This window comes from Saccostrea echinata, unplaced genomic scaffold (assembly GCF_033153115.1).
Source record: "Saccostrea echinata isolate AGI-Se365-2 ecotype Australia unplaced genomic scaffold, CSIRO_AGI_Sech_v1 ptg000027l, whole genome shotgun sequence".
Classification (NCBI taxonomy): domain Eukaryota; kingdom Metazoa; phylum Mollusca; class Bivalvia; order Ostreida; family Ostreidae; genus Saccostrea; species Saccostrea echinata.
Genome location: NW_026889776.1, coordinates 3914014 through 3986102, shown reverse-complemented (window position 1 = coordinate 3986102; position 72089 = coordinate 3914014). Strand labels below are relative to the sequence as shown.

At 31.6% G+C, this 72089-nt stretch overlaps 1 protein-coding gene across 1 annotated transcript; it reads left to right on the top strand.

The window, feature by feature from the left end:
* The first annotated feature begins 12497 nt into the window (after positions 1-12497).
* On the top strand, positions 12498-51720 carry LOC133193122 (receptor-type tyrosine-protein phosphatase kappa-like). Its single transcript, XM_061329095.1, has 23 exons — positions 12498-12561; positions 14032-14238; positions 17581-17790; positions 17960-17998; positions 35045-35179; positions 36131-36268; positions 37623-37763; positions 39862-40064; positions 41403-41490; positions 41843-41916; positions 42092-42128; positions 42547-42644; positions 44608-44736; positions 45898-46043; positions 46751-46886; positions 46979-47119; positions 47253-47346; positions 49213-49286; positions 49370-49504; positions 49621-49746; positions 50372-50526; positions 51223-51358; positions 51643-51720. The coding sequence occupies exons 1-23, from the start codon at positions 12498-12500 to the stop codon at positions 51718-51720; spliced, it is 2784 nt and encodes a 927-aa protein (XP_061185079.1).
* Positions 51721-72089: the final 20369 nt, after the last annotated feature.

Below are 72089 nucleotides of genomic sequence, written 5' to 3'. Positions count from 1 at the left end.
CTTAACAGATTTCATTTATCATTAGTATAATATCAAGGAAAGATTTTGGAGATATTAAATTGTACTATCTCTCTTTCTCTCTCTCTTATTTCTTTTCATCTCTGGTATATGAATTTTTCCCCTTACTCAAAGATTCGGGAGGGGGGATATAGTTTTTGGTCTACCAGTCTGTCTGTCTGTTAATCGGTTTTTCTGTTTGTCCACAAAAACTTTAACCTTGCCCATGTCTTTGGAATGGTTGGTGCTAGGGCTTTCATATTTCATATATGTATTATTTGTGACAAAACCTTTCTTTGATTATCAACATGTTTGATAAACACAGAAAGTTTGCCACAGGTAGTTACATTACTGTTCATACACAGACGCACCAATAATATTTTTTTAAATGCATAATATTTCATCTTATTTGTCATGGTTTTCAGCTGTATAAATGATGTTTTTTTTTTTTTTTTTTTTTTTTTTTTTTTTTTTTTTTTTTTTTTTTTTTTCAAATTGTATGTGATGATTTGAAAAGAACAACACCTGTCATTTTATAAAACTTCAAGTGTTGTAGGTACTTTATGATTTTATTTTTTAGCTTCGGATAATGGCTCTTAATGGTTTCAGTTTGTTTGTCTTTGATTTCTAATATCAAACTTGTAACACTTAACATATCTCATATATCATAAGTATAATAACAAGGAAACGATTTTGGAGATAGTAAGTTGTACAATCCCCCTCCCCTCTCTCTCTTATTTGTTTTCATCTCTGATATATGGATTTCCCCCCTTAATCAAAGATTCGGGGGGCATGTAGTTTTTGGTCCACCAGTTTGTCTGTCTGTTTGTCTGTTAATCAGTTTTTCTGGATGTCTACAATAACTTTAACCCTGCCTATAACTTTTGAATGATCGGTGCTAGGGCTTTCATATATCACATGTGCATTTCCTGTTACAGGAACTTTCTATGGATACCAACATTTTGACCTCTTGACCTTGGAGTTGGACCTACTTTTGAAAAAAACCCATTAACCTTGGCCATAACTTTTGAACAATGGGTGCTAGGACTTTCATATATCACATGTCCATTATTTGTGACAAGACCTTTCTTTGATTATCAACATTTTTGACCTCATGACCTTGACCTTTGAGTACATTTGAAAAAAATTGAAAAAAAATTAATCATGCCTATAACTTTTGAACAGTTGGTGCTTCTGCTATCATATTTTCACTTATGTACTTTCTTGCTTCACTTCCTTGTGATGAGACCTTTCCTCTGGTACCACTATTTTATGACCTCATGACATTGACTATTATATTTCACATGATTGTGTATTCCTTGTGACATTACCTTTCTTTGGGTATGAACATTTATATAGTCTTGACCTTCGAGTCTGGCCTACACTAGAAAAATTTTACCCTTGGCCTTGCTTTACGGGGCACCAGTGTTTCACAAACACATCTTGTTAAGTTGGCTTCTGCATTTATGTTTATAAGTAACGGGTATATTGCAACCTCGAAAAGGTTTACTTTTCCATCATCTTCATGTTCTCAGAATTTACTACAAAACACTCTTTAAGTTTGTTATTATCTGTAATCTAGAAGATATACTGTCTTGTAAAGCTGTCTTATCACGTTTTTGTAAAGTAGGACATGAGAAATAATCAATAAGGTTGCTATGGTATGAAAAATCTAACGAATTCAACATAATAATTAGGTCACTTATTGGTCTCCCTGTTTTCCTTGTCATACCTCGCCATGCGTCGTGTGTTACTCTTACTCCTTACATATTTTATAATAAGAATTGAGTCATCTACCAAACTTGTGCAACTTTTTGGCAGCAGGGCCAGGGGTTCCGGAGTTAGGTCTGAGCTCTATCTATCATTTAGTGAAAATGCATAAATTCTTCAGCGTTTGCTTCGTGATCCGGAGGCCTGGGTTCGCCCTGTCGAACCTAAGACGTACACATAGGTAATGATTGTTCTTTCGCCAAGCACCTGACGTTAGAAAAGTCACAAGTCTTTCGGATAAGACCTTCAAAGCCGAGGTTCCGTGTCACGGTAGGCATTGGCAAGATAAAAACCTCACTTCTCAATTGCCCTGAGTGCCGAGCAAAGGTCTAAATTTGAAGCACATCAAAAATTAGGGCATAAGTCGACTTCTCTATATGTGTGAAATTTCTTGTATGGGGCGCTAAACAAAATACAATCAAACAATTATAAGTATTCGCCCCCGTGCCTTTTTGTAAATAGAAAACAACAACACCACCAAAAAAAAAAAAAAAAAAAAAAAAAACCTAAAAAGGATCGTCCAGGATTTGAATCCGGGCCTCTTGCAAAGCAAGCATCACAATCCTAGTCCACGGGGACACTTGATTATACAGCAAATTAAATGCAAACATTAGGTCCCATATAATGTTTATATTCACGTTTGATATTGTCAAAATTTTACACAATACATGTTGTCTAATTTAGCCTTTACTAAACATTTTTAATAGATGTAATTAGAATATAAAGTTCGCCGACAACCTGTATTATGCGTAATAACTCTCCGCATGCACCTGTGCTAAAAATAGTGCCAAGCGACTTTTAATACAAAAAAAAAAAAAAAAAAAAAAAAAAACGGGACGGGACACTTTGAGAGGGGTGAGAGAGGCCATAGGGCGTTATGGTATAAAATTTCATTGCAAAAGCTCAAAAGCTTTTTGAGATATGGCCCGGACACAGAAGTGTAAGACACAGACGGAATTTATGAATTAACGACCTTGAACTTTGACCTTTTGACCTCAAGATCAATAGTCTTCCTCAGGCCATAGGGAGATGCTATGCAAAATTTCATTGCGAAAACTCAAACGGTTCTCGAGATATCGAGCGGAAACGAAAGTGTTACAGTCAGAAAGTCAGACGACAGACGGACGATCGGACAGACCCAATTTGATATCCCCCACTTTCAGTGAAAGCGGGAAACAAAAAGTGGTTATAGAGGTTATTGAACCTTCATCTTGGTCGAGTACTTAACACAACATTACTGCAGCCCTTATCCAATGGGTATTAAAAAGCTTCAAAAACATTTGTTTCGATATACTTTTTAAGATTATTAATACTTTTTGTTATTTTATTCCTATATAAACCAATACTAATAAAAGTCTAACATTTCCAATGTTTTACTGAACGAGCATAAAAAAATCGATGTTTGACCGCGGAGTGAGATATTGGACCTGTCGATGAGATGTTGGACCGCTTACGTCACATAATGGGCGGGGTCAGCTAAATCTCAGTTTGCATTAGTTGATGTTCGACATACATGAATGTCAAATAAATAAATAAAAGGTATAACAAAACATTTATTGACTGTGTTCTCGGGCAAAACGCGTTTTGTCGACCCCTCGAACCAAACTGTTTGCCGTTTGGTTCTTGGGTCCGACAAAACGCATGATGCCCTCGAACCCAGCCAATAAATGTATATTATGTATTATTATATATTGACAAACAATAAAAATTAGCATTTAAACCAGTTGAATTTAAGAAGTTCAATATCCTCGTACCTTCCCATTTCTTAAAAGCTAGGGGCCTTTGCTACAAATATACATTGGATAAAAAAGGTATTACAATGAACAAAATAGAATAATAAACCTAAATAACCGAGAGTTCTTTAAATGTATATAAGTGCTTAGTTAAGAAATATTTGATAAAGAAAAGCCATTCAACACCCACGCTATGTTTACATCTGAATGCTCTACCACGGTGACTTTAAGGACAGATGATACGAAAAATGGATGCCTGTATTAGTACATATAAAATGCACATGTATATATTTTTGTATATATTTTGATTGTAAAAGATGGAATTAACACATTTCTAAAATATTAAGAAATTGTAAATGCTCGAAGAAGTTCAAAATTCTACCTCTCTGCAACCACCCTTATAAATCTATATATCCTTTTTGTCACTTTATAGGACAATATTGTGAAATTTTGAATGAAAATTAAAATCTGCAAGTTAAATTTGTTCATTTTACTTACATAAACATTACTTTAGTGGCTATTTTCATGGTTTGGAAAAAACACGTGTTTGTATCATCTGTCTCAGACGATAAGGAACGATAAATGTACACCAGAACTGCAAAAAATCTTACCACGGACTTTTTACAGTGCATGTAGTACAAATAATGTAAACAAACATTCTGAGAGTATTGCATTTGCAATACTAGTCCCCTATCGGCAAGTGAAATCTGGTTCCCGTTAAAATTTGAAAATGTTATAATTCCGTCAAAAATTAATGAAACGGAACGAAATGCGAATTTGATCTATAACTCATCAAGGTAAAATCGCATGCCAAAAATTATCTCAATATCTGTAATCGTTTAGACAAAAATTGCGGAAAACCTTAAAAAACTGAAGAGGTCGTAATTCCGCCAAAAATCATTGAAGCGGAATGCATACTTGATCTGTAACTCATCAAGATACCCTCACATACCAAAAATCAGCTCAATATCTGCAAGCATTTAGAAAAAAAGTGCGGAAAACCAAGTGTGACAGACTGACAGACAAACAGAGGGACAACTAGACAGACAGCTTGACGGACGGACAGACTCAGAGGAAACCTATAATCCCCTTCGGTTTCACCGGTAATACTGCCCTAAAAGAAAACAACATTGACAAATACCTGCTGTTCTCTCTCTTCTTGAGATGACAACAATGATATTGATGATAATATCAATTACAATGATGACGATTTATGATAATATTGATGAAGATAACGTCCATGAAATCGACAGTGGAATCATTAATATTCCGAGCAACGATCATAGTCTGTGCTAGGTGTACAACTCCAGAAGTTTAATATATATTGTATAAAAAGACTGCCAGTTTTTTTCGCAATCCTTTCTGTTCTACAATGTACATGTACAATCAAACACTGCTAAGTAACTAGGTTTCAAACTAAAAATTTTACATGATTATATTTGAAATAATAAAATAAATATTAACATTTTTTCCTTATCAATTTTAAATTACAAAAGGATATTTAGGTGTATAGAGTGAACTGTTTTACTGTACTACCAATAAAGAACATAGTTTGATTTATTTGTTATCGATGTTATTTAAAACTGAATATATAAGTAACAATGAGGCAAAACGTTTGTGCAAATCATTAGCGTTGTAATAATTTATATTAACTCCAAATGATTGTTGATTAATACTTTTTTCCAGTTTTCTTTTTTAGAAACCGATTGGAAACAAGCTTTGACAGGTTATCCTGATCTCAATTATAAACGTGTACAGTCATGCATGTAATTTATTGTATTTATTTATAACTGCGTAATATTATGGCTTTAAATACCAGTACCATCGTCTTTCATTGATCTTAAAAATGTTTGACATTTTATGTATGATATTTAAAACGACACTAAAGTCTATTTTCCCTCCCGTTTTTCATAAAAACCAAATACATGCAATCATCTGTAAAGCGGCACAACTTTGGCGAACGACACATGTATAAAACGTGGCTGTGTTTTACGGTGAGCACTTTTGAGAAATCTTTACCGGATAGAACTCAGGTGGCTATTTAAATTAATTTATTAAGCAGGTGGGTTCAACAAAAGTCATACAGGTAAATATCTCTCGCTTGTTAAATGGAAAACCATCGAACTTTTCATACATCTTTAAGGTTTTGCCAAAGGTCAACATGTCCGAAAATTCATATTTACAATAGCTCCATAACTATGTGGTTTATAAAATGAAAACCTTTACAGTTTATAAATATATCATTGATTAACAGATAGAAAGTATCACTCGATAACAAATACTTAAAAAAAATATTCATCGAGAAAAGTCTTTAAGAATGCATATATTTTTAAAAAATACACTTAATTAATTCCGTACTTTTAGTGAAAGCCATCATTGCAGAAACAATATATGTTTGTCAATGACGGGCAAGTTGGACTTCGATAGCCTCTGGAAAGTTGTAAACAAAGGCTTTGAAATGAATGCCCGTCCCCGATTTAATAGAAAATCACAAATGCCGGCTGACCATACCACATTGTATGGCTTTGCTCTTTGTATTAACATGAATTTCAATACTAAAATTTGTTGAATCTTTTAGTTTAGATATCAGTTGATGATGTGAGATGAACAATTATGCTTAATTTGAATCTTAATTTTTTTCACCTTTTACCGGGGCCCATAAGTGCACTTGTTCTTTTTGGTTTTGTATCAGGAAAATCTTGTTTGTCATTTTGAAAGGAAACCTAACTTATCCACATGTATTCGGATTTTCGTTAACTAAAACACTGTTTCTTAAATAACAACAGGGAAATACATGCATTGTGGATTATTTCTAGCAAATAGGAAGTATAGTTAAAATTGATTCATTGAAGGACATTATATTAATCTGTAATATTTCAGAGCAGCTTTTTTCGATTCATTTTGCCGAAGACCAGCGCATTTATTTTTGATGGAATGAAATTCAAGAAGTTTTTGGACGCTATTTTCACAGAGAGAATGCTATAAAGGCAGACGTGATTTATAAGATTTGTAGAATAATGAGAGTAGAAGTGAATTATGATAAATGGACTAGCGCCATAAAATTAAAACCGCTTTAGGTACATCAATGAATTTTAACACATTTAGTTTAAATCATCTTTTCTATCTAGAAAATAAACCATAAATCATCGGTTTAATTTTCTAATAATTTGCTAATGATTTTGTGAACAATGGTATGTCCAGGCGGAGCAACCTCGAACATGACGTTTTTTCTAACTGAGAAAAACTCTTGTCATATATTTGTCATCCAAAAATCCCCTAAATCAGGCAAGTGGTATGACACATTTGTTCCCGTAAACTGTGCAGTATTTACCTCATTTTGTGAATTCTATGAAATTTAATCGTAAATTTTATATAGGATGTCCAAACAATTAAGGGCTTAAAATTGACTTCAAAAAGGGGGAGGTGTTTCTTTTTCTAACATTCTATAAAGTTTCTCCCCTGGAAAAACTAGTATAGACCTAGGAAATGTAAAACGGGCAACAGAGAAATAAAATGCATCCAGAGTACTTGTTTTTTAAATGCCCAAAACGATTCAGAGAGATGAGAGAAACAGTTAATGTCGAATTGTAGTCTGGTTGTCACCGTTCACGGTAGCTCAGTCGGTAGAGCGCTCGCTCCGTGATCGGAAGGTCGTGAGTTCGAATCTCAGCCGCGACAGACCTAAGTCGATAAAAAATAGGTAGCAACTGTTCCTTCGCCATGCGCTCGGCACTTTGAAGTGAAAGTTGCGGGTCCTTCGGATGAGACCTTAAAAACCGAGGCCCCGTGTCAGGGCAGGCGTTGGCACGATAAAGATCCCTCACTGCTCAATGGCCCTGAGTGCCGAGTAAAGGTCAAAATTTGAAGCCCTTCACCGGTATATGGTGACGTCTCTATATGAGTGAAAAATTCTCGAATGGGACGTAAAACAATATACAATCAATCAATCAATAGTCTGGTTGTCAAAAGTCAGTTATTTCGAAAAGTGACGTTAATCATGTGTAGTAGATATTGAACTCTGACAAGCAGAATGTGCTGGCATAGTCAAGTAAGGATCTCTTCCTTTGTATAGTTACGTTTACAACATTATATACATTGAGAGCATGCAATGTTCATGACATTGTAAAGTCATATAACCAAGACGGGTTTACATACATACATTACGCTAGAGAATCTGCTCTAGATAAGTGTATTGAGGTAGAGGGAGCGGACTTTAAGAAACAGCGTCATGAAACTAAACGCCGACAGCTCCGGGTGATCATATAATGTCTTTTTTATTTCATAATCATTTGGCAAATTATCAACGTATCAAGCTAAATTTTTCAACATTTCTTAAACTTTTGTTGTTTTATGTTCCTTATAAATTTTGAAAGCATAGACCGCATAGTATTGATTTTATCGCATCAGTCAAAAAACTTTTTGATAACCCCTCGTAAACTACAATTTTTGAGGCTTGTACTCCATGCAATGTGGAGTATTGTAGATACCTTGTGTTATTAAAGTACTTTGGGAGTAATATATATGTATGTATATGTATATATATATATATATATATATATATATATATATATATATATATATATATATATATATATATATATATATATATATATATATATATAGATAGATAGATAGATAGATAGATAGATAGATAGATAGATAGATAGATATAGATATATATATCAAAAAAAAAATTACTGCAAGCGCTTTCGCCATGTTAGGCCCTTCAGGCAGTTAATGCCTATCACATCTAACTATCATAACTGCCTGAAGAACCTAACATGGTTAAAGCGCTTGCAGTAAATATATTGTGATTTTTTGGATTTTTATTTTTAATACACCCAACAAAACTTTACCGGTTCTTCATTTTGTTTTTTAATTTTTTTAATATATATATATATATATATATATATATATATATATATATATATATATATATATATATATATATATATATATATATATATATATATATATATATATATATATATATATATATATATATATATATATAACAAAAACAAGTGTCTTTGGAGGTAATGTAGGCTAGATGACTAACCATTTTCATGAGAGCTCAAAAGCTCAAAGAAAGCGAAGTTAAACATGGATACTAACAAATGCATGAGAACGTTGCAAATTGACATTTGTATAAGCATGAAGTATTCTTTTTTTTTATGTCGATATTTAAATTCATATGCATGTATTTACTTCCTCGTTTCACTATGGCTCTTCTGTCCTGGAAATGTTTTATTTTTTTGTTGAAAATGGATGTTTGTTACGGTATGATATTTGCTAGTATTACTTTTATTCTTGTCTAATTTTTATATCTATTTATTTGATTAATGGATAATAAAAAAGGTCATTGCATCGTTTGTAAAACATACATTTTACCTTTAAGATATCCTTGCACAGTAGACAGACGACAAACTCGCAAAATGTTACTTCATTCGCGCATCCATCGGGGTTCAGTAGGGTTCAGTTGTTCTGGAATTCTTTTCTTATGTATAAAGTTATAAAATTAACAAACTGAATAAATAAACCTGTCTTTGGACTCCTTAGTAGAGACACCGATTCCATCTTTTCTTCGAATGAATAGTAATCTATACAAAGAGGAGGTGGTTTGTGAGAGAACCCCCCCCCCCCCCAATTACCCTTTTGTGTCTGGGCATCTATATATATATATATATATATATATATAGAGAGAGAGAGAGAGAGAGAGAGAGAGAGAGAGAGAGAGAGAGAGAGAGAGAGAGAGAGAGAGAGAGGTGTTACATTAAAAATGTGTAATCAGGAATTTCATGTATTTCCTTCATTTTAGGAAATACATGAATTTCCTATTCTGCTTAGGAAATACGTGTATTTACTGTTTTCAGTTAGGATATGCATGTATTTACTGAATTTTTCAATACTTTTTACACGTATTTACTGATCGTGTCTTTGGTGAGATAATCATGCAAAAATATGAATCATAATCATAAAAAAAGATGCACAGTATGAATTTAATATTTACTTTACTAACTTAAATCCAGTAAGTAGAGTTCAATAACTTGTACATACAACAATCCTTAATTGATTCACATTGACTGATGATAATAGTAGGCTTTTCGCCGAGAAGCTCTTTACTTGGTATGAAAATGATACGTCTGTCAAACCTTGATTGCAAAAAAAAAAAAAAAAAAAAAGTCACATAGTGACATTTCTGTATTATTAATTATCATATATTATATACTCATACTATGCATTTATTAACAGCAAATTTAATACATAGTTGTTAAATAAAACAATTTTTATATTGTCTCTGGAAAAATGCCAAAAATCTTATAAAATACATAGATTATAATGGTTCAATGATGAAACCTTAGTTAAAAGAATTCCTCCTTAAATGAAAATTTAGAAAGACAGTGTACTGAATTTTGCCCAGACAACTAATATGTAAGATCATTTTAACTGAGAGAGAACAACAGCACTTTATATTTTATTTTCTACAAAGCTAACATTCGTCAAAACGTAGTTCGTAGCATTTGTAAAATTGAAAGAAGAAAAAAATGTCTTTCTATTGTTTAGAATTTTAAAATTTCGTTTGAAGCAGAAATTGGACAGTACATTTCATTCTGAGTTAGTAACCGACGTGCCTATCTCACACATTCTATTGTCATCGATATATATATATATATATATATATATATATATATATATATATATATATATATATATATATATATATATATATATATATATATATATATATATATATATATATATAATTTTGTCAAACAATTTCAGATTAGGATGTATTTCTGAGTATGTAATGCACCCCCCCCCCCCTTGGAAAACAAAAATCCTGTATCTACTACTGTTTTGAATAACCACATGGTATTCGTATATAGCGATTGTACAAAAATTATGAGAAATTTCATAATTCTTTACCTGTGTCTGCTTTTTTTTTTTTTTTTTTTTTTTTAAAAAAAGCCATGCTGAATCATTTACCAATTCAGAAATTTAAGCGATGAAGTCTGGGTGTTCTGTAGATTTGAGTACAATGCTTGCATGATCACAAGTAGGAAACTTAAGGATAAATGAATAGAGGAAGATATCATTATTGATTATGAAATGCTTCCATATTGATCACTGCAAAAGTGAAAGCGATGAAATATTAAATCTCATCTGTCTGTCGGTCTATCCTTGTGTCTATCTGTCTATCTGTCCGTCTGTCACAAAAACTTTTACATAAGTTAAGATTTTGAATGAGAAAAAAAAATAAAGCTTTCATAAAATTTGAGTTGTATATTTTTGCGAAAAGTCCTTCTAGGTTTGATTCTTTGACTCTGAAATTTGACCCATGTTTCAAAAAAATTAACATTAATTTGGTAATGTGTTTTGAATGACGGCAGATAGAGCTTTCATATTTTACTTGCACATTACCTGTGGCTTCATGTTTTAGAAATGAACGTATTTTTTTATTCCTATAGATCCAGACTTCGAAGTTAAACATATTCATTAAATATTAGACTTGAGGTCTCTGAAGAGGTTGAATATGATGAAAAGGATGACGACGACAGGGAAATATGAAGTTGTATGGCCCTGTCATGTGACAATTTAGAACCAATTTAATAATGTGTTGTATAGAATAATCATAATGAGGTATGATGATAATAACTATGTGAGTATTTGATCCCCCGTTGTAGCCTCAACTCCACCCTTAGACGATAATTTGAAAATAAAAATGAATCTGCACTACCAATATTTAGAGATGCTTGCATAATTAATTTTTGATATGATTTATATTTTGGTTGAATTTAATTTTCTATTGCCAATTTTTTGATAGTTTACCTAAAACATTTGTACTCAGATCTTTAAACTGTTAAAATTGAGATATTTCCATCTGTTAGCGTATTATTCTTTTAATTGTTACAGGAATTTATCACTTATCAGATGCAGAAATTTCTAAAATCATTTTTTTTTTCTCTTAAGATAAGATTTAAAAGAAAGATAACTCCTGTAGATGGAAAGAGAACTCTTGTTGGTGGATGCATTTTTATTTTACAAGTACTGAAAACAATGTTATATCCTGGTTTAAAAGCAATCCTTCATTGTGTTTCCTAAAATGAATTAAAAAGGTATGACAGTAAATATTATTTTCATATATACCTCATTTTTTAGATTTTATGCTGAGATAAAAAAAAAAAAAAAAAGTATTGATCTTTCTATTCACTGCCTCAAATTTTCTTCATGCCATGATCTTTCTGAAAACCTAAGGAAAGTTTCATACTTCAAACTATTTTCCATTTTAATCTAATGCTATTGTTGTGATGAAAATCAATGTTGGGAATTTTAAAAGACAATTAATGAAATTTAGATCAGAGGGATATTTCACTTTAAATATACCTGATTATTCATGCATGTTCTTAATAATAAGAAATTTATTTTCTCAACATATCTTTATAAAATATCTTGGTATTATGGCCCCTTCTACTCTGGAAGACTTCGTTGCCTAAATGCATGCATATTGATATGACTAATCACGACTGTGTTGTTCTTGAGAAAACCATATTTGAATTTGTTTTCCGCATGAATTCAAATGTTAATTCAAAACCCATATCATGGGACCACCCTTTCCCCGGGGGCCATGATTTGCACAAATTTCAATCTGCACCACCTGATGATATTTGCTTATTAAATGACTAAACATTGACTAAACATTGACCTATTCCAAGGGGCATGATTTAAAGAAATTTTAATTTACACAACCTGAGACTACTTGAATTTAAAATGATTAATAACCATGGCTTTTATGTTCTTAATAAATGGATATATAAACAAATAATTCTTCATTTTTCCAAGATAAGGAGCCATCCCCTATTGTGGCCCCAACTAACCATGAAAGAGTTCAATCTAGTTACGAAACATCTCAATTAAATGCACTCGAGCATTTTAAAGTAGATAATATACAACCCATACCTAATGGAATGTATTTGATTCTAACTTCCTCATTTGACAATGGCTGTCCTGTTTCACACATGCACCTATGTTCTACTATTGATTAGAATGGATTTTTGTTACAGTATGTTACCTTCAAGATTTTCTATATTTATCATTATTAATATTATATTTTTTTTATGAATAACATAAATCTGTAGTCTATAAACATTGTAAACAAACCTTATCTGTAGGCAAATCTGTTTAAGATTAAATTTGTATCTGGAATAAATACGAATTTCTTAAAATACAAAAGTCTATAAAGCTCTTATTGGCATTTCGTCCATTATATACGAGTGTGATTTTCCCCCTTTCCTGGATCATTAGGACGTGACATAAAAATTTATAAATGTATAATATCAAGATGTGTGCTTTTTTATCATTTGGAATCAAATGCATTTTTCTATTTCTTATTATGAGTTTATTGAGCCCCGTTTTTCGCATACATGGATTCGCATAAACAAATATTATTTAAAAAAAAATATGCATGAAAAAATGTGGTTTGCTGTGGCCTTTAATTCGACATTTAGATGTACAATAAACATGTTTCGACAACCTTTTATAAATTGACAATATTATTTTTTCATTTCAACGTAGATTCAATACATCCCATTGAACGAGAAATAGAAGACACAATAGAGTCTGACAAATCTGTTTCATATTAGTATGCTTTATTAAATTAAAAAAAATATATATATATATATATGGCAAACCACTTCTAAACTCTGATAAACATGATCATTCTATTTTTTCTATCGCCAACTTCCCTTATCTATGTAGAAATAAAACATTTTTTTCTGCATATGGGTCTTAAGTCTCCAAGTTGATTAGAGCATGTTATACGTATATGTAATTTTTGACATAATTTCTAAAAAGACACAGGATATTGACAGTTAAGTTGACGACACACGATATCATCGTTCTCATTTAAAAACAACTGTTCGCATATTCTATTGTCAGTACAATTAATTTATTTACAAATGCAATCCCTAGTTATGTCGAATGTTGACTGATGTATTTTTCCGTTAACTGATCACGAAAGGGGACACAAAGTGTGTTTGACAGGTAGACAGAGGATGCTCATCCCACCATGCCACCAGATTCAACCTCTGTTTTTAGAGGTCTGTGATTGCTCTGGTCACAAATTGTATTTTGTAATCGGACTTTTGAACTTGATTGCTGTTTGTTATCTTCATAGTCATATTTCATGTATCAAACTTTTAATATACAAAATTGCATACCCCCCCCCCCCCCCCAATGAATCTGATGGAATCTGAACAGTTCGTACAAAGAGGGAAAAAACATAGAAAGTCCTGCATCTGTATCTTTAGCAAGGTTCACATAAACTTATCTGATTCTTCCACATTCTAATTAATTTAAATGTATAATTATCAATCCCTATAATTTCATCAAGGTACGCACTTAACATACGTATTTAACATTTCTAACATTATGCTGTAGATAGACAATGGTAGGAAATTTAAGAAAAATCTTAGAGATGTTTGCTTGTGTTATACATTTACGACTTTACAAACCTCCCAATTGATATATGCAGAAAACCTAGCGATGAAGCCTGAGAGTTATGTGGAGTTGAGTACAATGCTTGGTCACAACTATCCAGCCAGAGCAAATGATGGTGATCTTCGACAGAACATCCTTTATTGTTCACACACTGATAACGGTCAATCAAAAGCTTGGTTGCGGGTTAATCTCGGGGAGAGGTACCAAATCCAGGAAGTGAAAATATTTTATAGAAATAGCGGTAAGGACTTATGTTTATGGATAAAGTTTTAAAAATCGAGACTAATGAGTTCTTTTTAAGTATGTAGAATAAAAATGTAGACTAAGACTATTTTTCCGACTCTTTCGTTTCACTTCATGAAGACCTGCTCGGGGCTGTTACATGTATATCACAAATATATATCAGGCACGATATTTGTCATTCTGTACAAACTGTCAATGTTGCTTTGATATTCCCGCACATGTACATCATACTGCAGGAGCTTATAGAACAAACTAATCCAGAGAATTTGGGTCCCCCGCTTAAGGAAAAAAGAAGAGCATGCGCAGTTCGGGGGGTCGGGGGTGGTGTGGGTGGGACAGTATGACCCCCCCCCCCCCCCGTATTTTTAGAATTATTAAATGTATACATGTATATTGTAGCAAATCAAAAAAAGCCAATATGGATATAAAGATTTGATTGCTTATTCTTTAATATGTGTATAGAAGATTCGTTTTAATATACTATATACAGAATATTTATCACACTGTTATAATGATTTTATGAGTTTGTACATGCCAGACATCAAAACTTTTTCAATTCACATGTTGAATAGTATCATTTAGTGAATAATAATTAAAAAAAAACATTAAAAACAAGTTAATTCAGAGAATTTGTGTCCCCCGCTTAGGGAAAAAAGAATAGCCGGCGCAGTTCGGGGGGGGGGGGGGTCACACTGCCCCCTGTATTTGTAGAATTATTAAATGTATACATGTATATTGAAGCAAATAAAAAAAAAAAGCCAATATGGATATAAAGATTTGATTGCTTATTCTTTAATATGTGTATAGAAGATTCTTTTTAATATACTATATACAGAATATTTACCACACTGTATTAATGATTTTATGAGTTTGTACACTCCAGACATCATAACTTTTCATTTCACAATTTGAATAGTATCATTTAGAGAGAAAAAAAAAGGAACATCAAAAAAAAAGAGAGAGTCGTCCGTGGATTGAACCCGGGCCTCTTGTTTGCTAAACGAGCAACATACCACTAGACCACGGAGGCAGTTGACTATACAGCAAATTAAATGTAAACATCAAGTCACAAACAATGTTTTTATTCAATGGCATGTTTGATATTGTTAAATTTTAACTAATAAATTTTGTGTAATTTAGCCTTTTCTAAACAGTTCTAATAGATATAATTAGAATATAAAGTCCGCCGACAACCTGTATTATATGTAATAACTCTCGACATGCCCCTGTGCTAAAAATAGCGCCAAGCAACTTTTAATACAATAAATAAATTTAAAAAAAAAACCGGCGTGACACTTTGAGAGGGGCAAGAGAGGCATAGGGAGTTATGATATAAAATTTCATTGCAAAAGCTTCTTGAGATATTGCCCGGAAACGAAAGTGTTACAAACAGACGGATTTTATGAATTTACGACCTTGAACTTTGACTTTTTGACCTCGAAATCAATAGAGGTCTTTCTTAGGCCACAGCGAGTTGTTATTTAAAATTTCATTGCAAAAGCTCAAAGAATTCGCGAGATATCGCACGGAAACAAAAGTGTTTAAAAGAGAGAATTTATAAGTTGATGACCTTGACCTTTGACCTTTTGACCTAAAAATAAATACGGTTCTTCTTTAGGCCATAGGGAGTTGCTAGGAAAAAAATTGTTGCGAAAGCTCAAAGTGTTCTCGAGATATCGCGCGGAAACGAAAGTGTTACAGAGAGACAGAAATACAGACGGACGGACAGACGGACGGACGGACGGACAGACAGACCCAAATTAATATCGCCCACTTTCAGTGAAAGCGGGGGACAAAAAGTACTAGAAAACGGATACACAGACACTCAGACAGTTTTCAGCTCAAGACGAAGTGATTCATACATTCATGTATTGTCCCCCGCTTTCAGTGGGGTATATTATTCTCCCCTGAAAGTAGGGGATATTAATTTGGGTCTGTCTGTCCGTCCGTCCGTCTGTATTTCTGTCTGTCTGTAACACTTTCGTTTCCGCGCGATGTCTTGAGAACCCTTTGAGCTTTCGAAATGAAATTTTGCATAGCAACTCAACATGGACAAAAAAGAACTCTATTAATTTTGAGGTCAAAAGGTCAAAGGTCACGGTCACGGTCATAAATTCATAAATTCTGTCTGTTTTAACACTTTCGTTTTCGCGCGATATCTCGCGAATTCTTTAAGCTTTTGCAATGAAATTTTACATAACAAAAGGTCAAAGTTCAAGGTCGTTAATTTATTAATTCCGTCTGTGTGTAACACTTTCGTTTCCGGGCGATATCTCACTAGGCTTTTGAGCTTTTGCAAAGACATTTTATACCATAACTCTCTAGGGCCTCTCTCATCCCTCTCAAAGTGTCCCGCCCCGTTTTTTAATTATTATTTACACGAATTGTATTAAAAGTCGCATGGCACGATTTTTAGCACAGGGGCATGTGTAGAGTTATTACGTATAATACAGGTTGTCGGCGGACTTTATATTCTAATTACATCTTTTAGAACTGTTTAGTAAAGGCTAAATAAGACAATATGTAATGTGTAAAATTTTGACAATATCGAACGTGAATATAAACATTATATGTGACCTAATGTTTGCATTTAATCAGACTTAACTCAATATGAGTCATATTATGGGAATGAGTAGATTAACCTCTTTTTACGTAGTCAAAGAAGCATAACTCTTACGACATTATCATTACTGACTTTTTTGTGTGACCTAGTGTTTGCCTTTAATTTACTGTATAATCAAGTGCCTTCGTAGTCTAGGGGTACGTTGCTCGCTTAGCAAACGAGAGGGCCGGGTTCAATCCCTGATCGATTCTATTTTTCTTTTTTTAATGTTTTTTTTTTTTTTTTTTTTTTTTTTTTGATTTACTAAATGATACTATTCAACATGTGAAATGAAAAAGTGTTAATGTCTGGCGTGTACAAACTCATAAAATCATTATTACAGTGTGATAAATATTCTGTATATTAAATAGAATCTTCTATACACATATTAAAGAATAAGCAATCAAATCTTTATATCCATATTGGCATTTTTTTTAATTTGCTTCAATAAACATGTATACATTTAATAATTCTACAAATACAGAGGGGGGGGGGCAGTGTGACGCCCCCCCCCCCCCCGAACTGCGCATGCTCTTCTTTTTTCCCTAAGCGGGGGACACAAATTCTCTGAATTAGCTTGTTCTGCTTTGCAGTTATTATAAAAATTATGAAAAAACAAGAAAAAATATCTCAATTGTAAGCTCAAGATAAAAGAAAAATAAATGTTGAACAGTAGTTCCACATCAAGTATTCGACAAAAATATCTCCGACTTTCATTAAATTATATTTTCCTTGTAGAAATAAAAACAGATCGCTTCAATAATTTTTACATTGATGTTTCTAACAACACCTTTGAAAGATATAGATGCTACACGGATAATAAACCTGGCACACCGGCAGAGATTGAAACAATATCGTGCCGACATATCGCCCAGTATGTAACCGTGGAAACTACTTATTTCTCACATGGTGGTGTTTACTTAGAGATAGCAGAAATTCAAGTTTTCGGTAGTTATTTTCTCCCTCTCTCTGGTTGTATGGAATGAGTGTACAGTGTGTTGCTTAATTGATTTATTTTGGATATTGACAAGTACAATTGTGATTTATTGTAAATTAAATCTACCTGTATTGACCGAAGATTCTTCAAGCTAATAATTTCTTTGTGTATCATTTTTAGGATGCTCCATTCAGGTGAACAATTATCAATGTCCTAATGGTAAGTTTAGGTTCAAAAGACATTGTCGCTGAAAATAAGAAAAATAAAATGCTCGTAAAACAGACTTTCTTAAATTGTAAAATCTGCAGGTGATAGATACCACATCCTATTGTACACATCAGAACTGTTTTGAAGAGTAAAACATTTTTAACTAAAAGTACCTTCCATGACCGTAGGAACCGGAGGGGGGGGGGTTGCACGGGGGGGGGGCTCAATAAAAACCTCTGATGATTTTTTTTTTTTTTTTTTTTTTTTTTTTTTTGCTTGTCAAGGAATTTTTGGTAGTTGATAGTGCCCCTCCAGCTGTAAATGTATGGCTGTGCCCCCCCCCCCCCAAACTGAATTTGCTTCCTACGGGCCTGCCTTCATCAAAAGAAGCGACTGTACGCTGAAAAATGTTTGAAGTTCGTGGCGTATAGTACACATGGATGCCTTATTATTTATACTGATTTATTTATACTGATGTTTAATACATACTGGGGAATAAACAATATCGCGTTTTGTCGGACCCAAGAACCAAACTGTTTGCCTGAGGCCGTTAAACAGTTTGGTTTGTGGGGTCGGCAAGACGCATTTTGCCCGAGAAGCCAGTCAATATATGTTTTGTTATACCTTTAATTTACAAGAGGAAAATTTTGTTTACCCGCACGTGGGTAAAAATTCGGTCAATTCCGTAACTGATGCAAATAAGATAAAGCTGATCCCGCCCACAGTGTGACGTAAGCGGTCCAATATCTCATCAACAGGTCCAATATCTCACTCTGCGGTCTATCGATTTTTGTCTGACCGCTCAGTAAATCATTGGAAATGTTAAACTTTTTCAGTATAGATTTATATAGAAAATAATTCCTAAAACTATAACAAATTCTTATAAAATTGTGTCCGTTAAACGCAATGAAGGTGATATACGATGAATTTAGCATAATGCCACAGTACGTACTTAGGAAATTATCGATGAAGAAATGAGGTAGTGGTTTACAAGAAAGGGACACAGTAAGGAACGAATGTAACGATATATTATAGAGAAGAAATGCCCCTTGAAGCTCATTTAATCAAGATAATGTAGAAAGGGTGACCTATATACGAAGTATAAACATGATAATTGTTTTAACTTTATGATAATTCCATATACAAGAAAAAATCCTTAAAAACCAGGTATTTGAATTCAGGAAAAAAATATTTTGGAGAAAGTGTTAAACGTTACCCGTCACATTAGCTGACACCTAAAAGGGGATACTCGTCATATTCTGATTTTTTTTTTTTCATCAGCAAACAGGAATACCCACAAAACCACGTGTTTGCAATCATCTTGTTGCACCCCAGAAGTGGTTTCCTACCAGTATGCCCTGAAAGAAATAGTTTCTGTCAAAAACATTTTACATAGTACATAGAATATCCTAAGCACCGATACCAAAAATGTATAAAATGGAATAATAATTGGGGAGATAAAAAAAAATCTGTGATTGACTAAGTTCAGTTTTATTGGTCAATTACAGGTGTGCTACCTTTAAATATATATATATAATATATATATATATATATATATATATATATATATATATATATATATATATATATATATATATATATAATATTTATACGAGGATTATCCCAGAAATACGCGAACATTTACAATGTCTTTTGGTTCACTGATACCATAAAGTTAAAAATTGGCATACATCATGATCAACATTTTTTGAATAATGCTTAAAAATTTCAATTGAATATCTCCATAGATAACATTTCCCTCTCATGTAAACGAACTTTACAAATCAGTTTTCGGCGCAACACTGACGTCGTCAAAACGTAGCTCATGGCGTTTGTGAATTATTTCTGGAAATGTGCGTCTGATAGAATTCGTTTAAGCATAAATTCAGCATTATATTAATTTTTCTTTTATTTATCAAGTTATACATCTCAAATACTAGTGTTACCAAAAGATTGTGGAATTAATTCTTTTAATAGATAATTTCCCAATCCCGATAATAAACCTAACAGTTCGCATTGTTTAATGGCGGCTTTAACGTAGGCCTATGACGTCCAGCTCCTGGCTTTCAGTTTGTCTTCATTTTTGTTGGTCTACAAAACGCCGCTTCTATCGGATAACCAGTCAAGTCATCCTCAAACCTCTTCAGCTAGAAATAAACATGCGTCCGAGACTTATGTTTCTGTTTTTCCATCGTTAACATCTCTTTTATCGTATGGTCAGGAGTCATATCCCGCTCAAAACAGTACTGCTTAATAATTTGGTGCTCCACATTACCGCCCAACGTCACCATTTTTGACAATATCTAATTTTATAAAAAGTGTTTTAACACATAACGTCATATTTTTGTCATTTATGATGTCAAACTAATGAATTTTTATACACTAGTACACCAGATCAAAGAGTATTTATGGAGATAGATTTTGTGACATTATATTTCCGTATAGCTTGGTAATAAAGAAAACTTCATTAACAAGGCTACTTTTAAAAGTAAAAATATTGCCGTGCGCCAACCATCGTTATTAAACACCCTTGAAATGCTGTTTATATATATTTAATAACTTCTCAAGCCTAAAATATTTTGTCAAAATACCGCAAAATATTATTTTACAACACCGTGCAAAAAATTATTAGTTTTGGTTGAATAGGTTCTGAAATATTTATAAAGTTCGCGTTTTTCTGGGACAACCCTCGAATATATACAAATAAGTGTTTGAGTATGTTATCACAGAATTGTGAGGCAAATTATTAGAGAGAGAGAGAGAGAGAAAGAGTTCTCTTACGCACGTAGAGACCCAGAACAACATCTCAGGAAGAGTTAGCAAAAATGGTTCCGTCGGACTTTAAAATTTTTGGTTTCCAACTCGACATCAAAAAAAAAAAAGAATTTATCTGGGACACGCGTAATAATTGTAAATTATAATCTACATGCATTGACCAGTGATGTATTATTTAAATCCTGCATGTAGTTGATATTACTTTGAAAATTATAACCCCTCAAAAACTTTTTCAACCGAGACACAATTATATTGTAATGCACGTTCTATACAATTACAAATACTTTTCCTGTGACGCCTTCATTCGATAACATACGTCAACTTTGCTTCTATAAACTTCGGTTATTTCCGTGTCTCCGATATTGAACGACGAGTATACTTCTGACGTAGCAGCGACGTTGCGATCTAACAGGTCTTATCTTGAACTGACAGACATGTCAAAAACAAAATTGTTAGACCGAGGCAAAAAAAATAAAAAAATAAAAAAATAAAAAAAATAAAACTAGAGCCGAGCTCGTTGCAGAGCAACGAATAGGTCTTCCGTTGGAGCAGTAATCTTGAGTCAAGGTCATGCCATATTCTAAGATGATAAATAATCTTTTAAGGGACTATCAACTTGCAATGCTTCGCCAGTAGAAAGACAATAAAATAATGTACACTTTCTATTTTGTGACCTTGAACTTGTCCAGATGACCTTGCGTAAAGCCATGACACACTCTGGTTATGACGCAAACCTATCTGTGTTACCGACTTGACAAGTTAACACATGTTCTTTCAGACCACACATCCAGTAAAAGCATCTTGTTCTTAGTGACGTTGAACTTGAGTCAAGGCCATGACACAGTCTGTATGATACCAACAATACCCATTCTGAGTGTTTCCAACTTGACAAGTTTACACATGTTTTTTTTTTTTTTCATTTCGTTTCCATATAGTTGTAATTTATTACTTTTAACTCGCTGGCTTCAAATTTTATTGTATATATGTTTTATGTCCAATTTCGATATTGAAAAACGTCGGCATCTTTGAGTACGTGTACAAGTTGCATTACGTTACCCTATCACATCATGTTTTATAACGCAGACCATACATGTATATATAGTCAGCGTTATAAAAAAAAAAGGTTAAAAAAACCATTTTATTCATCAAAAATCTCTGCTTAATTATCTTTGCTGATTTCTTACAGAACTAGAGTGTTCCCAGGAACGCATGTGTCGCCTGCTTTTAGCTTCATTAAAGATGTAACTAAGTCTAAAAGTTATCAGCTATTTATTTGCTAAGGCATTGAATATAGTTCATGCCAAAAAAACAAAACAATCCAGGGATAGTAAGACTGCGATAGAATCTAACAATCAAATAGAAATGCAAATCCTTAACCCCTGAAAGCTAAAATGGATATTAATGAAATTTGAATAAATTTATTATAAATAATTATATATAAATTATTCAAGTACGTGATTTCGACAATCCTTCGAAAGAGGCTTCAGTCTTTCATATCAGCAATTGTCAGTCTACACCATCCATTTTGGAATACCGATCCCGTTGTATTTTCATAGTACTTAAATTTCAGTTTTTGTGGTTTCTTTATTTCATACAGTGTCAAAATACATTGTCATGAGATCATAAACATGTATAGCTGTTAATTATTAAACCCTGCCTCTGTAATTTCAAAAGACATAAGTTAAATTTAACCCTCCGAAGTATATTTTACAAAATAGGTCAAAGGTCAAGGTCAAGTGAACTGTAACGCTGGTATTTTTCAAAATGTTTTATGACAAACAGTGCACATTCTAAATAGCATAGACTTACCTCATAAATATCAAAAAGAAGTTGTATATCGGCATTATTGGTTATTTTGAAAAGTAGGTCAAAGGTCAAGTTCAAGGATATCTAGGTCGGAAGCCATGGAAAAATACAAAAGCCATAGTGTCAAGCTATATGTGCAAATTATCAAACCCATACCTCTTACATTTCTCGAGATATAAGGTGTGACAGACGGACGGACAGCAAGACAGACGCCAGGTAAATTGATCGGTAAGTGCTGCTCTGCTCTGCAGGCGACACAAAAATGTTTGTTTGATTGTCTGTTTGTTGTTTAACGTCCCTTGAGCTGCCAGCATTTGCCAGTGGAGGGCTGCAAATTCAGACCTATACTCGACACTGAAGGCCATTGAGCAGTGGGGGATTTTTTTTCATGCCGGCACCTACTGCTAAACGGGACCTCGGTCTATACGGCCTCATCCGAAGGACCATACTCCACGTTCTGTAGTGAAATTGTTTGTTTGTTTGTGTGTTAACGTCCCCGTCGAGATTTTTCACTCATATGGAAAAACCACCACTTGCCGGTGGAAAGCTGTAAATTCCACACTCAAGGCCATTGAGCAGTGAGGGATTTTTTTCATCCCAGCACCTACTGCTACACGGGACCTCGGTTTATACGGTCTCATCCGAAGGACCAGTCTCCACGTCCCGTAGTGGAATAGTTTGTTTGTTTGTGTGTTGTTTAACGTCCCTCTCGAGATTTTTCACTCATATGGAAACGCCACCACTTGCCGGTGGAGGGCTGCAAATTCAGACCTATACTCGACACTCAAGGCCATTGAGCAGTGAGGGGTCTCTTCCGTCCCAGCATCTACTGCTACACGGGACCTCTGTTTATACGGTCTCATGCAAAGGACCGGTCTCGTCCCGCAGAGGGAGTCGAACCCACGACGTAAAGATTAACTCCTTACTCCGCGACTCTAGAGCAAACACTCACACCACTGAGCCACGCGGGCGACGTGGTGGTATTCGAAACCACAACTACGAATCGTAGGGGTAGAAACATTTTGATAAATGTATTATCATTATGAAAATCATGTTCTGACTTAAGCCTGTAGAACGCAATTTCATTTTTTTCTAGGACGGGGCACAAACAATCAATTTTTTTTTATATCTAAGCAAAAAAAAAAAAAAAATAAATAAATAAAAACATAATTTCGGGGGTGGGTGGGTGGGGGGGGGGGGCACGACCATATAGCTTTAAGCTATATAGTGACTAAGAAGGAATAACTTGTCATTTGTCAAAGTCTTTTACCTAAACTCTTCACTTTTAATTGTCAATGACAGATTCTTGTTACAAAGTCAAAAGTATACATTTATATGTAGTACAGCTATCCATCTCATATGAATAATCTATTTAATGAATCGTTTTATCCTAAAGGGAAAGTGAAATCTCAATCAAAATTTGTCACAAATACTGGACTCACTGATTAATTATGATATACATGTAAGAACGGATCGTCAATTAGGACTGCAGGTTTGATAAATTCACAGCATGCATCTTCAGCCTTAATTAAAACGTTGTTTCGAAATATTACACTGTATCTATAAAAGCGTAAAATTAGAATTGACCTAAAGAATATTTTACACCACAGGGGAAATGCTTCCGTGGCACCAGAAGTTTACAATTTTGATTGACAGGTGTAGCGCCGTGCATGGATTTCATGTAACTATGTACAAATAAGAAATGAAGGGATCTAAAGAAAAAAGTTATTGTGATTGACATTGTAATTAAAACAGAGACAATTAACAGTAGTTTGGCTGTGCTGGCCTTTCTGACATTTGAAGTAAAGTTTAAGAATAACTTATCATTGAAATGAAGTTGTAAAAGTGTATTATCAATTATTTTCATTTTCATCATTAGATGTGCTAATAAGTTTGTTATATTCAAGTCCATGTATATGTACTCCTTGTACATTTTTTTTTTGAACCGCGCGTGCAAGTGTAATTAAATTATAAAAAGTTAACATACTTCTTAAATGCATGGCATTTACGTTACACAGTTCTGGACATTAGAAATAATCAAGCGTTGGCGATATTTTATCGTATGCTAAAAAATATGTATTACATAAAGCATGTATTTTAAAAAATTCAGCACAATATAGCCTTTCAGATACTTATACATACAAAATCAGATTACATATAATATGAAATATTTTATTGAATATTATGATCTCTTCTCTGTAAACAGGTGTGTTTTGAAGAGGACATTGAAGGCGAAAAGGGGCTCGAATAGCCGCCAGTTTTTTTTTTCTTCGGAAAGCTGTACAGTTATCTTGGACGACATATCGCGTACAAGTACAGTGTACAAAACAGCAGTGAAAATAAAAATAATGAAATCAAAGTTTAATTCTCTTCTCTCAATTATTTTGTGAAACATAATTACCAACAAATATATAAGTTTTTACCAGAGTGTATACAAAGCGACTTTTCAAGCGGTACATGAAAGCGTTTGATGCGTGACCAGGTACGTGTAATTGCTTTCAAAACATGCAAACTCAGACTACAGTATCAGGTAGCGCAGATTGCTGGCCTGTCAATCAAATCAGCAGCTATTGTTTTATTTTTGTATGATTGTCAGGCGGTATGTTATCGATCTTAAGCTAGGTAGATTTTGTGGGCGTTAATGGAAAATTGGGTGTTTAATAAAAAGCACATGTACTTGTCATATGCTGGAGTTACAAAACTATAGTCGACAGAGAGTTTTTCACATAGCATGTTAAAAGTTGGTGTAATCATAAAGATAGCTATTTTAAAAAGAAAATAATGTAAAAGTGTTTAGCAATGCATCTTATTGTTTTCAAAATATATCTCTTTTGAATTCTTTGTCTACAAACCTTGTGTGTCAAGTTAGATTTATCTGCAGAATTAACCACACGCAATGAATCTCCGAAATTAAACACATAATAACACATTTTTGAGAAATATACATGTATGCAGTTTAAAGATTAGGATTCATGAAATCGGGGACCTTTATACGTCCTTAATAAAATGTTTTGGATTTAAATTAAATCAAATTAAGATAAGAATAAATGATTTAATTGAATGATCCGGTATGATTTAAAAAATAATTTTCCGTAAATCATTGTGTCAGCAAAAATGAATATAGAACGACAATGTTTTGTGTATGAGCACTAATAGCTGCTTCCTCGGCTACATAATTAGGTTGCATATTAATTGTAAACAAACACAAAACCCGGCTATATGTGAAACGCAGTTAAAAGCAGTTAAAGACTGATTTATTTTTTGCTAACTTTTTTTTTTAAATTTAATATAGTGTATGTTTCAACATTAAACGACGAAAAGATGTTTTGTTTACGAACGCAGGTCGCTGGTTCACACGCAATGGATCTCTTGTAATTTCGGCCACAATAATTTAATAAGTATATCACCAACATGACCAACATAGAAAAGATGACATAATTTGAAAGATCCGATTTGACTAAAAAAAAAAACAATTATCCGTACATAGTTGAGTTTGCAAAATAGATTTAGAACGGCAATGCCTGTTTAGTGTATGGCCATTGATCACTGGATCTAGGTCACGCGTGATCGGGGGATGGCCGGTTACGTAATTATAAACAAAAACAAACCCCGAGACGTATTGAAAATGTGTGACTCAATAATTTGGAATGAAACCACAGAACACGTAAAAACTTATTTTAAAGTAGTATTAGTATTTATTTTGGATAGGTTTATCATTTATAGCAAGTTTATTTCAGTTATGCGCATAAAGATTTCACCTTCACTTGTCTAATGAAACTAGTTATCTGTATATGGGTCAAGCTTCTAGCTCATTTATTAAAAAAGACTCGAACAAAATAACAAGTTCACGAGATCAATAATATGTTAAAGAACAACTTTTTTAGCTACAGCTATATCGAAATATTTACCGTTTTTGAGTTATAAAACGAAAACTTTCAAGGACCCTAGATCCCTAATTTAAGGGACCAGCCCCTTTTTGGAGGTGCCAAATGAAAGACCTTTAAATTGTGCACAACTTTTATTCAACATGTCTTAACAAAATATTTTTAGTTTAAAAGATACATAGGAAAATATGTGTAAATTTTCGCGCTTTTAGACGTTCTAATTTTTGACCCCTATCTAGCGCCATTTTGAACACAGAAATCAAAAAACAAAAATAGATGTGCACAACTTCAATGCTTCTATTATTTAAATTCGGTAGAATTTCTACTCCAGCTTTTGTAGTCTCGGAGTCTTTATCCGGAAATGAAGAGTCCTAAATTTTCATTTAAAGGGAGATAACTCAAAAGCGGAAGTGGATTTTTGACATGTTTGACAACATTCTGATAGAATGTCTATAAACCCTGCAAATTTGAGCAAAATCCGTTGAGAAATGAGCGAGATATGAGGCCCCAAAGTTGGCATCTAGAAAGGAGAAGAAAAAAAAAAAGAATAATAATCTTAACCATCAGAATCAGTAGAAGGTCTTCCGTTGTGACGGAAGACCTTAATAAAATAAAATAAATAAATAAATAAATAAATAAATAATAATAAAAAATAACAAAAAATAAAAAATAAAAATTTACTTTGTTGGACGTTTTATTGGTTATAAATATACAGAAATATATATATGAGTGTGTAACAAAAACATTTTTTTGCTCTCGGACAACATGCATTTTGTCGGAACAATTTTGTTCAAGGGATTGGCAAACACATATTGCCTGAGAACATAGTCAATAAATTTTCTGGTAGTACATCTTATAATTTTTATTTATATTGTAGCGTTAGCTGGTTTCAGTGTTTCAATGAATATGACAACACTTTTGTGGTGTTAATTTCGTATCCCCTCTATGTGGCTTAAACTCGGTCAGATTAGTAATATTTCATGAATGAAAACATTAATAACTTAACGTTTCCTTTCTTAATTGGCGTAATTAATTTTTTGTTCATACTTACCGTCGAGCAAAGTTGAAGTTCACCAAAAAGTGTATTCTTTTATATATAAGTATGTAAAACAATTTGTTAAAAAAAACACATTAGGAAGAATGTTCTGCATTTCATTTGATAAGGTAGTAGTCTTTTTTTTCAAAAATATAATCATTACTTGCTATTTCAGAATGTATTGGTGACCATAGCTGTGGTCAAACTTGCAGCGAAAATTGCAAGGGAGATTGTAATCGAATGACTGGCGAATGTATAAACGGTTGCAAGGAGGGTTGGAGGGGAATACGATGTGACAGTAAGCACTATCTTGTTTGATTGAACTGTCTTTCCTAGGTTTCCCTTTAATTTTCTTCTGAACAACATATTAGATTTTTATGCCCCCGGATCGAAAGATCCCGGGGGTATATTGTTTTTGTCCTGTCTGTCTGTTTGTCTGTTCATCTGTTTGTCTGTTTGTTTGTCTGTTTGTCTGTCTGTCTGTTGTCAACTTTAACCTTGCCCATAACTTTTGATTGGTTGGAGCTATGACTTTCATATTTCACATGTGTATTCCTTGTGACAAGACCTTTCTTTGGGTACCATCATATTTGACCTTTTGACCTTGACCTTGGAGTTTGACCCACTTTTGCAAAATTTTATGAGACTTTAACCTTGGCCATAACTTCTGAACAGTTGGAGCTTGGGGTTTCAAACTTCACATGTGTATTCTTTGTGACAAGGCCTTCTTTTGGATACCAACAACTTTGACCTTTTGACCTTGACCTTGGACTTTGACCTACTTTTGAAAAACATTAACCTTGGCCATAACTTTTGAACAGTTGGTGCTTAGGGTTTCAAACTTCACATGTGTATTCCTTGTGACAAGACCTTCCTCTGGATATCAACCACTTTGACCCTTTTGACCTTGACCTAGTAGTTTGACCTACTTTTGAAAAACTTTAACCTTGGCCATAACTTTTGAATGGTTGGAGCTAGGGCTTTCATACTTCACATATGTAATCCTTGTGACAAGACCTTCCTTTGAATACCAACGACTTTAACCTTTTGACCTTGACCTTGGAGTTTGACCTACTTTTGAAAAACTTTAACCTTGGCCATAACTTTTGAATGGTTGATGCTAGGGCTTTCATACTTCATATATGTAATCCTTGTGACAAGACCTTCCTTTGGATACCAACCACTTTGACCCTTTGACCTTGACCTAGGAGTTTGACCTACTTTTGAAAAACTTTAACCTTGGCCATAACTTTTGAATGGTTGGTGCTAGGGCTTTCATACTTCACATATGTAATCCTTGTGACGAGATCTTCCTTTGGATACCAACCACTTTGACCTTGACCTTGACTTTGACTTTTATTTAAAAAACTTTAACCTTCACCATAACTTTTGAACAGTTGTATCTAGGTCTTTCAAATTTCACAGGTGTTTTCCTCGAGACAAGATCTTTCTTTGGGTATCAACATTTTTTATCTTTTGGCCTGGATTTTGACTTGCAAACTTTTGACAAACTTTAACCTTCGACATAAGCTGCCATACGGGGGCATAGTGTTTCACAAACACATCTTGTTCATTCTGTTTTCGATCATGTAATACAAATACGTTATAGAATGAAGTTTCAAAAATGTAGGAAACAAAAACTTTTCCATAAGGTTTTATTTATTTCTAGAATATAAAATTTGAACTGATTTTCAGAGTGTGCCCTCGGACAATACGGGCAGACCTGTTCTTCTACATGCTTTATATGTAAAAATAAACCTTGTACAGGACTATCAAATGGCTGTGACGACACTGGTTGTAGTATTGCACCTCAGAATTGTGAGGCAAAGACAAATAGTAAGAGTTTTTATCGTATCCTTTTGTGTCTTAAAACCCAACACATCGGAGAAACAATGTGTACGTTTTCTTTGGCAATTGTTTAACAAATGATACAAATGTATTCATCCGTTAATATATAATAATTTCTTGATAGAAATATTATCCTTATATAACATATTAACATTTGTGTTGAATAAGACTTACAATTTTCAAAATGGGCAAACAATACAAACAAAAATGAAATGATAATAACTTCAAATGTACAGCAATCGAATTCATTTAATGACCTGAGTATTAATAGCAAAGTATTAATTATTTGAAAGTATGAAATAAGGACAAAAAAACTTTTCTGGGAAAACATTCTTTCTGAAAAAAAAAAAATCTTTGGATTTGAATCCAAGCGATACAATCCTGAGTTTTTATCATTCTTCGAGAGTAACATTTTAACCACTACACCACACAAGTCACAACAAATACATGTACATTTATTGGCATTTTCATATTGTTTTTGATATGAACCTTGAATAAATGGCCTTCATTTTTTTTTGCCCCACTTCACTTTAAGAGTGAGATATTAATTGGAGTTTGTCCGTCCGCCTAGTTGTCTGTCTGTGTTTAACACTTTCGTTTCCAGACGATACCTCGATAAACCTTTGAGGTTTGAAATGTCATTTTATACCATGGTTTTCTATGGCCTAAAGAAAACCCCTATCGATGTTAAGGTCAAAGGGTCACAGGTCAAGCTCATAAATTCATACATTTTGATTGGGTATACAACTTTCGGACAATATTTCGAGAAGCCTTTAAGATTTTGCAATGAAATATCATACCAAAAGCAAAAGGAAACACCAATCAATTTTGAGGTCAAAAGGTCAAGTTCATGAATTCGAAATTCTGTTTGTGTGCAACAACTTCGTTTCCGGAGAGTATCTCAAGGAGCTTTTAAGTTTTTACAATGAAATTTTATACCACAACTTCCTATGGCCTGAAAAAGACACCTATCGATTCCCAGGTCAAAAGATCAAAGGTAAAGGTCATAGATTCACTAATATTGTTTGTTTGTTTGTTTTTTTTTTTTTTTTTTTTTTTTGTTTTTGTTTTTTTTTTAATTGGCTCTTACATTCTACAAATTAAGATAAAATACAAACATGTAACATTGCAGAAAGAAAATATAATAATTATTACTTAAAATTATCTTATATAATAAAAAAGTTTAATAATTGAATATGTTTTTGGGCTTGATCATGTATAAAAATACTTTAAATCAGTTTTCCAAATTCTCAAATAATTTTTGCCATTCATTGTAAAAATCTTCTAATTTTCTCTTACTACAATATAGAAATTTTTTGATATATAGTTTTTCCCTTAACATTTTTCTAAAAACAGTAAAATTCAAATTACATTCACAACTCTCTTGTGCATTTCTAGTCTTATAAACATAGTATTTTGCTAGCATTAAACAGTAATTCAGAGGTTTGTTATAAGTACTTGTACAAATTCCAAATATCACATTTTGACATGAAATATCTTGGATAAAACATAAATTCAAACTATTCCACGAGTTTAAAAAGTCATTCCAAAATGCTTTAGTATTTTCACAAAAATAAAACCTATGTTCTATTGTATCAATTTCCTTACATGATTTGCATAATGGTGATTTGTTTACACCCATGTTATATAATAGTTTTCCATGTGCTATAAATCTATGAATTAATTTATAATTAAAAGATTGCAAATAAGTTTCACTATTGCATGAAAAGGAAATGGTAAAGATATTCTTCATATCTGATTCTGTAATACTCCTATCAAATGTTGTTTCCCATTTTCTGATACAAGTTGGTTGCTCAATCAAGTGTTCTATCATAGTCCAGTAATAGTCTTTGCATTGCATTTTTGAAATAGGACATATCTTCTCATCTATAGAAAGAGTTAATGTATTTCTATTAAAATCAGGTTTTTGCTTTTCTCTTACTAATTTTCTCCATTTGTGTGGTATTGCCATTCGTAAAGACATATAATCTAGGAAAGAAACATTTATTCCATAGCGCTTGACAATATCTTCATGACTTAAAAAGTCTTTGTTTTCACCAATAATGTCACTTACAAAAAGTATCCCACATTTGTACCATTTTTCCCAGAAGATGGATAAATTGTTTATCTTTATTTTATCATTAAACCATAAAATTTCCTTAAATATTTTAGGTTCAATACAAACATTATCATTAGTTCTAAATTCCTTCCAACAATTTAAAATATCCATATAAAATTTTGGTATATAAATGTTTAAAATATCTATACAGCATTTGGATTGAAGTAGAGTTTGTAAATCTATATCTTCTAAATAAGCTTGAAAAATCAAGAACCATTTTGGTGGGTTATAGTTAAAACAATACATTGTTTGTTTGTTATAATTTCGTTTTCGGGCGATTTCTTTTAAATCTTAAAGATTTTTCTGTTAAATCTCATATTAATTTCTTATTGTCTTAAAACTCCTCTTGATTTTGAACCTAAATGTTTGAGGTCAAAGGACATAAATTATCACATTGCATCTAACACTTTCCAGGTGATAACTTTAATATTGCAGATCCGTATAGCCCAAAGGAAGTCAGAGGTCAAGATCATAATTAATTTATTCTGCCTTTATAACCTTTTTCCCCGAATGATATCTTAAAAAGACTTTGAGATCTTGCAATTATAAAATGTCGGGGCACTCGTTTGAAGTCATCTTTGTAAACAATTTCATTTTAATAAGAGTTAGAATTTCGAAAAAAAAAATCTTCCAACTAATAGTCCCACTCAAGTTCTACTTTCCATAGACAGCGTTACGAGAAGAATACTTGATTAGGAGGCTATGTACAGTCTTTCCTTATGGTTGCAACAACCAAATAGATAATGTAGGGAACCTTTCAAGCCCACCATGTGTCGGTGTGAATGTGATGGGACCTTTCTAACACTTAGACGTAGACGTAGGCATTGACATTGATCATACAATTGATCAAATATACATGATGTGTCATTTAATTCACCTTAACCTTGCGTTAATAAACAATAAGTTATTCATCAAATTCGCCTTAACTGTACTCTGATACCTTGAAATTAATAAATAGACTATTTGAGGAAGCTTAGTTTATAGTCCAGAATTCGATTCTTAAGCAAAAATGTTGTGAATTCTCAACCTAAGCATATTTTGTTTGTTTATGTACAGAATGCAAAAGCGGTTATTTTGGAGCATACTGTGCATCTAAATGCAGTCCTAATTGTATGGATGGGACATGCGATCAACAAACGGGTGCCTGTTCATCTTGTAAAAACAAATGGACAGGCATATTCTGTAATGGTATGTAATATTCTTGTTTGTTTGTTGGATAACGTTTAGTTAAAAGCAACACAGGACTCTAACTTTGGGACTGATGTCGAACATTTCTAATTGGTGGGTTCTATCTCAATATGTTACAAAATTACTGATCATTTTAAATTGATTTAGCAACAGCCAAATATTTTTTTTTGAAAAGTTTATATAGTTGATGTCTAAAAAACAATCAATTGACACTTCTGGTCAGAAACCAACTGGCGACTTATTTTTAGAGGTATTTTTAGGCCCTCATAAGGTTCAGATTTCCTCACTTCAATTTATCCTATATCGCAACTTCTCTTTTGTGTTTCATATGTAAAGATACTTTAAAGGTGAAAGGCTGTTCAGTTTCTCTGATATTTCTTGAATTCTAGAGTGTCCTGTTGGCAATTATGGAGATAATTGTATCCCATGCAGTGTCAATTGTAAATCATTAAGCAGTGAATCCGGACAATTGTGCAACAATTTCACTGGCGTATGCATACATGGATGTACAGAAGGCTGGAGAGGTGAACATTGTAATGAAAGTAAGTAATATTATTATAAAAAAAATCTGATTTGACCAATCATGTAACAACTCACACTTCAAAATATGTTGCCTCTGTTTTTTAATCGTTAGTTTGTTTGTTGATTTGATTTGGGTTTTTTTTTATTGTGTCTCACTTAAAAGTATGACGATGTGTCTATTTTCTAAGAACTCTAAATCATCCCCACAAAACCATCAGTTCCATTATTAGGTTTTTTCACCTATCTGTGCAAGGACTTATTTAAATGTTCATGCTTATTATTATTTTCCGCCGCGTGTTTTTTTTTCTTTTTTAGTTTCAATATATATATATATATATATATATAATATATATATATATATATATATATATATATATATATATATATATATATATATATATATATATATATATATAAAGATTTATAGTTCATGAGAATGTATTTCTAAAAAATGTATTCGCAGTTGACCCTACGTATCTGAACTGCCTTCAAGGAGTTATTACCCCTATCCCTATAAATGCATGTTAACATTGCTCCTTCTTATTATAAGCCACATAATGGAGAAAAATCAAACCTTCTCGAATTTCTTCGACTTATTTTGTACACTCTCGATCTTTATAGTGCGAAAGGATCAATAGGAACTTTTAATTAGTTATTGCGTATGAAAGTTATCAGAATTTTAATTAAATCAAAACCTTTTCAAAGGATTTATCATTAGGACATGGGATTTACTGCTTTGGAATCTACAACCTTGTCCTTTAAATTTTAGTTAAATTCAAAGGTTAAGGTCATTCAAAATATGAGAAATTTAATTATTTTTCTATTTCTTTTTTCTTACAACATATATCTAATATCTTTTATATTATCGCATCATTACAATGTCATTTTGAAACCAATTTTTATATTTCTTTTTTTGAACCTCAAGTCTGACCCCTATGTTAGTTATTGCCACTTTCACATTAGCCTTGTTATCGCTACTTCCCTAAAACCGTAAGCAGTGAATACACCAAACCTTCATCAATGTCTTTGTTTATTCAAGGAAGAACTACAATTTTTTTTTAGTGTGAAATGATTCGATGACTCCTTATGTTAGTAATAGCCCTCTTATTTCTTTATGCTTATCGTGAAAGCTGAACACGATTCGTAAAAAGGCAAAGATCTATGTTTGTCCGTCATATTATTTTGAATATTACGTTAGCTGTGCCCTTGATTATTTTTGCAATGGCGTAGGTCAGGGTTACACATATATATATATTTATTTCATTTTTTTAAATATATATTTTAAGCTACTTTGGTTCTTTTTTAAATTAAATTTGTGTCCCGTGAGATTGAAATAAAATATATTAAATTTTTAGAAGGTAAAAAGACCCCTAAATATTCGAGAACAGTAAGTCTGTAAGTTACTTTTTTTCTCTTTTCACACAGTGTGTAGGCCCTTTACCTATGGTGAAACCTGCAGCAAAACATGCTCAGTGTTTTGTGAAAACAAAATATGTGATCGGTTTACTGGGAGATGCGATTCATGTATGAACAATCGATATGGCAAATTCTGTGAATATTCTTGTGAAAGATGTAATAGTAGTTGTGATCGAGATGACAGCATTTGTAATAATTGTAAGACAGGATTCTTTGGTCAAAACTGCATGAAAAACTGTAGCATCACTTGCTTTGGTAAAGTATGTGAACAAACAAATGGACATTGCCTATCCTGTAAACCAGGTTTCAAGGGAACAATGTGTGAAGGTAAACCTCAGTTTTATAATTGTAGTGATTTTTTGTTATATATATGTCTACCAATTAGCTAAAGCTTGATTTTTTATATACGTTGTAAGTCTAGATAGTTGTTTCAGTGTTTTACTTTCTATTATTTTTCTTACTAGAGTGCGAATCTGGAAAGTTTGGCCAGAAATGTTCTGATTCTTGTGGTGGAAATTGTGTCAACATCACTTGTAGTCGTAATGGAGAGTGTGATGGTGGCTGTAAAAATGGATGGACAGGGTCTCAATGTGATAGTCGTAAGTTAAACATACATTAAGCAAGACTTAACATATAAACTTATCCACTTTACCCAAAACGCAATTTATTCATTACAACTAAAAACATATGAAATGAAATATATTCAAATCTACACCTTTGTTTAAAATGGTAGTTTTACATGTACATTTGAAAGTAAGGCAGGAACATTCAGTTAGGGGAATGAATTTTAGTACCAGGTTTTTTTACGTCCAAATTAGATGTCTCTTTTTTACTCAGAAGCGTAAGCTGAGGTTTTGTCATTGCCCTTAACTTTTATCCATAATATTAAAAGCACCCTTTTATTACAAAATGTAGTCTTAAAGATTTTTTTCACTGATATGCTGATTATAGCTTGTTTCATTTTCAAGTATTAAAATACTTTTATTGCTTAATTATTTGTATTTTTTGATTAGAAATGCGTTTTTGTTGGAAGTGATTTATTGTTACTGATTTATTGTTACTCTATTGTTATTGATTTATCATTACAGCTTCTAATATGAATTAGAAAAAAAAACAACAACAACAACTGAAAATTATTCACCAATCTGTGATGATTGGACCCTGCATCATTCTGACAGCCCGTAAACCATACTTCTTGTGTAATCCAAAACAGTTATTGACATGGTTATTTGCTGTTCAGTAAAGATCAGAATGATATACATTTAAAAGATGTATATAGGACGTTTATAATTTTACCGGAATATGGCGTCGAGTTGACCCGATGAGCGAGTGTAGTATATACAAATAGATATATATAATATTTGTCTGCTAGAAGACCCAAAGCGAACCCGTGTAGCGTAAGTGAATCCTGGGTTTGGTTAGAGTCTATTTATGTGTGTGCCTGGTCGGTACTGCATCCATTATATATCCGAGATCATGGAAGGACGTGAATAATGAATGTATGACATTGTTATATTTCTCTGCTAAATGTCTTTTCGTTAAATTTCAAGCATGTCCTGAGGGATTTTATGGTGGAAAATGTCTAGAACAATGCAACCATAATTGTGCAGCAGGCTGTAACCATATTCATGGCGATTGTATTCAAGGCTGTTCAGCTGTTGGATTACAACCAAAAAGATGTGATAGCCGTAAGTTTTAATGAAGTTTATTTATCTATTTTTCCCATCTTAGAAATGATTTTAATATTTTTTTGGTGTCGTGCATGCAAATAATATGTAATTTTAGTATATTATCAAGCAACATTTTGAAAGACAAATCTCACAAAAAAATTGAATCTTTTTTTTTTCTCAAAACTTAGCTGGGATAGTTCTAGAGGGATCAGTCTTCTAATAAAACTCGTGTTCAACTTACACTTATTATAATATGAAATTCAAGGCAAAAAGTTGTCTTTTAGAATTTTAAGGTTAATCAACCCTATTGATAAGAAAGATTACACCCACTTGGGAAAATGACTATCATTCCTTTCCAAATTGTTAAAATAAATGGCCTTTTCTATAAATTAATGTCCCGCAAGTGCGCTATAAAGCGCGCAATTCAATTATAAATTTAATTTCCTTTTGGAAAATCATTATCGTTAAGGCGACATTTTTGATAAATGAACAGAGAGATGAACCTTTAACAGAAAAATATTTATGGATACCTGAGATAACTCATTTCTTTATCTCTTGATAATATTATAGTGAATATAACAGGCAACAGAGGGATAGAAAAGTTCATTTATTTAGAAAATAAATGACAAAGCAATTATACACAAAGAAAAATAAGACATCAAAACATACAAAAATTGACACAATTTTCTGACAGCTATACAAAACACACGGAAAATGTGTTACGCTATAAGATCATATTTCAATAGTATAGATAAGATCTGGCATTCAGTACAAAACGTTACATATTCAACCCACCCACAATTGTACATTCGGTCCGCATTGATTGAATCATACAAGGAATAGATCATACGAAAATTGTACAAAATGGAAAGAAGTGGAGTAGATGGTGGTTATTTATTTTCTTTGGAAATTTCTTCGACAGGTCGAAAATAAGGCGACTGACACTAAAAATGCAGTGCATGCAAAAATACAACAAACGAACATTCTATTTTAAAGATAAGTGCCAAATTCAAATAACAATGAAAGATCATTATCTAAGGAATGAATTTAATAGCTACCCAGGTTATACTGTAAAACCTGGGTTGGGGCAGTTTAGGCTTTAGAAGCAGCTAAGCGGTTTATAAAAACTGATCATTTATTTTTCCATCATTAAGAGTAGAAAATAAGATAATTTCTCCTTCAAAAATGCCTACAAATTTTAAGTATTTCAAATGTAACGTCGAACAGATTGATACGTTTTTGGCGTGTGATTGTGACGTAGGCAACACAGGTTATACTATATAAACAGTTTATTTTTATCCCATCAAAAACGCATTACAACCAAAAATAAATTATTCATAAATGTTTAATTATCATAAACTTGTTTTTCCAGGCTGTTTACCAAGATACTATGGATTAAATTGTGTATCGCTGTGCAGCAGTGGCTGTGCTGAATCTGGGCTCTGTCATCCAGAAAACGGGACCTGTGTGGCGGGATGCAACCCTGGATATTCAGGAAATCTGTGTTTATCTGGTAAGTTAATTTGTTTATACATTACCTGTACTTTATTTCTATTAAACACAATAATGAAATTTTGCATCCTAAATTTTCTGTGAAGAAACTCGATACTAACTCTTTCCCTTGATGAAGTATTCACTGGCAACGTGCCTTCGAGATGTGTAAGCCTTTCAAACCATCACATTTCATTGCATGGCTTTTCATAAGGATTTGCAAGTACAGTACATTTTCATATTTTGTAAGATTATTTTCAATATAAAGTAGTAAATCGTATCCTTCAGTTTGTTTGTAAAATGCTTCACCTCCTACAAGGTTCGTCCAAAGTCATTATAACTTGGTACACAAGTAGACCCCGGTATGACATATATTCTTAGAATCTGGTTTGATTTGGACGAATGGTGTTGACATAGTTACAAAATATATAAATTCCTCTAGAGTTGTTTTAAAGCGCTTCTCCTTCTAACGTTTTGGTCTGCTTTCAATAGGACTCTACATAAGTTAATAACACTCAGATATATAATTTTGTATATTGCTTTTTGATCTTTACAAGTGGAATTTGCCATGGTTAAAAAAAATTGAAATTTCTTTGAATTTCTTTTAACATGCTACTCTCCATACAATTTTTGTTCGATTTCAATAGAACCTGATATGCAAGTAAAGCAAATTACTCTTAGATACTTGGTTATATTTATTTGGTTTTTGGTTTCAGTAAACTGTGTTGCTATGGTTACTAAACAAATAAAAGTTCTTAGAAACTCTTTCAGAAGACTATTCCTCTAACAGCTATAGATCAATTGCACTTTAACGTTTCACAAAAAGAGACCAAACCAAGGATCAGTGTTCTATTTATTGTTCTTGTCATACATGTAATTCTAGAAGTTCCACGTTTCATTTCGTATGTGATGCTTTTTTTGCAGAAATAGACAACTTAAAAGATGACACAAAAGGATCTACTATTCCATATATTGGGGCAGTAGTTGGAATTTTGCTTCTGCTTGCTATAGCAATCGTTTCTATTGTTTACATCAGGTATGAAGAACTAAGTCTTAAAAAATTCTAAAAAAATATTTTAGTAGAGCATCAACAATGCCGTTTTTAGCTTCTCTAAGTATCATTCCTTATAGTTGAACACGACTCGTAAATAGCTGTATTCCATATGAGTTTTTCAAATTCTGATATCAGCTATGGGGTATTTGTTATTATCCGATTTCTTTCTTGCTGTTGCTACTTGGATACATGTAGACATGTAAGCTGATTATCTTGCATTGGATTTGTATGTATTCTATTTCATTTATGTAATATGTGTTTGTTTGCATTGCAATGATATCATTTGCACATTTCTTTGGTGATTCTTTTCTCTTGAAATGACTGAAATATTTAGAAGTTTTGACTCTACCGAGTATTCACAGTTAGAATATATGATACGTCTATGCTGCTAAAACTGAAAAGCATTTTAGATTGAACTGTGCCCAAATGAAAGCTTATATAGGGACTCTAGAAATAAAGAGAAATTGTTTCTTAATAATTATTAGACTTTATACATTTCCAGGAAGAGACATATTGGAAGAAAAAATTATCAACATCAGCATGAAGGTTTATCTTTTTTTCTACGCATACGATACAGTACAGAAAATATTCATAAGGATATCAAAATCCCTTTTTCCAATTAACTATAAAAAGATATCAGAAGAAAATGAAAAGAAAAAGTTTATATTTATAGAGGCATATAAAGAGGTTCTTTTCCGATAATTGTAGTTTCATGTAAAATAACTGAAATTACTATAGAAATTGTTACTATATCAATATTATTGAATGGTATTGCAGTAATATACTTAATGTGATTTCTCATCAATATTAAGACCGTATAAAAGAATACATTTTATTTTTTTTTTTATTAAAGATTAAATTAATATTAATGAATCAGATACAAGTTAAAATAGTATTTCTATGTTTTTTGTTATGTTATATGCATTTCTGTTAGAATATCAAGATACTTGTTTAAATTGTTTAATCGGGTATTTTCTTATACTTTTCACTAAAAAGAAACAGACGTATTTTACTTCTCTGTCAATATTTCAATTTTACAATAAAATAATGACTTGCTTTTTTGAAGGTGTAACCTTGGAACAACAAAACCCGATACCCTTTTCCGTTATAATAGAAGACCCGGAAGAAGAGCCAATAAGAGAGGACCCTGCAGAAGCTGTCTACTACAACAATTTATCTGCAGCCAAAGATATAGACGTTAAAGATTTGTTGTTGGTCATTGAAGACAAAGAACAAAAAGAGAATGCTGGTTTTACCAAGGAATTTAAGGTATTACACACTACGCCCATGTACTAGTATCCCCAGAAGACTGTCAATAATTATACCAAGGAATAAGCTCTAAAACACCATTAGGCTTTTATATTCCACTGTAATCCTCCAAAACTTGACAATTTATTTTATTTTACTAAACGTGTGATTGATAAAGAATAAAAAAAAATCTAATCGGAAAATTGTCTTTCTGAATCAGGTCTTGTTTTGAAAGACATGTTGCACCACTAATGAAATAAAATCACTATTGAAATGGCTGCGTATGCATGTTTAAAACAACTCTAAGGCATTTGAAAACTCTGCTTACGTTGCCCTCAGTACGAAAGCTTCAAAACATTATTCATCAATCTCTTTGTTCCTCATTAAATTTTATTATTTCCCCGTTGGAAATATTTCTCATTGTTGTTTTGCCACTAATCTTACCCGTGACAAGCTTCTGCATGTACCTATACTTTTTTTAACTATGCTCATTTGAAACACAAAACAAAGTGAAATATACAAATTGAACGATATACCGTATAGCGGGTATTTTTAGCGGGGTGCTAACTTTGGCTTATTTTAGCGATTTTTTAGTAAGCCGCTTAAATTTTGATAGCTAAATTTTTCACTCTTCATTATCACTACTGAAAACAATTAAAAAAAATCACTTATTATATAAATAACTTTGATTAGTCTGCTGTACATGCAATATAACTTTCATCTGGTATTGTATCTACTTAAACTTTTGTGTAAATCGGTATTCAAACGTATATTAAACGTAGACAACTTATCTAAAAGATCAATTTATTCTCTTGTGACCAAACAGTTACTTCTTGAATGAAGTGCCTTTTAATAAAAGACCAATTTTGTTCCACATGATAATGTGATTGGTAATAATTCAGAATAATTTTAAGTAATCATACTTATTCATGCCTCACTGCACAAAAGAGTTGTACTTCAAATAATCGAAATACATTTTTCGCCTAAAATTGTTCAAAAAAGCGCTGTTTAGACTACTTTTTAAAAGGATTTGCTTTTTAAATGTTTATAGCAAATTTTTTGTCTATTTTAAATAAAGTGTCAACTTGTGAAAGCTTGTATTAAGATAGCTTCAGGGTGTTCTTTAAACTGTATTTCTACACATTTTGATGCGATAATAAGCGCTCAATCAAGGCAAAATAATACTTCAAACGGAAACATGTCATAACATTGAGGTATTCCATACTATCTTAAATGAAAACTGTAAATTATTGAAACTAGGCTGTTCAATACTGAAAACAAAAATATAGAAAAAAATATATGGATACTAGTTTAGGAATTGCTTTTCACAAACTAATCAAACGTGAAATTTTATTCAAGGAACTACCATATGGGGAGAGGTTTGACTGTAACACAGCGAAATTGGAAGAAAATATTCCAAAAAACAGATTTAAAACAACTTTTCCATGTATGTATCGTGTAGACAAAAAAATAAATAAATAATATATCATATAAATAAATAAATAACATATCATATAAATCTGATTGTTGTCAATAATTATATGATAATTATTAATAAAGATGTCCGTAGTATTTATAATGAGCAAAAACAGTAATTCATAAATAGAGTCTATTAGGTAAAGAAAGTAAAGTTATATAATTTTATATTTTAAATGCATAATAGTAATATACAAGTTTTGAAAAAAAAAAAAAAAAAAACTAATTTTACTGTTTCTGGCGGACAGAATTGCTGAGAACATATCAAAAAGATCGATATGTATTTTGGAATATATAATTATATGTTTTTTTTCTTTAATTAGATAATCACTCGCGAGTTGTGCTACAGATTGATGACGAATTCAGTTCCGATTACATAAATGCAAATTATATAGAGGTAATTTTCTAATAGCAAAGTACTAGCGTTTCGAAGAGGGAAAATAAGAATGGATAGAATTGCCTTAGAGTAATTGAAATGGTATTAGACGGATAGTGTGTTTTCCTGCAACAATTATTCTTTTTTTCTGAAATCCCAAATTTCTCGTGAGGATTAAAGATATTGTTTGTTTCAGAATATGGAAGGTACAAGGGCATATATTGCGTCTCAAGGTTAGAGTATATGAAGACTTTTATTTACATAGTATACAATATTGAGGAGAAAAGATGAAAAAATTATAATGAAAGATACAGGATTTCGCCACATGTGTCTTCTGAATATAATTCATTTTTTTTCCACAATTGCCTTTCTGTAGTATATTTATGTGTTTTTATTTCAATTTTAGCTTTAAATCAACGTTTACACCAAAGTAATCGAATAATACATTTCTTTTTTTGACTTTACAATAATGGATTCTAATATATATGGTAGATCAAGTTTATTTAAGAATGAAGATGAATCAACGTTTTTTTTTTTTATTTAATTCTTTTTTTTGTCAGTTTTTTTAGGTGTATTTTGACTCGACAAACTTTGTAAAGTATTATGTATCAAGTACATGTAACTGTATAGAATATAATTTTATACTATTAGGACCGAAAGAAAACACTTTGGTTGACCATTGGAGGATGATTTGGCAAGAAAAAGTGAATTACATCGTAATGTTAACAAGCCTTATAGAGGGTCGCAAGGTAATGGAACATTTCGATTATATTGGTTTATTTTACCTATTCTTGATTTCTTGTTTGTTTAAAACAAATTTGTTTGTATTTTTTTTTTTTTTTTTTTTTTTTTTTTGCTTTATTCTTCATTTTTTCAGTGCCGCAGCCGCTTCTATACTTGCTCTTAATTATTATCACAGGCACAAATGCAATTCCGTTATATAATTTATAATCATAAAGTCAAAAGCTTACAACATTATCTAATTTTTAAACAGTTACACCTTACATTATTTTGAATTAATTTTCAGTCTTTCTTGAATTTTTATACTCTACAATATAAGCTATGCTTTCTGTTGTAACTGAGAAGGAAGACCGGAAATACCATCAGCACTTGTGTTCAACAGGCAAATAAAATCATAAAATACTATTTGCTGTCAATCTTGGAACATTATACTTCATTTAATCATTTTATCATTATCTGAAAAAGGACAAAGTAACTCGTCTGTGAAATTTATCATTGATGACGTACTGATAAGAACTACCTATCCATTATCACTTATTCTTTTAGTAAGACTAACTTTATGTTCATATATCTGTACTGGAAAAAGAAAGGCCTATATGTTATTAGAAAAAGACGTTAATGGTAATCTAACAGCAAAGCTTTATGATGAACCTGATGACTTTAATTTTTCAATCGTCAACTTCCCTTACTTAGGCAGCAATATACTCTTATCACCTGCATACGAGGTTCATATCTCTCAGTTGATTCAATACGCTAGAGCATGCTCTACGTATGAACAATTTCTAAAACGAGGTAAATATTGACAAACAAGTTGATGAAACAAGAATATGAGCATTCTCGTTTAAAGTCATCATTTCGTAAGTTCTATAGGCGATAGAATGACCTTGTTAGCAAATACAATCTATCATTAAGTCAAATGCTGACTGACTTTTTCATTCCAATTGTTAGGCCATTATTTACACACTGAATCGTCGACGGATTTTTCGGTTATTTTTCGATCATGACAAGGAGCACACGGCCGGTGTGACCGGTCGGCAGGGGATGCTCATTCCTCCATGGCACCTGATCCCACCTCTGATGTCTTAGAGGTCCGCGTTTGATCTGCTCCTATTTTGCAATGTTTGTAATGTTTAATGGACTTTTGAGCTTGAATACTGTTCTTTATCTCCACATATTTCACTTTAAAAAATGTAAGTAATAACTTCACCAACGGATGGGAAAATATGCAACCCTACAGTTTAATAGATCTTCATGAATAAAATATTAGTAAAAGTGGAACAAAAAGCGAATAAAGAGTGTTTCAAGTATAATTACCTTGAAAATATGAACAACACTGTACATGCTTTTCAAGCATAATAAATACGTGGAGTAAAACGCGTTTGTAGATTCATTAAATTCAATTCATAAATCTATTTTGTTTGCGTATGTATATATCTGTATATGAGCGAGTGCCAATACTCAAAAGTATTTTTTAATATAAAAGAAGAATTGCTGGAAATTCTTCTAATTTTACTTCGGCATCGAATTGTTCATCATTCTGTTCTTTAAAACTCGGCGTCAAGTTGAACGTAAATTTACGTAGTAAGGGTGACTTAGAAAATCCTTATGTGTTGTATAATAATTAAAAAGAAAACAGTTAATAGTAACATTTTATGGATATAAAATGTATAAGATGTATTTTCATGATTGTAATCGTCATCATGTAACAATTCATTATAGGAAGAATGTTATTGTCATCCATTTTCAAGGGTAGGGGTTATTTGTATTCTTCAGTTGTCCTATTTCATCGTTCACTGAATATAATATTTAAAAACTGTGATACATAATACATCATATGAATATAATATATATTATGATTAAGGTCGTCATCATTCGTTTAGTCTTTTTGAGAAACGATGTAATTACCCAGTATTGAAAATGGAATACATACATATTGTTAAGGTCTTCTCTCAATAATTGTTTATTCTATAGGTTAAGTGTCACCAATACTGGCCAGATGAAAATGACAAATTAGAGATTGGACCATTTACAATACATTTGACAGAAGAAAAACAATACACCAATTTTATCAAAAGAACAATGACATTAAAAAAAAGAGAGGTACCTATAAAACACACTTCTTGAAATACAGATTTAAAGTCATTTATAGTTTAATTGTTCGACTACCTTATTTTATTACACGTGTGAGTTAAGGCTAGGTATAAGCATTTCTATGCAAATGAGCTAATAAAAATGCATAAGAGGTATATTTATAATCCAGAGAAAGTGTTGATTTATTTTCTTATGCATACTTAGTACCCACGACATGTTATAGCCAGTACACATTATGACGTCACTGATCTTACTTACTGGAGGTAATGAAACACATCAATAAAACAGCTTCGAAGCAAGGGATTACCCTAATTTTTTTTTAAAATAAAAATTGTATAATACTAGGAAGAATATTCTATAGATTAATAAAACTGCTGCACAAATCCTAGGCATTTTCTCGTTTGATCGGAATTTGAGGAAACTTATACCGGACTGTACATTTTTACCCTTATTCAACTTAAAACTTTACAAATAAAAATTATACAACTGAGCTGTTGATATTTGTGCAGCAATAGCAGCAAACTTTGGAATATTTTGCTTCTAAATATACCTTGTATAGATTGTATAAAATAGAGCATGCCCTTGAGCCGAAACATTTTTGTTGATATCCATTATAATCATGTGTAGTAAAGAACAATGACGTCATAATATGACGTCATAATGTGTACTGGCTATCTCATGACGTGGGTACCAAGTATGCATTTGACAATAAGTTTTAACTTTCTCTGTATAATAGATATAGTCCTTAGGCATTTTAATTAGATTATTTGCATAGACATACCTATACCCAGCCTTAACTCACCTGCGTAGACTTAATGATGTTACACATGTAAGTTTCTAACTGAAACTGAAATTTGGGATAAATGACAAATGAGATAAAAAATTAATGCCTAACGTAAACATTTGGCTATGTATTCTGTTTAACGCCTTTTGCGGAAAACACCTTCCGCTATATCAAGTACATCGTTAAATGCTTTGTGTATTTATATTCATATAAAGCACATCCAGGAAGCGTTAAATCAAAGCTATTCTAACATGCTAAAAAACAGGTTCTGCCATATATAGTACACGCAAAATAATATACATTTACAGTATCTTTTAACAAATAAAATCTGCAATAATGTTTAAAGCTATATTCTACTAAATTAGACTTTATCCATTTAATTTTAGGTAACAAAGCCACGGACAGTTGTTCAGTTTCATTATACAAGATGGCCTGACCATGGGACTCCCAATCCTTTGAACCTCACTAATTTCCATGAACATTTTAAACATAATTCATTCATCTCAAATAGCCCTGTCCTTGTGCATTGCAGGTATATATGTTAAGAGATTCCGAAAATCCCTTTTAATCATTTTTTCATCAATTAGTTTACAAATATTAGTTACATTATACAGTTGGCATCCGCTAATTCTCATCAGAAATAGGTTACACATGGGTTCTATCGTCACACGGATTTGTGAAAATTTTCAAAATATTTGAGTACATTTCCAAACTCAACAACTTGAATGCAAAACAATATTAATACATTTGGCTAGACTTAAAACAGTTTGTGTTCAAATTTACTATCTATAAGTTAAATATAAACGTGAAATCTGTATGTACTACGTAAGAATAATATTCAACTTCTTTGCACTTTCCTGAATGCAATAAAATGATTCAATGATTTGATGACATGTTTTTTTTTTAACAGCTGATGTACAGGTGATTTGAAAATTAACAATTTACTTATTTTGATAACCTTACCTCACTTTAAATTGGTGTTGATAATTCATTATTAAACAAAAAAAAAAAAACAATGTTGCATCATTAATAATTATTATTGTTTTTTTCTGAAATTTTTATTATGTAAAAGAAACAAATCCTTGGCACTATCTACTCTTTAAGAAAGATTTTTTCTAATAATCATCAAAACATGTCTAAAAGCTTTGAAGATATTAGTCAAGATGCAACTAACCTAGCACTGTCCATGAGATATTTAATGTAGAATCATTAATGTTTTATTATGTTTGCAAATGAAAGTGCGGGAATCGGTCGAACGGGTACCTTAATTGCTCTCGATGCATTGGAAAAGTACGGAAGAAAGACGGGAAAGTTTAATGTCATAGAATTTGTCAGGGCGATGAGGAAAAACAGAATGTCCATGATTCAAAACATCGTGAGTTTGATTTGCCATAATTCACTTCGAACATTTCATACACGAAGGCAAATATATTTAATTGTTGTCAAGTTTGATTTATTTATTTGCAGGATCAGTATATTTTTCTGTATCATGCACTCTACGAGACATTCAGAAGGAAAAGTGTGTTTATTAAGCGACATGATTTCACAAGGATATTTTCGCAGACTGATAAACGAGAGACAAGAAAACAAATAACTGATGAATTCAACGTACGTTTTTTAAAAATATTTTTTTTTTTCATATTTATTCCATGATTTTCTTTATTTTATAAAATAAAATAAATAATTTTTTAGTGTTTATGAAAATCCTGAAAAAATTACTCCATCTTTCTCTTTTTTTAAGGATTTAACTAAGCTGAAACCAAAATATGACGCAAGTGACTATAGAAGTGGGAAGAAATATTTGAATATGAACGCTGTAAAAACGGTTTTGCCCGGTAATACATGTGGCTCCTGTTTTACATTCATTTCAAATTTTTAGATAAGTAGAGCTCAATTTTTTTGGATAGCGTATAATTACATCTAAAGATCGAAGTTATGCGATTGTGTAGTCTCAATCTCCTGTCTGCTTGTTTTCCTGTCACTCAAGCACTGTAATTGTTAACATTTTTAGATAGCTTATCCTCCCAGTTTTAGTTTGATTCCAAGACAAAAAAAGGTTTAAAACAACTAGTCTATTGGATATCATTTTCTGATTTTGATTATATATATTGTCATGAATTTTTCTAAATTTTATCTTTACTCATGACAGTCTTCCTTTTTTTGTCTGTAAAATGATTACAAAAGTATACTTCATAAAAGACAACAAAATTGTATATCAGTTTTCGATTTTGATAAAAAAAAAAAAAAAAAAAAAATGCGGTGGTATATTGTAATGTGCGTTATTCTAAACCTTTGACTGATTTTGAAAAAAAGGTACACAAGGTGAATACCGTAAAAGCAAAAATTTTTGCGAGGATTTAATTTTTGCATTATTAGCGAAGGTTCTGATATCGCTAAATTTAGATATCGCTAACATTTTAATCCATATCGATTGTTAAAGCCTTCTCTCTTTGCATAATAAAATCGGTAAAATTATTTCTTGCTATATATATATATATATATATATATCTATCTATCTATCTATCTATCTATCTATCTATATCTATATATATCTATATATATATATATATATATATATATATATATATATATATATATATATATATATATATATATATATATATATATATATATATAAGAAATAATTTTACCGATTTTATTATGCATTAAAAGCTTTACAGAAAAACTTTACATACCTGTAAGTGGAAATTTTAGCGAGACGCAAATTCAGCGATTCATAAAAAAAATCGATATATATATATATATATATATATATATATATATATATATATATATATATATATATATATATATATATATATATATATATATATATATATATATATATATATATATATTATATATCGATTTTTTTTTATAAATCGCTAAATTTGCGTCTCGCTAAAATTTCCACTTATAGGTATGTAAAGGGTCATATCCATCAAAATTACTTTTGTTTACTATAGTTAACTATTGTTAATACTATGCATTGATACCTTGATTTTCTGTGAAATTCTGCTCTAGAACATTTTTAAAAAGATTTATAACTTTTTTTTTCATTTCTTCAATACATATCTATGGTGTTACTGTTGGATATACTATAGACAAGTAATATTTTTTTTAATATTAGAAAATTACACGATGGGATATTCAAATAAAGCAATTTGAAATCATAGTATATTGATATAGTAAATAAAATATTGATATACTAAATTAAAACTTTGATACTTAAGTAAGCTAATTCAAATATAGTACAATAATATACAATAAACTAATTGGAGTTGCCATACTATTAAGTATAAATTTATTTTTTTTTTCAAAAAATCTAGCAACGTTTTAATTTGATATATATAAAACATGGTACATGGTTGAAAACATCAAAATACTGTATATTATCCCTTAGAAATATCATTTAAGATCCTGCTACTTTCCTCTTTTCTTTAAACCTAAGTATAATCAAGTAGAGCCACGATCTTAACAGGGTCGTATTTTTCGAAGTATGATTGAAAAAATTATGATGTCACCTTATATCTTCATATAGCATGCTGAGGGTGAGAAGTAAAACAAAAGAATATGAGCTTCATCAGATTTTTTGAACTTAACTTGTGTTAATTTACTTTCTCTTAAAGTGTTTTTCTGATTATTATGATTTTATATCTGTGTAATGCTATCAATTGCAAAATGACCAATTTACTTTTTAGTCGAACGCTATCTCGTTTATTTGTCTTCATCATTGAGAGGGAGGGAACCCTACTACAATGCAGTTACATTGTCGGTTTGTATCATAAATGCTATTTTTCAACTGTATTCAGTTTGTATCCCGAAGGCGAATCTATTTTTGGCTACATTTTTGTTTAGTCATTTACTAGTGCAGAGGAGTTTATTTCTGCGCAACATCCGGTGCCTGGAGCTGGAGTTGACCTTCTTCTTCTCTTGACTGAACAAGCATGTCCGTTTTTAATTTCCTTGAATCCTATTGAGGATATCAATGAGGTATTCCAAAGAAAAAACCCTTTAATTTTCAAACTATTATGCAATAATAATCTTGCTCATTTTATTAAGTATCATTTGCTCTTTTGAAGTATTTATCATTTTTTTCATTACTATAGGTCAATCACTGGTTCAATGACAAGGAAAAACATATAACCATTGGACCATTCGGAATTACAAAAGTTGATCAAAAAAGATTTACAGAAGAAGTGCGAAAAACCATAATAAAAGTTCAAAGAAAGCAGGCAAGTGACTAGAAGTGATGGAAATATAATGTTCTTCTTAATTGTATGTCATTATGCTTTTACTTACAATGTATCTGTCTCTCCTTTCTCCTTAAGCAAAATTTGAAAAGCTAGTAAACAACATGTGAAAAATGTCTGTTTATAAACAAAATATATAACTGAGTCTAATCTTATAAATAAAGTGATAAACATTCAATGATCTTGGAAATAAATCAATTAACCAACACAATTAAAATAAACAGTATGGACAAAGTAATTAAACTCGTATTTTCGACAGCGATAAACTTTCTACACATTAAATAGAGCTTGAAAAGCATTTCTCAAACAGTTAGTGATTAACTTACAATTTCTGATTTCATGTATAAGTGAACGTTTTCTAAAATTACCGAACTTTCCTTTCTATAAAGATTATGACATTATTATCAGCTGGTGAATTGCATGCAGTGTTACAAACTTTGACCCGACTGTCTCAACATTACGTCTAGTGAAAAAACTTAAATTCCTCATTTAAGGTTATACTTCAAAGGCTTGAAATTTTGCTTTTGCTTATTTTTTCGAGTTACAACTGAAACAATATGGAATATTAAAATTAATGTACTTTGTAAATATTTTTTTTCCAAATTAGGAAAAAGGAAGTCACACTATCCAAATTTTTGAGTGTCTTGATTGGAATACGGCAGATTTCATACCAGAGAAATGTTCAACTCTCATAGAATTAATCAAACAGTTTTGCTTAGACAGGAGGTCGAATCCAGAGGGTCAAATTACCATTTTATCACGGTACTTATTTTACTTATTTTCTTCATACAGTGGCACTGCGGTAGTCCAGAGCCTATACTTCTAACAATTCATCTTCCGGGCGTTATTTAGGAACCAAATTTTAACATCTATTTTGGACTCAACATCCCAGAAATTCAAATCTGTCCTGACAATTGTTACCATGTAGCTATTTTGAGACAGAGACGTACTATGTTTAAATTGTTCAGAAAACAAAAACTTACCTGTAGCAGAAGGTTACCTATCCCCCGTTACCAAATAAGCAAATGCCTAAGTCATAGATTATAATTAATGATCTGCCATTTTTGGATGGGCTTTGTTGATTTTCTAAGTTTGAAAAGGTTGAGGTGAACGTATGCATAAAGAAGTCGTGCTTCATAGGTTTTAATTTAATTAATTGATAATAACAAAAACACTCTGTCTAATCATTATTGTACTACAGATATAATATTTCAAGTTCTTAAGTTCTGTGACCGTTCGAGTCTGTGATTTAGTCATATAAGAAATAATTCATTTATTCAATCAATAGGCATTATTTAAAAACCCATAGTATTTTGTTATCGGTAATGGTTTTTATAACGATCACAAGCAATAAAGAAATAGAATTTATGGTGAAATGTGTATTATCCCTTAATCAATATTTGAAAAAATCGGTCCAGATCATGTAGATTATTTCTTTTTTCATGTACATGTATTAAGGGATGGAGCGACCTGCTGTGGAGTATTTTGTGCTGTATATAACGCCATAGAACAGCTACAACAGGATGATGAGGTGGACATATTTACTATAGTTCAGCAGCTACAGTGTAGGAGACCGGAGATGATTTCTAACAAAGTCAGTATTTTAATACGTTTCAATTTGTTATAAATATTTAATTTCTTCGATACTCATGCTAATGACATGTTTTGTCAAGGAATGAGAGATAAACCTGGATTGTTTTAAGCATATCTGCCTTTTGAGGCGCAATTTCGTTATCGTTTACATTAAAACCGGTAAATGAACAAAAGACAGAGAAGGGCAGATGGATTTGTAAATAATGGAACTGAAAGATGTTAACTTAGCATTGCAGGTGTACATATTGACAGTGTTAAGAATACAACTGTTTTCTATTTATACAGGAAGAATACGAGTTTTGTTACAAAGCTGTTTGTGCATACTTGGAAACAGAAAACATCTATGCCAACACCTCTAGTTAAATTACACTGCTGCAAATGGAAATATATCTGTGATAAGATTTATTGAACTGTGTTTTAGTGGCTTAAATTTTCCTTTAGTAACTATCTGTATGTAACTTTGTAACTATCTTTTGCATTAAGTAGTATGATATAACAGCTTACAGTGACTTTTATTATGTTACAATGTTAGAAATTGACCAATTCCTTGATATATATATATATATATATATATATATATATATATATATATATATATATATATATATATATATATATATATATATATATATATATATATATATATATATATTAAAGTTTTTACATTAACAATTCAGCTCATTCAGCTCTCGAGAACTTCTTTATATTATATATGATTCAGCTCATAAATAGCTATAGAAAATGTAATTTTTTTTTTTTAATTTTTGAAAATAGAATACAAATAAGTAAAAAAAAAAAAGAAAGAAAAAAAAAACCCTTTAAAATGTCATAATAAAAACTACCTATTTTCTTTCTTTCTGTATGTACCTAAAACATGGTAGAAATATATATATATATATATATATATATATATATATATATATATATATATATATATATATATATATATATATATATATATATATATATATATATATATATATAGTATTTAATCTATTTTTTTTTATTTTTTTTAAATAAAGTTTATAAAGGAACATTAAAAAAATAGAAAAATAAGGGAAAAGAAATCATTGTACCCAAAAGACTACCAATTTTATGATCTTATAACAGACATCTTAAGTGAAAAAATCCAAGACACTAAGGTAAAAAAAAAAGAAGAAACTTTTATCTGTTTTGTATTTTAATTATTTCCGGATATAGTTTGAATATTGTTAGTTTTCGACATAATGTCGTCTTTGAATAATTATACTGATGATTTTTGTGTTTCATAATTTGTTTTTCAATATGTCTTTTAGTTCTTTTGATCCAAAGCTGAAGTGATCAATTCTTATCAGCATCTGTCAGTATTTGTTTTGTCTGTTTATTTTTCACATTTTCCATCTCTTCTCAAGAATAAGTAGACCGATTTTATCCAAATTTTGTACAGTGTGTTTAAGTTTAATTTTTTGTTAAAATTGTAATTTGTTATTATAGACTACAAAATGTATGTTAAATATAAATAAAAACATGTTAAATATTACAATTCAATTGTCGGCTCATAAAAATCAAAATTATTTTAGAATTTCTAATTCATTGCACAAAACTAGATTTAGAATAATAAAAAAAATATTTCAATGATTAAACATAATGATACATTATTCGTATCAGCATTTAATAAATTGTCAAAGAACTCGGTTTTTTTCCTTTCTGTAAAATCGCTAAATTTGTGATAAATATCCATTTTTCAATTCAGTTGTTAAATGAATAAAAAATTTGTCAATCGTGAAAAAATTCGAGGATATTGTTGAAAATGCTTTTAATGAAGAAAATGCTATTTTTATATATATATATATATTTTCCAGCTCTAATTACATGTATATTCCCTATATTATTCTTATTTCCATCTAATGCAGTTAGTTTTCCTGGAGTGGAATCAGAGACAAAGTTAACTATTTATGCTTCTTGTAGAAGTTATTATATACTGTAATCTTAATTTCTTGTTTCTTAATAGTTGAAATCAAATGATGTTTATGATTAAAAATCATTTTAAATTAATTATTTTCTAGAAGTAGAATTTTCAACATTCTCTAAGGTGCAGATTTATTTCGAATCATTTCTTTAAAAGAAAGCGGGGGCCCGTAGACGATAATTGTCAATATCCCGATAAGAGGCGTGTAATAATTAGTCGGTCCTCCAAAATATGCACAATGAACATAGACTATACAAGATGTTTATATGATATGTTCACATCGACCCTTGGATTCTCACGCATTTTTTTCAGGTTCACTTTTCTTCAATAAAAATTGATTAATTTAATACCATTATAATAATGAAAAGTGAAATAAAATAAGTTAAGAAATCAGCATGCGCAGATTTTTAAATAAAAAGGTACAACGGAAAGACTACTGAAATGCCACAGAGATGCACCTGCCATTGAGTAGCTAGGCTGGATGGCAATGGAAAAATCACGGAAAATTCAATTACAGACTCCTGTCAGTGACTTTTCAGTAACCTTTCAGTAGGCATTCAGTTACCATTCCATCGCCTGAATGGTGCACTTTCATCCCGTGACATGTGTAACTGCAGTCACATATCTCATATTTCATACCGGATGTTTCAAAATCAGAAGTGAAGACCTCTAAGTATAATACTTTTTATCTTTTTCTCAGTGACTATGATTCTACACAATGATTTTTTTCTTTCATATTTTCTCCCTTTTAGTCAGTGTCGGTAAAATGCATGATCTGACCAAAGTCGAAAACAACATGATTTGATAAGGTTTACAGTCAGTCTTGTCTCTGTAAACAGATCTTAAGAATTTACGTGCAGCATTAAGGTACAACATTAGGGCAAAAGCTATAAACAAATCAGTTTTAAATTTTAAATTATGTCGAAATGGCCCTGTATCGTCCAAACCTTATTCACGCTGAATTTCTTCAAGTTTCTATGGATCTAATTAACATAATTCTTCTAACACCATTTTTTCTTCAGAAATATGTTATTTTACAAGAAAAATACCGACCAAAGCGTCATATATGTCCCCAAACAACTTTCTGCAATGAATATATTTATAGCATGGGTAAATTCAGCGTCGGAAAGGAGTAAGGTAAAGGTTTATGAATTCCTTTCTCTCTGTAGGATGTGCATTCTTGTAAATTTGATATTTCACATACATAGCAAAACTGACTTTTGACCGTTTCTTAATAAATATAGGTTTGCATAGTTTTCCTAAAGCCTTTGTGTATAAAGAACTGCGAACGATAGTATTGTTCTCCCGCCTACCTCCAAGTTAATTTTCAAAAGTTAACATATTTGAATGATTTTTCACATGTATATTGATATTTATATGAATTTTCATAAAACTTACTTATATGGGAAAACCAAGAAAGATAACTCTATATTTTTGGCAAAACTTGTGTTTTTCACTATAGAAATCAACGGAATACGGAAAATAATTTTGAAACAACTTTCCCTCCGTGAAACAAAAATTCCTTTTTATAGTTAATATGGATTGTTATTTCACAAATTCATACCAAAGCTTTTTGTGTTTCACGGGGGGGGGGGGGGGGGAGATATGTTTATAGTAAAAAAAATGCTCATTTTTTCACAAATTTAGAAGGGATTTACAACTTAAACGTTGTATTTTATTGATTACATATGATTAATTTTAATTGCATTAAACATAGGAAAAGTTTTCAGGAACAATTATCCATATCAAAGAATATTTTAAAATAAGCTGATGCTTTCAAGCCCGATTTCAATGAAAAATATCGTCTATCCCCCTTATAAAAAGAGCTGGAATTAAGAGTAATTAACAATTTAACACTGGTATCAAAATTATTAATCAATCACCATTGAACTCTTCTTTGCATTAAACAAAGATTTTATGGCCAAATTGGCACAAATATTGAATTAAATGGGTGTAAAATGTAGGCGGGAATCGAGAGTTAGCGTGCGTAGTTCTTAAAGCCACTTTGAATAGTGCTTTATATCACCGAGCAGAGGCACCTAATTGTCAGCTCAAAGAGCTAGGTTCACTTTATGCATATAATGGCCCTTTAGATATACCGATTTATTCACTAACAATTTATGTCCATTTTAAACATCAAGATAAAGTAGAGACTTAGTGCTTTCGTTTCCTTTTAAAAATTTTCTCCTTAAAGAAAAAGGTCTTAGAAAATAGGCGTCATGGAATTGCAATGTTCTTGAATTTTAAGGAAAACAAGTATATTTGAGTACTTTCACAGAAGAGAAATAATATGAGCGCACCCTCTGATCTAAAAAATAAAACATGTTTTGTAATCCTCAGAAATAGTTCTATCATTTAATAGCTGCATATTTTAGATCAGAGGTTGGGCTTTATATTAAATATCGAAAAATAGCTTTAAAAATAGGCTGTTTTGTAGAACTTTTCAGGATATGAGGAAAATGACGCATTTCATGACGTCATAATGCATTGACTAGCCAGAAAACTACGTCATTTTTGATAGATACGCAGTCACCAAAGATCTAAATGATATTTAATGCATTGCCAACTAAAACCAAGCAGTTTCAGTTTTTCTGAAATTCACAGGGCCAAAAAACGCCCTAAGTGAACCTTGTTCTTTCTTTCTTGATTGACTTCCATATAAAAATATATTTAAATGTCATCTTAAAAAATCAAAATACACTTTACAAATATAAAGCTTCATCTTTACTTAACACTAACTACACAGCTGATATAAATTAAAGATTTTTTTCTATCCTGATAATATGTATCCCTAAGTTTTAAAATGAGCGAGAGAATACAATATATCATGTGTATTTAATTGGCATACTATAAGTAGGTTGTATAAACCTTCAACTGTCAATGTTTTTATTGGTTCTTTATTTGAATAAAGATCATTGAAGATATACATGTAGTTTGTTTAACAAGATAAAAAGAGCAGCTAAACTCAGAATTACATGTACATGTAATGGTACCACATTTTGATAGCCCAGGAATAATTAAGAAAAAATTAATTGATTGTAGTTAAACGTCCCTTGCAAGATTTTTTTTTCAGAATAAGACTTCACTGTATGCCGGTGAAAGGCTTTAAATTCCGACCTAGTTTACTTGGCACTCAGGGCCATTTGGCTGTGAGATACTCTTAGCATGTCAACACCTGTAGTGACACAAGGCCTCAGGTTTAAGGTCTTATCCGATAGACCAGGACTTAACTGAGAAATAATGATCCTCTAGAGACACTTGGGGATTCACCAAAAGATCACCAATCCTTCTTTTCCAAATGTAAATTCAATTTTTTTTTGTTTTAATGTATCAACAGAGAGATACTTACATTTGATTAAAAGTTTATCTGTTGCTTTTTTATGTTTTGCAAAGAATTGGACTATATCTTGCCTTACGTGCGTTAAATATGAATGTCATGATAAATACTCTCTTAAAACCTAGTTTTCTTAAGATGTCATGCTATAGAGCTTTATCTTATTCCATTTGATTACTAAACGAATTTGATTAATTCGGAGTGCATGTGCATGATGCGCATGATGAATGGCATAGTCCAGATAGTACTTTTTTCGTTCCTTGACACTGATAATATTATAATTTCATCAAATCACATGTATTCTTAAACTCACATATAAATCAACCACTAGTGTATATCTTCAGTTGACATCAGCTTAACCAAATGTCCAATAAATGTTTTGAAACAATTTTGTTTTGAAATTTCAGACTCTGTCTCTTATTCAAATAAAAGAATGATTAATAAGGCATATTTTCTCACCACGTATTATGGTATTTTTCTTGTGTATATAAAATATTCAGTGAGCTTCTAATTCAATTAAATTTTGTGATTTTGAATCTCCTATTAGCAGTATATTTACATTTCCTTTATGTGATGTGCAAAAAAAGTCTGCTATTGCAGGCAACAGCGTATGTCACCCCGAACTGACTTCATTAGAAATGGTGTCAAAGTGTATTGTTTCAAAAAAAAAGTAGATGAAACATATAGTCAGATTTCGGTGGATCGAACCAACGACTCTCGAATGTGGAGGTAGACGTATTTGTTATGCGAAGATGACAGTTTTGAGAGGCAGGTTTGATGTTTAATAAAAATGTAGATTTCCTGAAAATATCCCTCTTTTTTGTTTTATTTCTCAATGATCGAAGATAGTTAAAAGAATATGATATACATCTGAAACACAGAGGCGAGGCTGTTTAAACTAAATCTAACATAATTCTATTACTGATATTTGAAGGAATAATATTGCTGGATATAGAAAAATTTATAGACACAAATTTTAGTCACTATTGATACTGGAAATAGCTACTCATATCAAAATTAAGTAATCGTAAATAAAGTAAAGATAATTTACACACAGACACAACTAAAGAAAGCATGGCAGCGGAATACAAACTCATATTAGGGACCAGGCAATATTTATCAGCAGTGCGAGACCGTTGCAAAAAATGTCTTGGTCCTACACCTTACAGAAAGGAAAAAGTATATGCCCTATCCTCATTTTGTTTGAAAAAATTCAAATTTATATTTCTACATATGAAATAACGTAACAAATCAGCATCAGACATATAGAGGGATGGGGTAGATGATTACTTGTAGGTACATACTCCATTTAGTTGAAGTAAAGTTTTTTTTTTAAGTAGTAAGTATTTTTCTTTTCAGAACAAAATGTTTAGGAAATTTAAGTGCGATTTTGTATTACATGCAACATACAATTGTATAAAAGTTGGGTTAAATCATGTAAATGAAGAATATTTCAACGAAACAGGAAATTGAGAGATATCTTAATTTTTAACATTTATATTTGGAAATAATCAAAAATCTTAATGCTTCTGAAAAGTAGAGTTTCTGACATTGTAAGAAAACTGAAAACTAAATGCTTTAGAAAAGTAGAGTTTCTGATATTGTAAGAAAACTGAATTATTTTCATAACATCAAAATGTTAAGGCCAACAAATCGATACTGGTCTGTTCTCTTAATTGACCCTTTTTTTTTTTCATTGAATTATGGCAAATATAATATTGTTTTACTTTGCGTTCTATTTCTAAATAATATATTGTAAGAAGACCTGAACTTTCATGGAAAGTATTTATAATTATCTGAAGATCAATCATTCCCTATTTGTGTTACCATAACTTTTTTTGTTTTGCAATGAACTATGACAAATTTGGCATCATTTTTCTTGTAATCGCATATGCTTTGTAAATAAAAAAAGATTGATTTTTGACTTAATTTCCAGATAATTTTGAAGAGTTAAAGGGGCCAGAAGACAGCTAAGCACTCAATTTAAGGCTCCAAGACTATAAACTGAGAACAGACTGTTCTAGAGTAAAATTTTATCATGAATGACAGTATAAAGTGATTACTATAGTTAACTATAACTGATTTTAGTAAACTATAATTACATGTAACTTAGTAAATATTTTTTAGGATAAGAATTTAGATGTGATGAATTTCTTTTCAATTTTTAACAAAAAGTGGCGTTGCCAATTTCCTATTTTTTTTAATCGAGTGCAAATGTGAATGTAGGTTAACAGGGAAATTGTCAGATTATGGGTCATTGAGCAGTTATTGATAAAGGTTTTCCAAATCTAAACAAATTTAAACCTTGAGTATTACAGGTCTAAAATTTACTTCCGTGTTTTCAAAATGGCTACAACATTTCGGATATTCTTCCTGTCGCTGTTTAGTGTCGGATTTTGTTACCGTATGTACAATTTTTCCCAACATTTTTATTACTTTATTATTTACAAATTTCTTAAGATGAAGGTATTTGATAAAGATAAATTCAACGGCTTATCAAAAAAAAAAAAAAAAAAAAAAAAAAAAAAAAAAAAAAAAAGCTAGATTAAATGTTGACAAAAGATTTGATAACATTTCATTCTATCCATTGATAAGAGATTCATTTAGCACAAGGTAAAAGTCTATCATTGAGTTACATGTAACTGAAAGATGACCAATTGTTTACCGAAAGGTGGCTAAATGACAGAGCTCTGTCATTCAGCAACCTTTCCAGACCTTTCAGCGACCTTTCATTTGACTGAAATGTGAAGTTTTATCCTCTGCGGATTGAACTATGGAGTGAAATCTTAATGAAATTTTAGGAGAACAGTTAAAGCTAATAGAAGTAAGAGTAAAACTTCCTATCATTGATTTTTTTTTTTTTTTGGAATGGCAATGCTAGTTTTGGACCTACTCTCTGAATAATATGTTTGTATTTTAATGCTTTTGACAACCCCAGAAGTGTAGATTAATTTTTTTCAAGTCAGATCCTTTGGGGATAGAGTTTTGACACATTAGAGGATTAAAGTTCTACATGGAAATAGATGAGAAAAAACCTTTAAAAGTGACAATTATGTAAAGGCTTTGATTAGGCATGCTAATATGTAAGCATCCTATGGTGATGAAGAATGACGTTTATTCATTCAATTTGTTTAAATCATACCCCCTGAATGTTGGGTGGACGAACTTAGGGATGAAAGTGTCACATGAGACGACCTATGAAAAAATATATAAGACTAATATCAAAAGCAAAACAGTCGCATGATGAATCACCTTATATATTATAATGCAAGCATCTCCAGACAATGTACCTAGAGGTCGCCCGCGTGGCATAGTGGTTAGAGCATTTGCTCTCGAGTCGCGAAGTAAAGAGTTGATCCTTATGTCACGGGTTCGAATCCCACTGTGGGACGTGGAGACCTGTTCTTCGGATGATACCTATAAGCCGAGGTCCCGTGTCGCAGTAGGTGCTGGTAAGAGAAAGATCCCCCACTGCTCAATGATCCTGAGTGCCGAGTAAAGGTCTAAATTTGCAGCCCTTCACTGGCAACCGGTGGTGTCTCAATATGAGAGAAAAATTCTCGAGAGTGACGTTAACAAAAAGAACCTAGATTCATTTTTTTTTTTCAAATCATGCCCCCGTTATTTGAGTGGGACCACAACAGGATAATAGAGGATATAAATCGTTAAAAAAATCCTTTAAAAAGGTAGCAAATACTTACTCACAATAATACGGTGAAGTAGAGATTCGTTGGGAAAAGAATACGTTCAAATTTTTCGCGGATATGTTGAAAGAAGGCTGGGTAGTCATAGCGATATTTAGACTGTTTAGTCCTCCTGGAAAAAAGGGTTTATGGCTAGAAAAATCATGTCATCTTTTTTGTTGATTTTTTCAGTTATTTGTTGACCATCCAGTCTCCTTAGATTCCCCCCAAAATTCCCAGATTATGTTGACGATTCTACATCAAATACATACATGTATCTAAAGCTGTTCTTAAAAAAGAAAATCTGAACAGATACGTTCAATTCCAGATCTAAGTTTTTCGCAACATGCCAACATGCTTACCATTTATATATGCATGTACATGTACTACTATTGTTAAAAGTTGTTAGTTAATAGTTTATGCATACACATGTATACACATATACATATTCAAAATTGGAAGCAACATTTAATAAAATCCAAAATTCCTTTTGGAATCTTTTTCCTTCGTTGATCAACAAATTGTAATGCCCGAGGAGTCGCCAGTAACACTGGCGAGACAACGGCAAGACTCCTTCCGTAATGATACTAAACTTCAATGTTCGTGAACTTTGATAACCAATATGCATACTCGTCATGAGGTGAAATTCCAGTAACAGTAATATCAAAACTGAAAAGGTTTTATCCTTCAGCAAAACCCATCTTTTATGTCGGAATTGCCTTTCGAAATCCATTGATAAAAAAAGTAAATATTCAAGAATTTTTTTGTTTGTTTTAACAATATGCTGGTTCATAAACCACTCCCAAGAAAAGAACATTAAAATCAAACTACATTGCGTCCATTGTTATATGTTCATTAATGTAAGAACATCGTGTAAGGGTAGTGCCAAATTGAAATCTGCTTCTAAAAAATCATACAACGTGATTTATTTCTCTTACAACTCTACACATTTTACACAGATTGCACTTGTTAAATTTGTTTCTCAAATTTTAGCAACGTATATGTATTAGGAGTTTCAATGCGTTGTTTCCATTTTTTAACTTTTATTAGAAGGTTAAGGTATGGTATCTTTCATACTTTGCAAAAATGCATTTTCCTCTAAAATATCTTTTGGAAAATTTAAGCAGAGTGGCTGGAGCTACTGCTTCACAAAGCTCAACATTTATGGATGCATCATTAGCTGTTGATAACAATTACGATCAGTCTTTTCCAAGATGTGCGCATACTGGGAAAAACAAACGGTTGGCCTGGTATCAGTTGGATCTCGGAAAAGTTTACAGTCTAAAATCTGTCAAAATATACCACAGATATGAAGGTAAAGTAGATCCCCCCAAAGAAAAAGAACAAACTAAAGAAATCAGTTTGGCTGTAAACTGATGTTGTTCAGATATTTTTCTTCACTGTTTTTTCATAGTCTTGTTTAGTAAGAGAATGACATATCAAATGCCTAATTGATATAATTTTTTAACACATCAATATTTTAAGTATTCTGTTTGTTTTATCTTTTTTTCATTATGACTGGTTAATGGTGAAGGCAATTCCCTCTCTCTCCTTCTCTATCTCTCTCTCTCTCTCTCTCTCTCTCTCATTCTGGGTGATATAGATATATAAATATCATTATTTCTACTGAGAACTATATAAAGTAGGCAAAAATAAATCCTTAGAGTCGGCATTCTTATGATTTTTTTCCACTCATCACTCTTTAATTTACTGTGATGTTTATAATGGTAAATGATAAGAAATGGAAGAACTTTTCCCTCTTCCAGTTACCTGGCCTCCATACCGGTTTCGCCAGTTTTACTTAGATGTATCAAATTCATCGGCAAACACCTCAACGCAGAGAGTACGATGTTACAAAGACAACACACTGGTCCCAGCCACGCCCCTTCATTGATTGATATACCTTGTAAAAAGACGGCCAGATACGTCATTGTGGGAACAACATATCACGCAGCAGAAGACACAGAATCTACTGGACCTGTCTTAGAGATATGTGAAATTGAAGTGATTGGTAATGATAGCGTCTGTCCTTTTCTCAATAAAGGTTTTAAAAGACATAAATATATTCTTCAAAATTTCAGAGTACAGATATACAAAGGTTATCGGAAAACTAAGCTTAGAAAGGATTTACGGAAAATTAATTATGTACTTTGCAGTAACGTGTAATTGATCAAAGGACCATTTTATTGATCAGTAAAGAGAGAGAGTCAAGAATTTATCAAAGAATTTTTGCAATAAACAATTAATGACAAGAAAAGGTAAGATCATTCCAAAAATGTATATATTTCAAAATGAAATATGAAGATAACGAATAGTAATCTATCTCAAAAGTTCATTGAAACAATACGAATTTGGAGCAGAGCAAAAACGGAACTATAAAAGCATCAGAGGTAGAATCAGGTGCCATGGACGAGTAAGCATTCCCTCTCGACCAGTTACACCCGCCTTGTGCTCATTCTCATGATCGGGCAAACGGAAAAAATGTCGACAATTTTTTGTATAAATAATGGCCTAAAATTAGTATGAAAAATTTCAGCAAAATAATGCATCAGTTTTTTTTTTCTTTCTTTTTTGTTGAAGGTTGCAATGTTGGTCATTTTGGAGAACGTTGCTCACAGTGTTCAAATTGCTAAGTTTGTGATATTATAAACAGCCATTGTGGTAAGTATGGTTTATTTGAATGATTATTCTTAAAGAAAGATGACGAACTATATTTGAAAAGGAAAATGCTTAGAACAAAATCTTGAAGTAAACACAAAAAATTATAATGTGGCTACGACAGACAGAAACTGACAAACATGTGAATATTTTACACGGTGTTGTAGAACAAACAAGTAGTTTCAAGTTTTGATTTATTTGTTTTTTTAACTGACTTACCGCGTATAAAGAGGTTATTTATTTTTTTAATTGATCTAGCTGTTACCAGTAATTACGTATATCGAACGAAGAGAGAAAGATGCGTATTTCATTGAATGAAAATCACACTGCATAAGATTTCTAGTTACTGATGGCTCAAAAAAATAAAATAAAAATAAAATAAGAAAAAACAACAACAACAACAACAACAACAACAACAAAAGATAGAAAGCTTGATATCACAAAATGATATTAAAAAAATCGCGAGGAGGACATAAATTATAGAACTAGAGCGCACTAGCTAAAAGAGATAATTCAACAAATTTAAGATGATTAAATCTTATTGTCCTTTCTGACATATTTTATTTCTTAATAAAATCTGCACAATGACGACTTTCGTCATGTTGCAGATTTTATTTAAGAAATGAAATATGTCAGAAAGGACATTATTATTTGAACCTGTCACATTCTTTATTAAAAGGGCATAGTACTATGTTACATGAATAATTTTTTTTGTGTGAGAAATATTTAATACTGCCTTGTTAAAAGGAGAATTGTATGTAAGGGGGGGGGGGGGTGTCTCAACTAAAAGAGCAGATAAAACCCTCTCATACATGTTACTTGTCAAATATTCAGGTTCTCTACACGAAAATATAAAGAACGGGGTACGGTAAGCCCAGTAATCGGCCCTGTAAAATCGGCAAAAATTAAACGCAGGTTTACATTTTATCAAATGTATCAAGTTACTGTTGAGGTTTCCCTGTGTGTGAAATGGGTAACAATTTTTCTCAACTCAGGTGCCCTTTCATTTATATAACGTTTAAAACCGGCCTTATATTCCGGAATTCCCTTATTTTGGACGCTTTCCTTCTCTTCGAGTCTATATTTCAATATGGCCGCATCCGAGTATGTATGCGAAACTTCACAGAAAGAACAAATATAACCCGATTTCTAATGTTAAAAAGAAAAAAAACGACCTTACAAAAGTGCGGTCACATCCGTTTTTACAAAAAATTGAAGTTGAAAATGCTGCATTTTTGGATAGACGTCACTTTTCTCCACAATAAATCTAAACTTTTAAAGAAATAGATATTTTAATTCTGTATCTGAAGGTTTTATTATTCTTTTTATTGTCTTCTAAATTCAATTCTGCATTTGAAAAATAATTTAATACAATTTATGCAAATGAAAACCACACAAACCTTTCTCAGTGAAATTTATTATGGGACATTGCATGTAATTAATGACGCAATGCATTAAAAACATGACGTCAAAATGAGCAATTATGTTGAAAATATGTACTTGAAACAAATTATTCTGTCTTTGCAACTATGATAAATATTCAATCAATATTTACAGCGTAAAAAAGTAACAACGACATATTGGGATGGTTCAGACGATTAATTAACATTTAATTACATACATGTACCTCCAATTAAAACGCGTCTCCTTCAAAGTGGACATTGTATTTATTTGACTGTTCAAGAAAAGGTTTTTTTCTCCTTTTTATTGAAGATCATCTGCTTTCTTAAGTATGTTTTATTTGTTTTCAATTTATATATCTGGGGATTCATAAATTTCAAAAGACAATACATGTACATGTAGCTACTGATCGGGGCAGGTAAAGGGGGAGGGGGAAGGGGGTAGGAGGGAAGCTTGGCGTATACTAGTAGAATCACCATTTGAACATCTTTTTCTTCAAAACATGTTATCCTTGTCTCTGTATTGTTGCAGATTTTTATTAAACAAAATTAATTATGTCAGAAAGGATTCTAGTGTTTTATCGCATAATCAGGAAGAGTTTTATATATTTCTAAACACTTCTAAATCTCCATTTACTTATTGAAGGTCTGCAGCTGGGAATGGAAAAGTTTTTATTTACACTTATTACATTATATATACATTTATCATGCTGATCGGAATATTGAGATCAGTGTTTTCAAGTAAAATCTGGTTTAATTTATAATTTACAAGGAATTATAAATAAGGAAAAATGAATTATGTTGACAAACTAAGTTTATAAGGCTTATAAACCTAGACAGTGGTGTACGTTTCCGGCATTTTCTACCAAAATTTAAGTGAAACATGATACAATCAACTTTTTTGTTGTCTATTAATAAAGATTATCTGTTCCCAGTTCTGTAAGAAATACAAACACGATCATTCATTACATTTGGACAAGACACCCCCCCCCCCCACCCCTTTCGCTCCATAATCGATGATTTAACTCGATTATTTTTTTCAGAAATTATTTTTACAGTTTTAAGGCATTCCAAGTCTTGAAATGAAAAATGAAAAAAAAAAAAAAAAAGATTATAGATATTTACCTGTATAAAAAACGAATGTACACATATTAACTACACTACTTGTATATTGATAATCTTGAAGTAGCGAGTTTTTTAAAAAGGATTTTATCCAGATTTTCCATGAAATAATACATTAAGTATGTCATTGGAAATATGTTCAGTATTCTAATGGATGTTCATCGGGGCTGGAGAAGGGCGGTTAGGGGGGAGGGGGTTCCTGCCCAATATCGCCTTTGTGAAAATGGTGCACATTATCTCTGAATTTTAAAGATTTCAACGTCCGTGTATGATGATAATCCGTTCCGGAAAAAAATATTTAAAGTATTTTATCGTTACTACAAGGACAAATGTAAAGAATTGCGGAGGAAATGCCCCCAGAGAGTTAATGTATCCGAAGGAAGTGATAAAATTATTATTGTCACTGAAATATATCAAATATCTTACCTACGGTTGTGTAATATGTAAACATCAGGAGGAGTTCTACAGCAAAATCATTATCTATTTTAGCAGTTATTGTCTTCGTAGATGTATAGTCATGTAATATATGTCAGCAGTTTGTAAGGTATATTTTTAAAGATTTTTCTCTTTTTTTATCAGACACTAACATGAAAAAGAAATATAATCAAGCGACATAATCCAGGAATGGAAAGGATAACTCTATAAGAAACACTGTGACGTGTTTTACTTATTGTTCCCACAACTGACAAGTAAAAAAATAACATCAGATTTCGCATAATTTGATAACTGAACTAGAAATAAAATTTCTATGTAGCATATCAAAAGGGACTTGAAATTGAATTTTGATTCTTTTATGTGTGTTCTGTTATTCTGCATTTCGATTATTTGTATTTTGTCTCCATTTAAATAGAAGTGTTTGTGGGGGGGGGGGGGGGGGGTTACTGATAATCAAGTTATACATGTACTTTAATGAGGACCAGTAAAGAAAATCCACTCGACTTTGGCCGTTGACCGATCTTTTACTGATCAATATCAATGCAAGTGTCTGCCGCTTCATGCTACATTGCTTTGAAGACGACGCGCGGAGATTTTCATAGTCGACGTGGATAAACTGAATATGTAAATCATACACATATACTATATCCTTACTATTATAAATTTTAGATTTTAGGGAATCATGCCCGTTAGAATGTACTAGAGGCTTCTGAATCCTCTCCTGAGAATTCATGTACATTTCCTGTCGAATTCACTACGCAGATTTGGGCATGTACTTTTCGAGTTTGTTAATCAAATAATGAATATGTAGATGCAAAGTTGAGTGTTTGTCTCTAAAAAAATTGATTATTAGCATTGGTCATATAAAATAGTTTGTTCGTCGAGAAATGGATCTTAACAAATCGCATACCTTTTTTAAAAGGCTTTGGAGATTCACGGTTTAATTTGAAGCAAAACATTTCAAGGTCTGTAACGCGCGTTATAATAAGGCCGTTTCAAGATTTTTTTTCTATGTTCAGCGTATATGCGGTCGGATTGGTTTTTGAGGTTATGAAATTAAAAACAAACGCAAATCAACACTGAGAAATACAAAGCTTTGAAATCCAAACACAAAGTTAACTCAAATTAAAATCAACAAATACGAATATCTGAGATGCATTTTACTCTTTTGGAATTGACATCTCTCTTTTTTAAGTGGTGCATTATTTTTTTATTTCAATAAACTAGTAGTTTAAAACTTAGGTTTATTACGAGGAGAGGTCCCAAATGATAATAAGAAATTCTAGAAAATTCTGAAAATGTTGATTTTTTCCTCTTTTCGTTTGTGCGTTTTCTCGGATAGGGAGATAGGTTTTCGAATTTAGGGTGGACGCTAAACAAGGAAAAAACTTGGAATCGCCCCATCAATCAGGACTCCGCAAGTAACATCTTATAACCGGTATCCCCTTGTGGTTTAAAATAGAAAGTCAATATGTATAAGTATATTGGGGATTATTCCTGGTTAGTGCATTTGACATGAACCATGCAGTAAACCGGATCCACTGGAATGAATAAATAACGATCTATAACAGAAATCCTAACATCAAAGAAAAATTAACGCAGTTTTACAGACACCTCATAACTCTGAAATTAGTGAGTAATTTATACATTTATCAATAGAATATACGAAATTAATAAATTCTTTTTAATTGATTCATGCATATTTAAAATTTTAAATGTAGCTTCATAGACAATGCGAAAAATGGTTGAAGAAATCTAGGAAATTTTTACAATTTTTTTTTTAAAATAAATTTGATACTCGCACATATATACGTGATACAAATTTTAGAAGAAGTACGTACCTTGTTTCGTCTGTATGGATGAATCAAGCTTCATTACTTCTCTGATAAAATCATTTGAAATAAAATCAAATTTTCCTACAAATTATCATACTCCTTCCAGCTACCAAAGATACATTTACGATGAATTGAAAGAAAAGTTCAAAATTGTTTTCTGGAACTAAGGCAGATTAAAGTAAATGGTTTCCGGTTCAGAGAATTTACAGATTTCTTTTAACGTAACGTTAAAATCAGTAACGCCGTGATGACGTTATCACGTCAAAATTTGTAATTTTTAAAGAGAACTCCCCATTTTTCGAGACATCTGACGAAAAAACGGTATGTGATAATTTTAAAAAAATAAAATGATTTTGAAAGGACACATCGTAGGAATGTTTGTATAATACTGAAATCAAATTTGGAGACAGGGCCGCCTTGTTATGCGTAACGTATCCAGTTCTTGATAATTGCAACATTGACTGTATTAAAGGTGCTTCCTAAAATTTTTAACGACAGTACAAATACGCGAGGAATAATTATGAGATGGGATTTAAAAAAACAAAAAACAAAAAAACAAAAAAAAAAAAAAACACACACACACACAAAACCACTTTTGTGAATAAAAAAAATGTTTTAAAAAATACCTGGGTAGAGTAACCACTGCATGATTGACAACTAAGGAGAAATATAAAGATAAAGGAAGACATAAACATTTATGATCTAATTTTAACATTAAGATGTAAAAAATAATAATAAAATAAAAATAAATAAATGAATAATGAAATGTAAAAACAAATAATTCGTGTGACTTTTTCATTTAGAATTTAACAAGAAAGTAGTAAGGAAGCCCAATAGTGCAAACCAAAAATAAATAAAGAAAACGAAATTATTAAATAAAGAAAACGAAATTATTAAATAAAGAAAACGAAATTATTAAATAAAAAATAAACGAAATTATAAAATCAAGAAAACGAAATTATTAAATAAACAAAACGAAATTATTAAAAAAAAAAACGAATCTAAAATACGGAATTTATAGATGTGCATGGTAAGGGCCTGAACCAATGAATCATTCCATTCTACATGTATGACCTGATTTTGTTTCGACCTTTAAACAAGTGTCCTATATGCATTTACACTCAGCTATTCCCGTATCGATAACATAACCAGTTGGAGTAGACAATCACAATTCATGAATAGGGGAGAATTTTATCTTTGGTTATCCAATATACTTAGATCTATGTTCTTATGTTAACATGATTAATGTGAACTTTGACCAGTCTGATGAATTGGCCAGTGATGACAAGTTTACGTTAACATTAGCTTTCTTAAACCCTCAGCTCAGAAGGTCTAATTATCAGCATACAATGAATCTGAACATGAAACATCAAAGAGATTATGCTAATAAATTCCATAAATATTTAAGATATACATGTCTGTTAAGATTCCGTTGTTTAAAACTGCTGAACTTTATAACATTTAGGAAATCCCTATGGCTATACATCATTTTTCAATTATCGCACAGTACAAAAATGCCGTAAAGTGATACGTTACCGATCAGATTTTGCGGGTTTCTTTGACATTATACAAAATTGTTTAAAGAGAGCATGTGCAAAAATTAAACAAGTCAAAGTGGTTACAATGAGTAGATTTTAATGATTGCTAACTTTAATAAAAATTAAGCAAAACACTTTTAATTTCTTGGTCATTTTATCAAAGCATAATTAAAAGTGACGCACTAACTATTTGTTCTCACATATTCTAAATGACAAATTCTCAATCTGTATTTATAAGTCAGTGATAGTTGTGAACAAACAATGCACACACTTGCATAACAAATCGCACAAAGTATTCAAATCATTCTCATTGTTTCAACAACCTAAGATTTATGGGTACACAGATAGGGCGCTAGGTTTAGTTCGGGGGGAATTCAGCAATACGAATGCGCGAGGTCTTGACCTTTCAACGATTCATGAGCTCTTTTGGAATGTCATTAATAAGCAGAAACAGCCATCCCCGCTATGTCAAAGCTTACAGGCTCAAACTTTCACGTTGTGGGGATGCGACACAGCATCTAATTCCCCCCCCCCAAAAATTGAACAGTTATGAATCATTTACTTCAAAAATGCGAATTATAGGCTGTGGGCGCATAATGTTTTTCTACGTTTGACATTTATCTATTTTTTTTTTATTTTTTATTTCCCCAACACTTGTTTTAATGTCGAAACAAAATCAGGTCTATAGAATTGCTAAGTGATGCTTTATAACACGTAAGCTTTATGGAACGATTCATGGCTTCAGGCCCTTACCATGCACATCTATAAATTCCGTATTTTAGTTTTAGTTTTTTATTTCATAATTTCGTTTTCTTTTTTTTTTTTTAATAATTTAGTTTTCTTTTTTTAATAATTTCCTTTTTTTTATTTCATAATTTCATTTTCTTTAACTAATAATTTCGTTTGTGATTTTTATCAAATAATTTCGTTTTCTTTATTTAATAATTTAGTTTTCCTTATTTAATAATTTAGCTTTCTTTATTTAATAATTTCTTTTTTTTAATTTCAAAATTTCGTTTTCTTTATTTAATAATTTCGTTTTTTTTTTTTTTTTTTTTTTTTTTTTTTTGGGGGGGGGGGGGTTGCACTATTGGGCTTCCGTAAAGTAGACTGTAATGAATTTGTTGATAAAATTATTTCTTTAAAACAATTAATCATCACTCAGTCTTTCTTAGCACTTTCACAGCTCAAGAACCAATGAGGGGCATTTGAAAAGTTCTGAGAACTGCTTGCTGAAATGTTAACCATTTCACGGAAGTTAATAAGTGTGATATCATTGAACAGAGCTGGAAAATTTGCACTCATAATAACGTAATTGTCATACATTTATGACATAATAACTCCAAAAATGACGTCAGAATCTCGAATGTTTGGCATACTGAAAAGTCGCGTTTTTTTGTCCACAAGAGAGGATTGAAAAAGTGCTGTCAAAGGTTTACTTGAAATGATATTTCAAAGAAAGTTTGCATAAAGGTAGAGTAAGACTGTAAGAATGGGACGGTAAATCAGCAATTCCATATTTTTTTTTTTTTTTTTGCTTGATTAATAAGCACGGTAATGTTATGATAGGCGTTTATAAAAGATTTTTATTTATATGACATGGCTGGATTTTCAGTCAATTATTCAGCTCTCCACTTTATTAAATAAAAGATATTCTATATAAAACTAATGTGAAATAATGCTGTTTTCCACAAATGTATCTTGAGTATCAGGACCCTTCCTGTTTACGAATACGACGTACAAAAGTCCTCCCCCGGACTTATTTCTGTGGGTATTTTTTCATATTATTTCAACTTCGGCGATCCAAAACTCACTATTCTTTTTGACTTTCGACTCCAAAAAATACACCTGAGTTCCATCACCATGTACAATCTTATTTATTTTCCATGACTTAAAAAGTTCGAACATATCGAGTTAAAGTGGGGTCATGACTACACCGGCGTCACTTTGGTTTTTACGAGAAAATATTACCTCTCTTGAGCTTTGATCGTTCCCGCAAAATTGGTTAAAACACCTGACGAATTAATGCCAGCAAACTCTGTAACACCATCCACTATTCTCCTGTGATTGTCAACTTTGTGATTTTCTCACAGCAACGTCTTTTTTACCCAATATTTTGCGCGAGATTCCATAATAACATGCTATGTTTGACACACTCTTAAACCATCTCAGAACTATAGGAGCCACTTCATATAAGTTCATATGATAGACTGTAGTGTATATGTAAACATTTTTCCAACTGGCAGTTGTGTCCGTTAGCGTGCATCTGAGTAATGAACAAAACTGGACTTTAAAATTTTACCTCACTGAAATTGTGTCTCTTGTTACGTCATTTTTATGGTCAGTATGCAAGACATTCGAGATTCTGACGTCATTTTCGGAGTTATTACGTAATAAAAATTACAAAATGAAGTCACAATATGTGTATATTTTTGTGATCTGTCCAATGATATCAAATTCAGTAATTTCCGTTAAATGGTCAATATTTTATCAACCAGTTCTCAGAACTTTTCAAATGCCACTCGTATCAGTAAATCTCATCATCGACAGCACAGCAACAGTATTTATCAGTATTTATCAGACTCAACAGTAAAGACGACAGTAAATATTAATATTTATCAGAATCAACTAAAATTATCACCAACGACAGTAATAATAACAGTAAATATCAATATTTATCAGCAAGATTGTATGTTTTTTTACGTCCCATTCGAGAATTTTTCACTCATATAGAGACGTCTTATCAGCAAGAACAGAACAGTATCTAATAATCAAATAT

What these genes read in the sequence shown, in the direction of transcription:
- LOC133193122 (XM_061329095.1), top strand. Translation starts at nt 12,498, where the DNA reads ATGGCTGTCCTGTTTCACACATGCACCTATGTTCTACTATTGATTAGA. An exon ending in AATATTTTATAGAAATAGCG is followed by an intron (nt 14,239 to 17,580) that starts GTAAGGACTTAT and finishes TTTTCCTTGTAG; the next exon opens with AAATAAAAACAGATCGCTTC. An exon ending in AGGGTCTCAATGTGATAGTC is followed by an intron (nt 35,180 to 36,130) that starts GTAAGTTAAACA and finishes TTAAATTTCAAG; the next exon opens with CATGTCCTGAGGGATTTTAT.